The sequence below is a fragment of the Aplidium turbinatum genome, chromosome 8, assembly GCF_918807975.1.
Source record: "Aplidium turbinatum chromosome 8, kaAplTurb1.1, whole genome shotgun sequence".
Taxonomy (NCBI): Eukaryota; Metazoa; Chordata; class Ascidiacea; order Aplousobranchia; family Polyclinidae; genus Aplidium; species Aplidium turbinatum.
Window position 1 is genome coordinate 5,426,343 of NC_137479.1, and position 58,790 is coordinate 5,485,132.

The 58,790-nt window shown below is 36.3% G+C and overlaps 3 protein-coding genes across 3 annotated transcripts in view; 1 reads left to right on the forward strand and 2 right to left on the reverse strand.

Annotated features, from left to right (window-relative positions):
• LOC145775476 (complement C2-like) overlaps positions 1-5,388 on the reverse strand; it is a 9,861-nt gene extending 4,473 nt beyond the window's left edge. Inside the window, exons 1-6 of the mRNA XM_082586770.1 lie at positions 5,236-5,388; positions 3,431-3,611; positions 2,299-2,487; positions 1,904-2,044; positions 1,412-1,588; positions 154-351 (exon numbers count right to left, since the gene is read on the reverse strand). Of these exons, the coding sequence (XP_082442896.1) occupies positions 154-351; positions 1,412-1,588; positions 1,904-2,044; positions 2,299-2,487; positions 3,431-3,611; positions 5,236-5,388 (1,039 nt within the window). The remainder of the gene's footprint in view (positions 1-153; positions 352-1,411; positions 1,589-1,903; positions 2,045-2,298; positions 2,488-3,430; positions 3,612-5,235) is intronic.
• Positions 5,389-22,399: 17,011 nt separating this feature from the next.
• On the reverse strand, positions 22,400-22,951 carry LOC145775478 (protein CFDP2-like). The gene has a single exon (XM_082586771.1). The coding sequence runs from the start codon at positions 22,949-22,951 to the stop codon at positions 22,400-22,402; it is 552 nt and encodes a 183-aa protein (XP_082442897.1).
• Positions 22,952-22,996: 45 nt separating this feature from the next.
• Positions 22,997-54,153, forward strand: LOC145775481 (complement factor B-like). Its single transcript, XM_082586775.1, has 19 exons — positions 22,997-23,006; positions 23,644-23,832; positions 25,752-25,892; positions 27,269-27,445; positions 31,144-31,235; positions 33,539-34,085; positions 35,411-35,599; positions 36,291-36,508; positions 37,147-37,276; positions 39,124-39,252; positions 39,640-39,716; positions 40,647-40,800; positions 42,244-42,398; positions 42,622-42,751; positions 43,413-43,537; positions 47,066-47,261; positions 51,023-51,182; positions 53,232-53,385; positions 53,980-54,153. The coding sequence occupies exons 1-19, from the start codon at positions 22,997-22,999 to the stop codon at positions 54,151-54,153; spliced, it is 3,147 nt and encodes a 1,048-aa protein (XP_082442901.1).
• Positions 54,154-58,790: the final 4,637 nt, after the last annotated feature.

Genomic DNA, 58,790 nt, shown 5'->3' on the forward strand with positions numbered 1-58,790 from the left:
CTCCAACAAAAATGTAGCGGCTTTACAAAAGTATCCCGCTACTGCCCACCCCTGCTTACCACCCAGTTGTGCAACCAATAAATCAGATGTTTAAATCGTAAGCTGTGTCGCGATTTTATATAAGTTTAAAGTTCCGCTAAAAATGTTACCAACCATGAAGGTCACAAACTGTATCCACTCCACTCCATTGACCATTCTCAAGACAAGTCCTCACACTGTCTCCCAACATTCGATGCATCGAAGAGCATTGTAAAGTGACTTGATCTCCCACTAAGTATCTCTTCTTTCTTCCTTCAACTATTTCTCCACCCATAGCTTCCATTGTGCGTTGAAGATCACCACACTTTACGCCTATAGATTTTAAACAAAATTGGAAGCATGTAAAATACATTTGGTGGTTTCTGTTAAAACTTGTTGCACTCTCAGACGGCAACTTAGTGGAGTAGCTAAGAATCACAGAATCATGGGTTTGAGCCTACAACACTTCAAAGTTTGGCCCAGTTTAGAATTTTTCAGCAACGTTTTACTTTTCCTCTTTTAGATTTTAGTGAGAAGCTTCACAATGCTAAAAAGCACAACCTTCTGCTATAATTCATGTCGGTCGTAAGTGGTCTCGGCAGCATACACGATATTCGGTTTAATTTATTTGAAGAGTTGATTTGAGTTAGCGAGGAGAAATTTTTTGATTGCTCGAAGCTTGTCGTCGTCCTGATGACAAGCTCCTGAAGAGAGTCAGATCAAACGTATTGCAGCTTTGAGCAATGAAAAATCTTTTCCTTATCATAATTAATTTTATTGTTTGATATGCAAGAAAATCTACAGCAGTTTATTGTAATTGAACGAATTTTTCTTATTAAACCAAAGAAGGTTCTTCAGAAGCTTTATTTTGACAGTTTCGAATACTTAAAAGGCGTTTGAAGCGCTGTCTATGAGTTGTTCTGTCTACTATTCGTGCTTCTGTTCTGTCTACTAACGAGGGTCGAATCAAAGTCAAACCCTTTGTTTTGTACTGAACAAAACTTATGAGTGCAGAGTAAACTGTGAGAAATGAGCTTCGGTAGTGAGTGTAACAACTTTCTTAAGAAAAAAATATTTAAGATATCAAACATACTTTCTCAATACTATTTTCGAATACTCTTTTCTCATAACAGGATAGTAGCAAATAATTTAACCTTAAAAATGCGTTTAAAATATTTTAATGTTGCGTGAACCTAATGATTCCAATAACATTCATCGCTCACTTAGTTGAATTTAAAATAAAAAATTAGATCTCAACACTGGGTGTCAAATGGGATATGATCTGATTAACTTTTTTTTCGTGTATTGTAGAATGAAGTTTTCAGCAATTTTTTTTTAACTTTTTAGCAATTCATTAAACTTTTCAGCAGCATACTGTATTTACTGTACTTACGTCCACAACGTATAGTTCTCCCATCCCATGTTCCTCCACCTGTGCACTTCCTCACAATTGACCCAAATCTGACATAAAATCCCTTTCTACAAACATAAGTGGCTACTTGGCCAAAACCTGATCCTCTGTAGGTGATATTGGCGTTATCTACAGAAGGAGCTTCCCCGCAGTCAACATCTGTTAAAACGTAGCCATGATGTTTAGAATATTCTTATCAATTCCTTTATTTCCTCGATAAAAATACTTTTTAGGTATTGAAAGAATTTTGAGGATTATGAGTATCACTTAACAAAAGGAAGGATTATATCAAATTGGGCAACATAGTCATAGATTTATATTGTGGTATAAGGAAATGCTATGGAGTAATCATCATACATTTAGGTACTACCAAAACAAAAACTTTTTATATACTTATATCCAAAAAGTTATTTTTAAAGTCAACTCAAACTAAGCTCATAAAATTCTTGTTAATTTGAAAATGATTAGGCAAACCTAAATCGACGCAGCTTCTTCCACAAAATCCATCACAGCGACAGTTCATTGCAGAATCACAATCGCTGTCTGTGACGCAACTATCACCGCACGTCAAGTCGTTCTCCTCTACTTCCGTCAAGCTGAATGGCCCGCAAGACACTATTAGAGTGTAAGAACATCATTTTGATATTAAACGTTGTTTAACGTTGTGTTGATAAACCCAAGTTTAAAAACAATTTTCATTTATCAGCTTTATAATCTAATTTACATTCATTGACGTTAATTGAAGATGACCAAACCACTAAGGTCCAACAATCTCAAAAGATGCGTGTTCGATTACACAACCATATGGGGTATGCTCACAGATGGTGACAATTATTTCGTACATGCGCATGTTGTTGATCCAGTCCAACCTCTTCGACCATGGCAGAGGTGGGGCACTGACGGCTCTTCACGCTTGTACCCGGGTTGACAAAGATATACCGCGACGTCGTCGTGCTTGTATGGGGCAGTGGTGACTGCGAGAGTTCCATTCGCCAACTGACGATGAACGACCACTCCTCGACTGTTGGGAATGTTGGCAGGGGTTGGGCAATAGATTTCTGTATTGGAGTGAGTGAAATTTAATACTGAATATTTTGTGTATATTGATGCAATGACTGTTTTTAAAGTTATAACTTTATTCTGCTTTGATTGAGAAAAAACAAAATTCTTTATTCTTGTAGATGCTCAAATGCTGTACGCTAGAGCATTATGTTTAAAAAAATCGATTAATAAACCCGGGTGATGAGAAAGTTTAGAAATGGAAACAACTAAGTTTAATGGAATATTCTTCACAGATATTTATTAAATGAGGTTTTTGCTCATGTGCCTAAACCCAACCGGATTGCCAAAAATCACTTCGCCAAAATGTAATTGCAGTTTGATGCTCATTTCTTGTCTGGAATAGGCTATATTTGTAAATTTACGTTTTTGGTCACGTCTATAACATGAAAAAATATCCACCTAAACTAAACTTCCTTGTTTAAAATTTACTTCACCAAACCTAAACTGTTTTTATGACAGAAGGATTAGACACTTTGTATGGTTTATCCTTTGACAAAAAGTTTAGCTTCAGTAACTTTTATGCTGATCACAGAATAAGATTCGTTTTCGTTTATCTCATGAAAAGAATAATTTAATTGTTGACTATTGCAGTTGGGAGAAAAAATCTTTTTACTTCCGATTTTCTTAGGTGTTTCAAGGGTATGTAACCAAATGGTTCTCAGATATGCTTTTGATCTCAAGATCCACTTGCCTCCAGCACCACAGATGATGATTATAGCCTACGATATGTTGAGGCTGAGCAAGCAAAACATCCAGTAAAAAAGTTATCCCAATCATAAAAGTTTCGTTTTTCTTTTACGTATTTTTACGTAAACTTAGTGCCACAATTGTAGCTACTGTAGCCTGCATGTGCTGCATACAAGCTTTTATATCTCCAATAGTGAAAAAAAAAAGTTAAATTAAGTTAATATATCCGCTTTACCTGTGGCTTAGTCTCACCATTGTTTATGCAGGAGAGTCCACATTCATGATCACACTTGCATTCCTCTTCACTTGTACATCTGTCGTCTCCTGGGAGTCTGCAATATCTTCTACATCGTCTTCCGACTGCTCCTGCCGCTCTTAAGTTTCGTCTTGGACAAGACTGGTCTAAATAAAAATTATTTGCAAAAAATTTTCCCTATCAAAAAATGGTTAACATCTTATTCCTAACACAACAGCATCAGTAATCTCATGTTTGAAACGTAACTATCCAGCACAAGAAGAGCACCATGTCTTATAGCCTACAACAGCATTATGTCTAAATAAAACAAGATGCAGTCGTTTTGAAGTTGCTACTTGCTAACCAGATTTTTTGACATGAAGCAAAAGAAAAAAAAGATTGCTACATAACGCAACATGGTCTACTTGAGAAAAAATAAGCTTCTTCCGTTGTTACTTACCTGTCAGTCTTAGCAGGCAAGCAACTATCAAACCTAAAACCTCGTATCTTATTTTATTCATTAGGTTTTTAGTATCTTTTAATGTAAAACCTTGAAACTAATAACAACAACAGGCCTAAGATTTTTACATTGCAATCATTCGAATACGAATTTCAATCACATTGTTAATTAGCCCGCGGGAACGAAACAGGCATGGATAAATTGTATTTAAATCACGTATCACGAAAAGCTGAATTTAATTGCAAAACAAATTCAGCCACAACTATTGACCATCACGTTTGTGCATTGGCGTGAAGTAAGTTCCAAACCAAAAAAGTTAGTTATTTTTGTCTCAAGAAGATTTGATTTGTTCACATGGTTCGAATTACATATAAAATATAACAATAGTATTTCAAGACCTGCATTGAATATTTCCAAATCAATATGTGTGAATATGCTTTAAATTCGAAAATTCCCAGCGAGCAAATCTGTCTGTTTTTGCATTAAGCAAACGTCAGCAGACGCCATGTAACAAGGATTGTTTTGCTGGCCTGGTCATTAGAGTGGCTCGTTTTTGAAACTTTTTTTTAATTCTCTTGGAGTAGTGGGAAAATGGTGCCAATGAGTAAGAAAACGCTCATGACAAAATTTGAGATTCGTAACAAATTAGCTTCAGCCTCCTCATGGGGCTCAAAAATCGAAAAATGGCGTCAAAAACGCAATTTTTTCAAAAATATTTTTAGTTTGGGTAGATACAATATTGTTTAGTTATATCTAATTAACCTAAAAAAGAAAATTGAAGTCATTTTAATTATTTCTCCAGCTTCCTCACAGCTTCTGAAAATTTCCATTTTGCTGAAAATTTGGCATTTTTGTTTATGGTTACATAACTACAAACTTCGTCAGTGACCTAAATTTAAATAAAAGACGTCACTTTTTCCTACCAAATTAACCCAATTTCATTAAAAAATGACGCAACAGCTCAGGGCAGGTCTGTAAAGAGAAATGCAATGACGTTTTATAGTTGGCAAAATGTCTAACGCAATTATGTATTATGTAACCACCCACAAAAATGCGAAATTTTCAGCAAAATGCGAAATTTTCAGAAGCTGTGAGGAAGCTGAAGGAATATTTCAAATGACTCCAATTTTTTTTACTAGGGTAATTTTGTAAATTTTGTGAACATAACGCTTTCAACTTTTGTAAACATAACGCTTTTACAATCCCACTACAATACGGAGTTTCGATGTATATCTTCGCTAACGGTCCTTGGATTGAAGTGTTATTAATCGACATCACATGGCCAGTTTTTCCCTGACTTTCTTTAAACAAACCTCTCCTCACCATTATACCCGTAGAACCAGAATCACGTAAAACTTTTACCTTTGTGTTTCCAACTGTCCCAGTTACTACTGGCAGGTTTTCTTCAGGTATTACTTTTTCGCGAGCATCTTTTTTTGTCTTCTTTCCTGTTTTCTTCTCCAACTGATCATTTTCATCCGGTCTCTTCTCCACAAGCGTTGGTTCATGAATCATTTTATTGCACAATCGCATCGATAAACGTCTGTGTTTTTCCCATTCTTTCCAGACTGATTGGTTAGGGAAAACGACTTGTCCTTGTATTCCTTCCCAGCAAACATTGTACTTCGGCCCAACGTAGTGTGACAGTTGGTAAAATAATGCTCCTCCGTTGGCACTACGTTGTGGCCGAAGTTGACCCAACGTATCTTGCACCATTCGTCGCAGTTGGGACAACTTCTTTAAAATATTTGGGCCAACGTTATCCCAACTCTACACCCAACGTAGTTAATCGTTGGTACCCTACGATGGCCCAACGTATTTTGCACCATTCGTCGCAGTTGGGACAACTTCTTTAAAATATTTGGGCCAACGTTATCCCAACTCTACACCCAACGTAGTTAATCGTTGGTACCCTACGATGGCCCAACGTATTTTGCACCATTCGTCGCAGTTGGGACAACTTCTTTAAAATATTTGGGCCAACGTTATTCCAACTCTACACCCAACGTAGTTGATCGTTGGTACCCTACGATGGCCCAACGTATTTTGCACCATTCGTCGCAGTTGAGCCGACTTATTTTAAAATCTTTGGGCCTACGTAATCCCAACTCTACTGCCAACGTAGTTCATCGTTGGTACCTACGCTGGCCAAACGCACTTTGCACCTTTCGTCGCAGTTGGCCATACATATTTTGAACTAATCGTTGTAGTTGAGCAACGTTGGTTAAACTTAGCCTGCAATTTAAAGTTGACACTGTCCTGATGATCCATATGCCAATACGATGATCATCTTCTTATACTGAGCAAATTTAAGTCAATGATGTAAACAAACGTAAAGTTGTTGAAAAATACATTTATTCGAATGGTAAAATGCACCACCCATGCACAATTCACAGCTACGACAAGACATGCACAAAAGTCTAAAAACACAGTGGACTGAGGTACTTCATGCCTCATCAGAAGACTGCGCCTGGATGTAACAACGTGATCTGTGGCGGCCTCAAACGCAAGTACCTATAAAACAATATGCAACATATGTAAAGAAAATATACTGTACAGTGCAAATTAGATCGTATTTACAGCACCGCGAAAGAACAGACTCTAATTGCTACATATCTCATGGATATGTGTATGCAACACCCGGTTATTTTACAATAACAAGCATTTTTTTAATACATCCTAACATTCCTCAGTATGTTTTAATTCTGTAATTCGTAGCCCATACGATGGGGTGGGGAATGGGTATACTGTTATGTTCTATTAACCTCTAACATTAATGCACATTCGTTAATCGTGTTAATGTAGTTTGCCTTCTCTAACCAGTGCAAATTATTATTGTTATCGTTTGATAGATCTTCGAAGTCAAGTCTTAAAATGTGTGTATATTTCTTGAAGTTCTGCTCCAGCAATAAACTAATCGCTGGTTAAGTAAATAAAAATGCTTTTATTGCCCTTATTGAGAGAATAGTAACGATTTGTCAGTGACGGAGAGAACAAATGAACATACCCGCAGTACTTTTTTAGCAAGACGTTTAAGCCGGCCCCCATCGCGGTCTTCCCACGTCAGTTTGTGGTCGAGTTCTTGTAGAGTGCATGATTTCGTATTGCTCTGGACAACATCTATAAGTAAAGCAGTTTTGTAAACAAATAATGTTACATCGATTTTTATTTTGACACAATCATCTACAGCAGTGGCCAGCGGCTCTTAACCTGTGTGTAATTACTCAATCTGGGGAGGTTTGAGGTCTTCCAGAGGGCAATGAGCAGGACAGTGCAAATTATTACCAATTTTTAATCAAACTTAAATCATTGTTGGGTTTGGCTATTCTATTCAATTGATTGCCAAAGACTAATAAAATTGGTACGAATGGAATTAATTTTATGCTGCTGTTTGGAAGTCTTCACGAGAAGATGCAGAACAGTGTGTTCTTGTCGAAGGTTGCTTATTTGTGCGACTTTTTCTCTGACATAAACGCCTTGAACTGCTTGCAGGGCAAATGGACAAGGTTATGGGATTTAATAGACAAATAATAGATTTAAGATGCCCATTGCCCACCATGCTTAAGTGGGGTAACGGGTCAGAAAAGGTTAAGAACGTTGCTCTACAGTCTGTTTCACGTGCGTGGCACGAACATCAGGAGAGCTGTAATGAAAATAAAAGCGAGGACATCACCATAAACATAGCCGCCGAACCCGGGAAGGTCGGCCTTCCGGAGCTTTTCGCAGAGAAGGCCACCCTTCCCTGCGAAATCGGCCAGATCAATTTTCTAATCTCATCTTTTTTATTGCACACGAGTAAACAGCAGGTGTTTTTCAACTGGATCTAGACTGAGGCATTAATCAGGGATAGTAAACAGCAAATTGACAAAAAGGATTACGAAAAAGGTAAACTTCAGATGCTGTAAAACTTATATCCAAGGTTGTTATTTCATTGAAAATTAATCATGAACAGTAAGTATTCTTTCTGGAGACAATATCATACCAACAAAAGGTGAATACAAAACTTAAACAAACTACTTACCTTAACCATGTTCTTTAAGTTTTGCATGGAATCAAAAGAAAACTTTTTCTCTCCACTTAATTTATTTTTCCCCTTCCCTGTCCGCGAGACGTAACTTGCGACTTCGTTTAACAGCACCTGAGGCATCAATCGATTAACCGTGTCGTATAGGCTTCTTCCTCCTATACGACACAGTGTTTGAACTGCAATAGAACAGATGGATGTTGAAATGCATAAGCCGAGATTGTTAAAACAGCCCCATCAAACAGTCGTGGTGCGTACCAGGCTACCAGCGTACAATAGCATGAATTTTTTTGTATATTGGTGTGTACCATGTGATTATGTGTGATGAATTGTGCAATAAGCCTGTTGAGGCAGACATTAAATGGTTTAGAATTTATTCATTCAAGTTTAAACTCATTTTAGGCTAAATAGAAAAACTAACTCCCCACACATACAACTCATGTATTACCAAAAATGTGGGTAACTTTAGATAGGTAATGCGCAGTAAGAACTAAGAACATATCGTGTTCACTAACCACAATCTGATAGGTCTCCTCATTCTCCAGCATGCTGTTTACGGTTTTTAATTCCGCTATGGTTGTAGCAGGAAGAGTGACGTTCATTTGACGTTGCTCTGTCAGAATTGTTTGAAGATAAGTGAACACTTTTCCTTCTGTAAGCAAACGTAAATCCTGGTACAGTGAGCATCTGTATACTTAATATCTACTAGTAGTTGGGCTTAGATTTGTGCTTGTAACCCAATATTGATAACCTTAACCACAATGTCTGGTTGGCTAAAGCTTGCTTTCCAATAAAAAGCACTGTTCTTACTTTTGCAATACAACCGCTGTGAGGACAATCATGGGTTCCACTCCGATACCAAGTTTGGTCAGTTACTCGGGAGATGACAATAGGAGGGGAGACTAGATCCGGGTGAGAATCTTTTTCAAGGTGCCACACATGACGATTAGGATATATATTTAAAATGGACAAAAACACTTTAAAGTTTTCAGAAAAGAGGACAGAAAAACTAGCGACAATCAACAAACAAGGAAGAAATTTTTACAGAAGCAGATAATTCTTTATATCCGATTTATCCGGGTCAGCCGTTTTCTTCAGGACTGCAGACTGTGGGGGGAAAAGCACTTTGTTTTTTAGGAGGGCAATGAAACAATGCAACAACGTAATCTGTACTAAGTGTACTAATCTGATTATGGTCTAACTTGTGTCGTATCGTAAAACCCTATAGGAAGTATTACAACAGTTAATCGCTGTTTCATGTTAACAATTATGTCAAACATTAGATAGACATACCTGTGTTTTCTCTTTTCGTGCAAAACACCTTTGGATGAAGATTGTGATTCATTGTCATCTGTTGATGACAATTCAACATCACTTCGTAATGTGTATTCTTTACACCATCTTTCAGCCCTTCGCAAGTCATCTAATATGTATATATATATCAAAATATATGTTAAAGCTTTCATAGATAAAACTAAGTCTCATTATAAGTACTAAGTTCAGGTGTCGTGAGTGGTCAGTAAAGCCCATCGCCGCATGCTTTGTATCCGGGCCGCACAGCTACTCGAGTAAGATTACTGCATCAGTAGCGAGTCACTGGCAGCACAATGTGTGAAACTTACCCTTACTTCATTCTAACACAACACAGCTAGCAAGAATGAAGTACCAATTTATCATCTTGGTGTGACTCAGGCCGAACTTGAACCCGATACCTACAAACAGAGGGTGCACATTAGAGTGGTTCAAAAAAATACAATTTTCTCGGAATCTTCCTCCACAAGGCTTGAAATGTGCCATTTCCCCATAGAAGTGCCCTTGCAAAAAATTAGACTGATTGGAAGTCGTTTAAAGGTCAATCCGATTTTCACTTTTTTACCACATTCTGCCTATGTCAAACCCTATCGCACACAGGCCGATATTGTGTACAAGAATCACAGAGGGGGAAATGCCCGCTATCACCTTGAAAACCACAGCAGAGAATGAGCTAGACTTCTATATGATGCAGAATTAAACTTCGTGTGTACGTAAACAGATTTATTAACTTAACACCCAACAAAGCAAAAATCTTATTTCCATACTAAACTATCGGCAATTCAGCATCTACCATTATTATTGAAAAACACTCGAAACCGGCAGTAGTCTCATCAGTCATCACTTCAATCATTTTCATGAGACTCAGAAACAGTACCAGTACCTACTGCAGTTAGTCAGCATCCACAGGAAAAGGCTTCCGGTGTCAACCAAAGCAACCCTTAATCTCAACAAAGCCTGAAATGAGACTGTGACGAAAACAGTGGCCGAATGTCATACCTGATTTAACACCACAGTCCTTAATGCTAACATTGTATTTTAATTCATTTATCGTGATATGGATGTCTCTTTGTGATAAAAGGAAAATTGTATTATGTTTAAACTTATTTAACCTATCAAAATAATTGAAGTGATGACTGATGAGACTACTGCCGGTTTCGAGTGTTTTTCAATAAAAATGGTAGATGCCGATAGTTTAGTATGAAAATAAGATTTTTGCTTTGTTGGGTGTTAATAAATCTGTTTACATACACACGAAGTTTAATTCTGCATCATATAGAAGTCTAGCTCATTCTCTGCTGTGGTTTTCAAAACAATGGGGGGCATTTCCCTCTCTGTAAGTCTTGCACGCAATATCGGCCTGTGTGCGATAGGGTTTGACATAGGCAGAATGTTGTAAAAAAGTGAAAATCTGATTGACCTTTAAACGACTTCCAATCAGTCTAATTTTTTGCAAGGGCACTTCTATGGGGAAATGGCACATTTTAAGCCTTGTGGAGAAAGATTCTGAGAAAATTGTATTTTTTTGAACCACTCTAGTGCACATGCTAACCACTAGGCCAGACAATCGGTATAAAAATGCAGATAATTCAACTGAACAGCAGTGGACACTGGAGAATGTGCAAAATAATGGTAAATCAAGCATTTTAACACAATTTGCTATTTTATAGAAAGCATCAGAACATAGAGTTCGAAAATTAAACTTCAGTCATATAACATGTACCGGTAATATATTGAGATGTAGCCCACCTGTTTCATAAAGAATAGTTACACTGTATTCTGCTCAATCACTTTTAAGGGTGGCCATTGATTCCAACAAACCTTTGTAGCGCAATTTCGATGAACAAGGTGGCCATTTTGACAAATGTTTTTTATGGTTTGACCAAAGTGAACATATTACTTCCACAGGCATGTTCCGCTCTTTACAAAATTGCACAACTTGGTACCGGTACATTGCATTAGTAATTATATAACTAACACCTACAGAAAGTTCTGATATAAACTGAAACACAATATGATGTAAAGAAGTGGTTGTCAAAAGCCGGTCCGCAGAAGATCTTACTTTCTGCAAAGCTTATTTTAATATGGAGTCATTAGCATATTGTCAAATTGTGATCGTACTGTGAAACATGCACAGCTGTAAAACTGACATGTCTCTATGTAAAATTGTTTGATAATATAGGTGAACTTTTTGATGACCTAATTCTGTGCTGTTAATGATATTTTTGTGACAAATTGTGCGTAGTTTTCAAAAAATTTTGCAACACAGAAATACATAACCAAATGGGGAATTTTGTCCTTGATTTTGAAAAATTTCAAAGTCGTTGGTGACGAAAATCTAGAATGAGATAAATTTGAAGTTTCAGGATAGTCAAAGCCTGCAATAGAAATTTGCCAGAACCGGAGTTTGAGAAAGCAAAGATCTAAGTCATATATTTTTATTTGAGGAAAAAACTTGATGTTGTCCAGTGTAATAATTGTATGCACTGGCAAGTAAACACAGTGCAAACACACGCCATGTAGCTGACAACTGTTGAACTTCAAATATCACTACTTTTTGTTAAAATATATGCTCTTAAGATCTAAATCAAATATAAGCACTTTTTGTAGTATTAATAGTCTACCCTGAAAAATATATCTGAGTCAACTGAACAAACCTTACCTGAGTTTCATTATGTGCGCTACTTGCGTTTTCCTGCACTAAGCTGCCAGCTATGAAGCTAATGCAATGTGCAAAACCAGGGTTGTCAGATTAGTTGTAGCCTTCCCTTCCAGATTGCATGCCAGTTTGATTCTAAATTATTCTAAATTTATTCTAGACATTTCATTTCAAGTCTAAAACAAAATACCATTAAATACGCAGTGTATATTGTAAATATGATATAACTTACAATAAGTAGTGGTGAGAATCTTCATGTTGAAATGAAAATATCCCTAAGAAAAGATGATGCCAGCACATTTTTTATCAAGTTTTGTAGCCTTTGTTCACCCCAATTTTATGTCTGTGCCTGCGTGCTTGTTGAAAAAGTTTGTCAAATGATTGGCAGTGTAAACGATGTATGCTGACAAATGAACACAGCATGCGAAAGAGCAACTGTTTTTTCTTTATATCATTAGAATTCTTGAAAAATGTACGTAGGGTTGCTTCCTGCTGAGAAGCCTTGCCCAGTTTTTGCCCGTTTGTGTAAAAGCTACCTTTAATAAGTTAATCGCTGTATATCTGCTAAAAAATTTCATACCGTAGTCCGTACGTACATACAAATATTAGCCTACCCTAAAAGTGTTTCCAGAAAGCACTACATATAATCTATTCTTTGAGTGTAATTTTGCAAAATTTTTCCAGGGGGCATGCCCTCGGACCCCCTAGAATACGCGTGCCTTCGGAACGTTCTTACCCCCCACGAGTTTCATTGCTTCCCTTCAATCCCTTGCTCAACCCACCAGGATACGCCACTGCGTAGAGCCATATTCTTCCTACAATAAACTTCACATACGCTTGGATTTTTGAACTTCTTATCTAACTGCTTCGATGCAACAAAATATGAAAATCAATAAATATCGTACCGGTACTTAACAATAACTACGGTACTGCATTCTGTAACAACCTAAAAACATAACAGATTAAAAGTAAACTTAACATACATGGAAATACAACCCAGTGTTAAGTGAGCGGAAAGTCCTGTCAGCTAACTTGGTTGCGTCACACTTCTCACAGACAGGCTTTCGTGCCAGAGAGCGTGCAATTCAGCAACACAGTTTCAATCAAAGAGACGGAACTAGGGCAGAAAGTTACGCGCACGCGTTGCAGCTACTAAATGCAATGAAAAAAAGACAATTACCGAAACAATCTAGACTTGTCTAAACAATCCCAATTTGCTTCTAAAAATTATTCCAGATTCCAGACATTTTTTTCCCCTACTAGACAGTTCGTTTTAATTCCAGATCTGGAATCAATTATTCCAATCTGACAACCCTGTGCAAAACTGCAAATGTCAGCCAATACAAATGTCGTCACGCCGTCAGCTTTGAAGCTAATCTCCATTGGGGTTTTCGCGCGTTTTTTACTATCGCACGTCACAGACAAAGTAGCTTCTGATTGGCTCGAGACACTAACAATGGCGGACATTTTTTTTAATTTTTTCAATCGAGATGGGACAAGCGCAATCTAGTTGTTATAAGATGTCTATGGTTAAAGTGCTTACCTACGAACACATGGTAAAGGGAACTGTGGTACAATTATTCAGCTCAGTGTTGTCATATTTTGTTTCAAAAATAAAATAAAAAAAACGAAAACAAAAATGAACCGAGCACGCAAAAATTGCGAGATGAAACTACAGCCTTGATTTGCGAATTAGTGTTTTTGTTCAGAATTAGTGATCCTCATAGTGATGCATGATTTAGAAAAACTTTTCAATTTTTTTTTTTTCCTTAAAACAATAATGTAAAAAAATTGAGATATTACCGTAGTACATCCGCAAAAAATGACGTTGGCCCAACGTTTTGTACAACTGCACACCAACATTAGCAAGACCGACTTTCTAATTCTAAGTTTTTTTGCATTTTTATTGTCACATTACAATTGTAAAAGGAATACAATAAAGCAAACTTAAATAATTCTTCGTAGGTATTATCAATTAAAATATTTCCAAAGTTGGCAAAGTTGGCAAAACTACACTACCCTCAGCCAACCCGAACAACCGTCAGCCAACGTTGGGCCAAAGAAAAATGTTTACTGGGTTCGCTTCGTGTCCTTGCCTACTGAAACAATTGCACCACTTCCTTGCATCTTGATGATTTCTGTTAGTCTTCCTCCGGCAGTTAACAGCCTTATGACCTAAGCCATTACAATTAAAACAACGTACTTCTCTTGGAACAGCACCTCCTTTAAAATTATTTGTTTGCTCCTCGTCATTATCGAATGACGATCACGAGCAACTAAATATTGTTCCGCCACACTGGCTATATCTTCCAGATTCTTTGGACTTCTCTCCATTAAATAAACAGAAAGATCCTTTGAACATGATTCTGTAAATTGCTCCCTAACTATAAGGTTTGCCAACCCGTCCAATGATTGTTCAGCCCCCGAAAGTTCAAACCATTTTAACAAAAGATTTCTTAGACGTTCAATAAATTGACCTGGGCTTTCGTGTAGCTCAGGCTTTGCCTCACGGAATCTTTGACGGTATCCATGCTCGGTAAAATTGTATCGCTTTAACAGAGCTAACTTCAATCTGTCGTAGTTCATGGCCTCTTCTTGGGAAAGTCTTGAATATACATCAAGAGCTTGTCCGGATAACAATGCTTAGCTGGGTAGCCTGGTCGACTTCTCCAATTTGACTGTTGCAGCATATCTTTCAAATCTTAACAAATAACGACCCAAATCATCTTTTTCTTCAACAAATGATGGAAAATCTGGACGTCTAACTTGCGCCACAATAACATCTCGAACATTATCGTTAGTAGAATTAGATCGCTCACCAATGTCCAGTTTCTGTCTTTCTAAATCAAATCTTAACTTTTCCAATTCATATTCACGTTCTGCTCTCTTCTTTTCAGCTTCTGCTTCGCGCTGTGCCCGTTTCTCTTCAACTTCTGCTTCGCGTTGTGCCGGTTTCTCTTCAGCTTCAAGTTGTGCTCGTTTTTCTTCAGCTTCACGTTCTGCTATCTTCTCTTCAGCTTCTCTCTTCTCTTCTACTTCTGCTTTCCCTTATTTCACGAGTAGCTCTTCTTTCTTCTCTTTCGTCAGCTTCTTGCTGAGCTTTTTGGTCCATTATCTTGTGATACTGTTCCATCACAAACTGAGACTTCTCATTGCCACTCAGCCCCATTCGTTCAGCCATTCTCCGTAAGTTTTCGATCATCTCATTTTTGACGGTATCCGCCATTTTGACAGCTTGTTGTTGATATATTATTCTTTCGGTTTTACATATCCCGGACGAGCCCCCAGAATGTCACGGTTTCTTTCTATCTCTTACCAGGAACGAGACTTGAAAAGGTTCAATGACTTAGTTTAATGGGATATTACCGAAAGGCAGTCAATTAAATGTCGAATAGTTCTACTGATGAAATGATAATGAAAATTCTTGAAGGACTTTAACAAACGGCTTCTCAAATAACTCTAATTTCGAACACAATTTATATCAGCACCAATTCTCATCTACTTGTATTCAATTACTTCAACTTTCAATCAACAATAATCTCTGCAACTATTACCCACTACCACAACAACAATCTACAACTCATAACACAACTCTCATAATAATCAACTCATAATAATGATACACAAATTACACCATTATTTATAGCAGGTTGTTTGGTCTGGTAACTTTGAGAAGGTTACGTAATGTTACAGAACTCATTGCTCTATCAAGCTGCAATACACATAAACACCTTTGTGTGTCATAAACCCTGCACCTGGCAAAACATGAGAAGCAAGCAAAAAAGCTTCCAGTTTCCCACGTAGGGTAGTATGTTCTAGAAATACGTCACGTAATAAAAATTTCGCAATCAGAGATCTACTGGTAAACATCCTTATGACGTCATGACAAACGACATTTGGCAATTGTGAAAAACAAAAGAATATTCCAGATTTGCATATTACAGAATGATCTAGAGGTACGTTACATAATAAAAGATTTCGTAATCAAAAGGTCAGTAACCGATAATAACATATCGCATAAGAATTTTACAATCAAAACAGCACGTTCGGTCAAGATACAAGGCAGCCCGTCGCGAAGCCTTGCACATTGATTGTGACAGGGCTAGTCGCTCAGAGTCTAATGTGAGCGCAAAGAGTCAATGCAGAGTTTATGACAGAGTTTATGCAGTAATAATGCGTTTATAAAAAAAGCAATAGTCGAGTCAAGCATTGATCTCTTCTGAATATTCAAAAGGACAAAATGAAGCGGAGGCTAAATTTAACCAAACTTTACAAAATTTAACTAAAGCATATTGAGTTGCCGTCTGGGGTCTTCTCCAACACTCTAGAAAGCAATAATGCGACGAAACAGACTGCGAGTCACCAGATTGAAGAACCGCAGTTATCGGATTAAACATGGTTATTTTTTTCTATTTGTTGTCGCTGAGTATGCGATGCTAACTTTTATGCAATAGGCCTAGATCATGTTCGATCTTGTCTGCAATGCACTGATTAATTATATCCTACAATCAAAAAGATAGCAATTCCTTTCACATGTGGATAATCAAAGAGGTACATGAACTCTACTTTATTCCCAACTCGCACTTAATTTAGGTCGCTTGTTGCACATCCTTGTTGAGTTGCTGACTGGTAGTTACAGCGGAAACCATTGTAAGGGTTTCTGCTGTTGAGAAGTGTATTGAAAAAGATATTGCTCAAAACACTTTTCAGATATCTTTAATGATTTTGTTAAATTTTTATTGCTTTTCAGCTCTTTAATGTCGCCAGCGTGGTCTAGAGGTTATATAGCTGAGTGGTGAGAGCCATAGATCGACTTTCGGAAGGGCGCCGGTTCGACACCGCTCAAGAGCATGTGGTTGTGTCTTTGGAAAGACACTTAAAGGCACGCCGTCGATTGCGGGGTGGTGCCCTGACTATAGCCATTGATTTCTTTTACGTATGAACAGTACGCTGCTCTAGAGAGAAATGCCGACGGCCCTTCTTAGGGCTATGGCCTGCTGAACTGCCTGTATTAAGCAGATAAGATTATGTGCTTAACGCAAAAAGTAAAATAAATCATATTGATCTTACTATCCTCTTATTTCTCTTTATATCTTTTTATTTAATTTTTGTTTATTAAGATGTAAAATTTTTTTATGTTTCTTATGAAGCACTTTGACTAGAAAACCGCAAGGCTTGTTGGTGTTTCTCACCTATATTTTTTTTCTCATTATTTACTTGACTTGCAATGTTGAAAGGCAAATGAACAATCTTTCCCTTAGGTTGAATTTGTGGCAGAAGATATACTGCGGTGAAGCCTCACATGCACTGAATGCCAAATTCTTAATAATATTCCAGAATTAGGCCTACTCAACGTGGCGTAGGCCTAATACTGTCTGTTGTCGCATTTATTAGTTGTCGCGTGTATTTACAGGCTCGGAGTTGATTTACAAGCAGTGTTTTATGTTCACCTTCGTTATCTGAAGTGGAAAAGTCAGTTATGGGTTTATTTAAAACTTGTTTAATGAAAAAAAATACGATAATTTCATTATATTTACTCTGACAAGCATAACACTTTTCACTTTCAATTTTTTTTTTCACTAAACGAGATGATATGGAATTTGTTAATGATCTTATTTTGCCTCAGGCAAATTCAGAATTATCAAAATTTTAAGATAGGTGATTGAAGCTTAGTTCAGGCAGACGTCCTGTTAACCAGTTTTATATTTTGTGCTGGTTAAACTACACCTGAACATTGCTAAAAAAATGAGATCTATTATCTTTTGCATACTTATTGCTTGCATTTCCCACTTGAACGGTAAGATATCAATACGTTTCTAGTTTTATTTAACTTGACATAGATTAGAGTATCTTGATATTGGTAAATTACGTAATAAAAAGTAAATGTTTTCTAATTATGCATTACCGTTACCTTGTGGGCTACATATAGTACTTTCATGGAAAATGTGTTAGGAAGCTGCATTTATTTGTAATAAATAGTGAAATAGATTGAGGAGTTTTTACATAGCAGTACCGGTATTGCAAGTTTTCCTGTGACCAAATTTCTTCTCCAACCCTTCACTCTTGTTGTAAATTTGAACACGCTTTATTCGGGTTCTGCCGGTTAGGTAGAAAAATCGTGATTTGAGAAAGCAAAGCAAGTGAGAATTATTTTGCAAAACAACAACAACAATGAACATATTTTTATCGGTTTTGGAGGGCCATATGACCAAATGCCCCTTTTCCCATAGAACTGCCATTGGGTAACGTTATTATCCACTTTTAAGGTGTTGTTAGATTTTCGGCAGTCATTCAAACTTTGGGCTTAAAATTTTACGTTTCCAAGTTGTGTGTTTGCAATTTAATTCGATTATTTTGACAAGCCGATTTACCATCTTGCAGCATACAAGACCACAGCACATGACGCTCTTTGACAGAATTAGGAAAAAATTTAAAAGCTAAAATGAATTTAATGTTAAAAGACACAACATTCCGAGAATAACTAGTAGTAAAAAGATTAAAAGCTCCAATAAGAGCATGGAGGACTACGAAGCTGCAAAGAATAGATGGGCTGCTTATGTTGTATTTTTGCTTTATCCCTATTTTGTCTGACAATATTGTTAGTTTATTTTACTAAATTTTTCAATTTTTATTATTATTTTACAATTATTATTTACTGTATTTACCAAAGCTACAGTTATTTTTATCTCTGCTTGATGTTTCGAAAATTCGCCGATGTTTTTTATGATTGCATTTAAATTGTTTTTCAAACTCGTTTTATTTTGTATAGATGGGTAACACCTTGTCTTAAAACTGCCTCACCTCAAAACGAAAAAATGTATAATTTGTCATGTGTGGGTGAAAACTGTGCAAAATCTGCTTAACTTGACGTTTCGTCTAATTCGACAATTTTAAAAAGTCCCTTTGCGTTGACGAAATAGGCCTTTTGAAGTAGCGTGACTGTGGTTGCGAGTAGGCTAAGTGTAATTAACAGTATTTTAAATCTTTTGGAGATCCGATTTCCTTCCTAGCCTACAACAGGGAGTACCATTTAACTATGAATTAAAATTGTCAAACCTGAAAAGCTTGAGACTGTAAACAGTTGACAGTTTGAAATTAACAAGAGTTAATGAACCATCATCGTATTTTTTGTCATTGTCTTATATTAGTTGACTCTTTCTGCCTATTCATCTAAACTTTTGTCCTAGAAGGAACTTAGAAGCAGGAAAAAGTGTCGGAAACAAGTGTTTCATGCATGGAATTACTGATTCTTTTATGCTAGCTAAAAATTTTCGAAAAGGAAAATAATTTGCAATAATTTTTATTCAGCTCAGTCTTGTCCAAGGCGAAACTTAAGAGCGGCTAGAGCAGTCGGAAGACGATGTAGAAGACATTGCAGACTCCCAGGAGCCGATAGATGTACAAGCGAAGAAGAATGCAAGTGCGATCATGAATGTGGACTCTCCTGCATAAACAATGGTATGCACTAAGCTTAACAAGCATTACTAATCGCGTTAACTTGCACAGTTATTATGGTCACAGTAAAAGTTGAAAATCCGATAATCTTGCACTGAGAAAGCAAACTGACAACATTTTGTTGTTTGACGGAAAGGTAAAGGTGAAATGGCTTAGATGTACTGTCTATACATGGGGCATTGCTTTCACTACCAAATATACAATTTTTTGTAGCTTGGCTGCAGTGTATGAACACATATCCAAACTGTGATCACAGTGATGTATGTAGTAGGCTATGAGAGCATAACATTAAACCAGGGGTCACCAAACTTTTTTCTCTGAGAGCCGGATTGCTGCGAGATTAACAGCTGCGGGCCGGATGCAAATTGCGAAAAGATATACAATTATTTAGAATCTCCATTGACTTAATTGAAATTGAATGGTTCAAATCCTTCTGCTTATGATGTCTAGTCTGGCTGGTATGTATGATTTACCTAAACAGAGATATCGCACTGATAAACATTGATGTTTTGAAAAACAAAGTTTGTGATGTCATAAGAAGAAACAATATTGAAAAATCATTAGCAGGTTGCGTGTAGCTCAACAGCAACGTCAGTCCTTTACAAAAAGTTAGTAACTTTTTTCCTTAACAGTTGTAGTGCATCTGTTATTTCCGCAACACGTGGCGGGCCGGATGAAATCAGTTCGCGGGCCGGTTCCGGCACGCGGGCCGTAGTTTGGTGACCCCTGCATTAAACCATATTGAATATACATTTTAAGGAAAAAAAATTGCTAGTTTTCTATTCTTGGACATGAGTAATTTTTTAGAAGATGTTTATTGTCATTTTCAACATTTTTTTTTGTTAAACACTGCATTATTTTCTGTTCAAAGTTGATTGAAAAAAAATTACTGTTATCACATTAATTTACTTGTCCGTAGGGAATGACTTAATTCTATTCATCCAGCGCCAAACAAGAAAACTGCTCCAAACAAGAAAACACTTACATATCAAACTGAATAAAGAAAAATCAAAAACGCTAAGTAGTTTTCTGAAGATTATCTTCTACCACATGTGACAAAGTAGGCTGTAGGTTGTTTTGTGCATCAGTATAATGCACAAAGCGTTAGTTCTATTTGAATAAGGATTTTTACTTTTCCTCTATCAAAACACCAGAGGTACAAAGCAATTATCATCATCATCATCATCATCATCAGCCGGTCATGCCACTGCTGGCAGATGGCCTCCACAATATTTTTCCACACCATTCTGTCTTTTGCTGTTCTCATCCAGGTGATGCCAATCTTTTCTTCTATGTCATCTCGCCATCTTCTTTTTGGTCTCCCTCTAGTTCTTTTTGCATATCTTGGTGTCCATTCTGTGGTTATCTTGGCCCATCTGTTGTCTTTCATTCTTGTTACATGTCCCGCCCATTGCCACTTTAGGTTTGTTGCTGTTTCTATGACACCTTTGATACAAGTTTTGTTTCTGATGACTTCATTTCTGATCTTGTCTTTTTTATTTATGTTCAGTATTATTCTTTCCATGTTCCTTTGTGCTGCTGCCAGTTTTCTTGTTTATTGTTTTGTGAGTGACCATGTTTCTGCTCCGTATGTTAATGTTGGCAATATTACTGTGTCCATGATTTTTCGTTTTAAGCTAATTGGAATATTCTTGCTCTTTAAAAAAAAGTGTTCTATTGACCAAATCTTCTCCAGCCTGATGTTATTCTTTGGGTGATCTCAGTTTCCATGTCGTTTCCTGGTGTTACCATTTTCCCTAGATATTTGTATTGATCAACCTCCTCTATCTTTTCTCCATCTATCAAAATACCCGTCCTTGGTTGTTTCCCTGCTATCTCGTTACACATTATTTTTGTCTTTTTCTTGTTCATCTTCATTCCATCTCGTTTCCCTTCTCGATTCAGTTCCTCAAGCAATTGTTGCAGAGTACATTCTGACTGTGCAAAAAGGATGATGTCATCTGAAAATCTGAGATTGGTCAGCAGTTGTCCATTAATGACAAGTCCAGTCTCAGATTTCAGCCCCTTGAATATCTCTTCAACTGCAGCTGTAAACATAACAGGTGAAAGAGTGTCACCTTGGCGCACCCCTTCCTGAATCTTTATTTTATCACTTAGTTTCTCGGTTCTGATTTGTGCAGTGCCATTTGTGTATGTATTTTTGATAATGTTTACTATTTTATCTGATATACCATGAATTTGAATTGCATTAAAAACAGAGGAGTGCTTGATGGAATCAAATGCCTTCTCATAATCAACAAATGCCATAAATAAGGGTAGTTGGTATTCATTCATGTTCTCTAAGATCTGCCCAACTGCATGCAGGTGATCAATGCAAGAGAATCCTTGTCTGTAAGCTGCTTGTTCAGGGGGTTGGTTTTCATTTAGACTGCTGCGTATTCTGTTCTTGATGATTTTCATAAATAGTTTGTAAATATGAGAAAGTAGGCTAATGGGGCGATAGTTTGCAAGGCCTTTCTTGTTTCCTTTTTTAGAGAGAAGAGTAATTATAGCATTCTTCCATGTTTCTGGCACTTTTTCGGTTCCGATCACGTTGTTAAATAAGTCACAAAACTTTTCGAGTAGAATATCTCCTCCTGCTTTTACTATCTCTATTACTATGTGGTCTTCTCCGGGTGCTTTTCCATTTTTCATCTGTTTGACTGCCTTTTCAACTTCGCTTTTCAGAATTGGAGGAATTTGTTCGACTGGATTTTTAGTGACAATGTTTTGTGTTTGATCATTATATAATGTTTGATAGAAATCAGCACATCTTTCAATTATCTTTTCTCTGTTTGATGTTTCTGAGTCATCTTCATTCTTCAGTGCCGGAATCAATGCTCTGTTTCCATCTTTTTCAGTGTTGCATTTTTTCAATCCCTTGCCTGTCTCAATTGCATTTTTCACCTGTAGAGTGTTGAATTTTCTAAGATCTTGTCTAATACTTTTTCGTATGTTCTTGCATAACTCTCGATATTCACTATTGCCTTTAGATGTTTCTCTCATCATTTCTCTGCGTTCCTTCATCATCTTTTTAGTCTCTGGTTTGAGTTTATCTTCTCTTTGGCTCTTGACTATTAACCAACTTTCTTTGCGCTTTTTTGAATAATATTGTTCAATTGTTTTGTCTTTTCATCTAAATCTTTGACGTCGCTTTCAAGTATTTCAGAACGGTTTTGCAACTCTATTTGGAATTCATCTGCCTTTTGAATCAGTCTCTCGGTGTCAATCTTTGGGTTTGATATTCTCATCATTCTAGTTCTTTCATGTTTTACATTTAATCGTATAGTGCTGCGAACCATCCTGTGATCACTTCCGATGCTAACCCTTTGAATGACTTCAGTGTTGAGGACAATTTCTCGTTTATTTGTTAAAATATAATCAATTTCATTTTTCACCTTTCCATTTGGACTTTTCCAAGTCCATTTTCTTCCATTTGACTTTTGAAAAAGAGTATTTGTAATGATCAGTTTCTCTGATGCTGCAAACTGGATCATCTTATCCCCTCGTGCATTTCTCTTTCCAATGCCATCTGCTCCAGTGGTATTTCCGTCACTCTGTTGGTGTTTTCCTATTTTTGCATTAAAGTCTCCCATGATAACTTTGTAGTGACTTTTATTCTTTTCCATTTTTTCATTTATTTCTTCATACAAATCCTCTATTTCTTCATCATCATGGCTTGTGGTTAGTGCATATATCTGCATTATTTGCATAGAGTATTTATTGTTAATTTTTATTGTGAGGGAAGCCACTCTATCACTAATTCCTTTTATTTCTGTAATTTTGTGTTTTATGCTTTGATGGATTAAAAAACCGACCTCTTTTGTTGAAGTATCTCCTCCTCTGGTGTAGAGCATGTGTCCTCCTCCAAACTGTAGGCTACCAGATGCACTCCTTGTCTTCTTGTTTCTGCTAGACCAATTATTTGCCACTTCATCCTTGTTTCATTTAGCTCGTGTGTTAATTCTAAAAGCCTGTCTTCATCTTTTAAGCTTCTTACATTATACGTAGAGATGTAGATTTTGGGAACCCGGAGATTCTTTGCACCCTCTGCCTTTCGGCTGCCGGGGACTAAGGGCCTTTTTGAATGTGTGTTCATTTTTTTCATTGTGGGTTTGAACCTTTACTCACCACGCTGGTTCAGTGCGGGTTGGTGAGTGCCTGCAACTTGATTAAGCAGCAGGATTTGCAACAGGTGGTACAGGATTACATTTTACCTGTAGCAGATCTACTAATGATCATGACCTGACCTTCAATTTCAAAGCAATTATATCATACCCTAATAAACAATTTGTCTTAAATTTCATTCACTCCAATACAGAAATCTATTGCCCAACCCCTGCCAACATTCCCAACAGTCGAGGAGTTGTCGTTCATCGGCGGTTGGCGAATGGAACTCTCACAGTCACCACTGCCCCATACAAACACGACGACGTCGCGGTATATCTTTGTCAACCCGGGTACAAGCGTGAAGAGCCGTCAGTGCCCCATCTCTGCCATGGTCGAAGAGGTTGGACTGGATCAACAACATGCGCATGTACGAAATAATTGTCACCATGTATAAGCAAACCCCATACAGTTGTGTAACCGAATAGTGATCTTTTGAGACTGTTGGACCTTAGTGGTTTGACAATCTTCGATTAACATCAATAACTGTAAATTAGATTATAAAGCGAATCAATGAAAATTGTTTTCAAACTTGGACTTATCAACACAACATTAAACAACGTTTAATATCAAAATCTAAATAAATCGTTTAATATCAAATTCCCATCTCTGCCATGGTCGAAGAGGTTGGACTGGATCAACAACATGCGCAATGCGCATGTAAGGAAAGTTATTATTTTCTGTTTGATTTTCATTTTCTTACTCTTTATTTTTTTTGTCTGCTACGTTTCTGAGAAATCGTTTTTTTTTAGCATTTTCATAAAACTACAGTTTTGTTAGCACTGACAAGTTTGGATGTTGATCAAGTTTATTAACATGTCTAACAATAATTGAAACGCTTCCTAATGAATGCGAAAGTAAAAGTAGAAGCATAGGAGTTGTTTCATTCTTTCACTGACAATGCACTACCTGGATGGAATAACACACCAATGAAGCAATAAAACAACTCGTAGGGGAAGGGAAGGTAATTTGATACGGAAGGTAATTTGATACACCCCCCCTACAGAAATGTACAAAAAATATTAGTCAAAAATATTGTCATTAGGTGAAAGATCTGTGAAAATAATGCCTACAAAAATTGCACCATGCAGCTAACTCGTGCTTTTATGGCATAAAATTGTAAAAGTGTGTTTTTTGAGTATTTTCGTAAAATTTTTAACTCATGATTATTTTCGTCTGGAAAATTAAAGAAAAGCTCCTGAAAGATGAAACCAAACTCATTTGACAGTTCATTGATAAGGCTTCAAGGGCTTGTCACGTTTTTTCTGCAATGTGCATCCAAGCATACAAAAATCAGAACTTTATAACTTTTTTTGAAAAAGGCAAATTGATACATGTGGAGAAGGTAAATTGATACAGTATATTAAACTCTTTTTTGTGACTGTAATAAATGTTGTCATTGATCTAGTTGATTTAAATAAGTTATTCTTTATTAACAAGACCTGCTACTTTGGGAAACAACAATTATATGGGCTTTCGTAGGCTTACACGCTATCTGCTTTCAAAAAATGAGAAAAGCGCAAAGCACCCCCCTTGAATAAGAACTCCAGCCAATGATCTTTTCCATGTCCATCCCGCTGCAGAAGCTTCGCCGCACACATGGTCCTCAACAGTCATCCTTGCACCCAAGCACGCCAACCACATATTAAATTTTCATTTATTGCTTTGTTGTCAAAAGGGATTTCTGTATTAGTTTTACTGTATCAAATTACCTTCCGGGTGTATCAATTTACCTTCCGTGGAAGGTAAATTGATACATTTGAGTGACGTTTTTAAAATTTCAATTAAAAAAAAAGTAACAAAAATAGAAAAGTGAAAATGTTTTTAAAAAGTGTGTAAGGGATCAGACTTTCATTTCAGCTTAAAATCAATAGTTTGTGTCACTTAATTTTCAGTTAACAGGCAAAAATGTTAAAAGTGTATCAAATTACCTTCCCTTCCCCTATGCTCTTGCTGTGATTAACTCATTTATCAGATGAACATCGCAACCTCTGCTAGAGATCTTAGTAATCTTGTATTCACGTTGATTAAAAGTAAACTTATATAGCATTAAATCCAAGTTAGTAGACTTGACTTTGCACAAAATCAAGGAAGTTTTAATCAACTGACCTTTTATGAGCCTATAACTTTACGATTTTTTCAAGAGTCGATAGGCCTAGTTGACGAAATTATTCAACTTAACAGGATTTTTCTATAAACGTGTCTCTTGTTTAAAATAGAATGGAGACTATTATTATTTAACAAACTTTTGCACTCTAATAGTGTCATGCGGACCATTCAGTTTGACGGAAGTGGATACGAACGACTTGACGTGCGGTGATAGTTGCGTCACAGACAGCGATTGTGATTCTGGAATGAACTGTCGCTGTGATGGGTTTTGTGGAAGAAGCTGCGTCGATTTAGGTTTGCTTGATCATTTTGTGTTTGACAGGAAGTCAAAGTGTTTAGGGTTTGTTAATTTCTTTTTTGTTCGGTTGCAAATAATTTCTTGGTTGTAATTGCTATAGTCTATCACAACAAAACTACGTGTTCACTAAACTTGATTTAGTGAAAAGCCATTGATAAGCTGGGTTTTTGAAAAAAAGAAAAAGAAAAGACAATGCATTAAAGAAAGTCATGACGGTAAGAAAACAAGAAACAATTCAGTTACCAAGGAGTAAGTTTACCTTCAAACCTCTCTTCTCCAGCGTACGTCAATGATAATAAGGAATATTCCGGGCAGTTTTTTGATAAGGTTTTACAACGTTTCAATTCAGTATCTTCATCGAATACTGACGTCATAAATTTCCAGAACTGTATATCCATACCTTTCCTAGGAAAGGAATCACTCGTATGCGCAAAAAACTGTCTAAACTCTTTAAGTGTAAATTTGATATCGACATTGTTCCTCTGTACAAAACTTTTAAAATAAGTAGATATTTTTCTCTGAAATCTCAAGTTCCGCAGTCTCTTCGTTCCAACACTGTCTACAAATTCACTTGTCGTGTGACACGAACATGACATATTGACATACATATGTATGTCCACAAGACACTTGGTTACAAGAGCAACGGAACACCTAAATTTAACAGACATCAACAAACACAGTGCAATTAAAGACCACATCTATGACTGCAGTATTTGTTCCAATATCAAATTTACATTAGATTCATTCAAAATAATTCACAACTGTCAATCAGAGTTTGAAACTAAAATACATGAGGCACTCCAAATAAAGCAGCACAACCCCAGGCTCAACAAACAATTATTCGCTGGAGGGGCATCTTTTCTGTTGAATTTGTATTAGATTACGTTTGTTTTAAGTTGCTTAGTGGTTTTTTCCTTGATTGCCTTTATGTTGTTTCGCTTACTATCTTGCCTCATGACTACACTCCCGCATAGTTTATGACAGATTGTTACCACCTTTTGTGTTTGTTCGTCAGTTGTTGCTTGTACGCAGGTCAGTGCAGTTTTATTTATTTTCAGTCATTTATTATTAACATTTCACGAATATTTGTTTTTGCTTAGAATTTAGATGAATTAAGGTATTTTCCTGACGAGGGCATAAAGTTTTGCCGAAAACGTTTGAAGTTATGTAGCTATTTTATTTTATGTATCATTTTTTGAATTATGAAATTCAATCTTATAAAGCCGTTATCGATTATCTGTCTATGGTTTTCTAACAATAGTTTTGAAACTTTTTTTTTAGAAATGTTACTACATAGCGTTAGTATGGGTCACAAATGAGCCAATTGTAATTTATAGCACAAGTTCCTAACTATGACGCACTGTTTTAACAGGCATTAACTGCGGGGAAGCTCCTTCTGCAGCTAACGCCAATATCACCTACAGAGGATCAGGCTTTGGCCAAGTAGCCACTTATGTTTGTAGAAAGGGATTTTATATCAGATTTGGGTCAATTGTGAGGAAGTGCACAGGTGGAGGAACATGGGATGGAAGAACTATACGTTGTGGACGTAAGTTGGAATGTCGAAAACAACTTATGGTGTCGTGTTGTTTTTATGTAGGCGGTACACAAAGCAACGTGGTAAATTTAGTTTTTATTTTCTAATAACCTCTACAGCCTGTTTCACTTTTCCTGGATTTATTGGAAGGTCCTGAAAATATGCAAAAATAATAAATCGGTAATACTTGAAAATATATTAAGCATTATAACTTTAATCCTGTCTGCAAAAAAAAAAAAACTTGCACAATTATTTAAAGGGCTACCACCAGCGAATGCCGCAAAAAACCTCAACCAAAACGTCAATAAATAAAATACAGTAGAATTCTCCTAAAGTGACTTTGGCTATAGTGACACTTCGCCTATAGTGACACCTGTTGCAAAGTCCCGTTTGCAAACCATATGTTTTGCATAGAAATGACTTCGCCTATAGTGACTTCGTGTATAAGAACACTTTGCTTACAGTGACACCACATTTCTGTCCCTTGGGCTCAAAAATGTCCGCATAAGGACACTCGTTAGTTTGTGATGCAATAATATATACTTTATCCATGCGCTAAGCAAGATGATAAAAAAGGTTTATGAGCAGGCTTCATAGATGTGATGTAACAAGAGCGTAGGCAAAGTGGCTACTGTGGCTGCTAGGCTAGTTCCAGGCTTTCGTTTTTGTGAGTTGTGATCTCAGTTCTCTCCACATAAGCCAGGTTGATTGTCATTGTGTAGTTTGTCAATCTAGGACAAATTTCTAAGTTTGTACAATGCCACTAAATCGCATATAACGGACGAATTTCGCTGGTCCCGACTGGTCCGTTATATGCGAGTTCTACTGTAGTCATCTGCGCCATTTTACCTTGACTTCGTCTATAGTGACACTTCGCTTATAGTGACACTTTTTCCGCGGTTCCTTCATGTGTCACTATAGGCGAATTCTACTTACTTACCTAAATAACAACATTTATGACGTCATGGAGAAGGAAAATGCAATAAACCACAAGTTTAACCTGTAGAAAAATCAAAGTCAAATTATGTTATTTTAGAGTATCTGAGTTTAAATTTGTTACGATGACAACATTTACCCACCAGTTCAGATCGCTTGTTTAGACATTAGACATGATTAGAGGATGGCTGCAATCAGCCTTTAGAATGGCCAGTTTTTCAGTAAGACAAAGGCCACAATTATTGCGGCCACTCCCACTGTAAGGCCGAGCATAACTGTGGATGGACCATAATATTTTAGGATCAACACCCTTGTCCTTAAGGTCCCAAACCGCCTTAGATAATTCAGTAAACTACATTAAGGTTATAATTATTAATATCCTTTCAAGTACTATCGATTTATTATTCTTGATTATTTTTCAGGACCTTCTGATGATTCTTAATTTGATGATTCATAATTTTGAAATCTTAATTCTTGATATGCAAATTGGTATAAGCTAATATTCGGCAATTGAATTATGGTTTTTATCTAACTACTTATAATGATAAAACAATAAATGCTGTTAATACTGCAAAATTGCTCAATTCCAAGCAAAAAAGCCAAGCAGAACAAATTACATCAAACTCATTTATTATTTTCAAATAACCTCTACGGCCTGTTTAACCCTTACTGAAGATCATCAGAAATTCCTTATTCAAATAGAACGATAATGATGTGAATATCACTTTTCTCAACTTGTCTCCAGCTACATTTCTTGGCAGCCAATTGTAGCAAGAATTGACAGCGATAAACACCGGTGTATTAACGAATACTCAGACTTCTGCTGACAGCCAGAAAGAAAACTCCTTTTTACACAGTGTCTAGCAATGTTTTACACAACGTGATTAATTTGAAATTAAAAGCTAAATATCGCATCACAATTTAGAACGTCACACAAAAAGATGTTAGGTCCAAATAAAGTTAAAATTCCAAAACAATAAAAATACAAAAGTTTGTCAAGTCAAAATAAGATAACATTGGTTATAGGTTACAGTAATTGTTAAACTAAGAAAAATAAATGACTCTTTAGCATAGAAATCTTGCTGAATTTTGATTTTAGTTCCTGATACGCTATACAACTCTAAACTACAGCTAAATACTGAAAAGTTTGAGTGTTCATCAGGACAATTATCATTTCTAGCATCAGTTGCAACGTTCATCTGATGAAAGCGAAATTAAAAGAAATATTGAATTATTGCTTCACTAACGTTTCGCGCACCATGACAATGCGCATCCTCAGAGCAAATAACATACAAAAAATATTATAAACTCCGACTTTTAATGTAGAACCTTAAATGTTGAAAAGACATGTTGGAAAAAAAGCAAAGAAATTACCTTGGTAAGAATGTCATCAAGTGCCCTGCGTCCAGGCGCGGATCTATGGGGGGCCCAAGGGGCCCGGGACCCCCCCCAGAAATTTTGTGAGAAGTTGTTGAATGGTTTGATATGCTTCTAAACAGATGATATTAGTCCCACAGCGGACTCAACTTATCCCGGGGGGGGGGGGATTATTTTTTGTTATTACAGTAGAATTCGCCTATAACGGCACCTCTAGGGGAGTTGCAAAAACTGACGTTATAGCCGAATTGACGTTATAGACGAACTACCGCAAACTATTCCACAACTGTCTTTTGATTAAAGAAAGAGGTGTATAATTCAATCAGGGTTGCTGTGTACTACCAAACTGACAAAAGGCACGCAGAAAATACAGTAAATAAAGAAATTGTTTTTAAAAAAATAACCTACAGCGAAAGGTGGGCTACAGGAAATTTGCGCAATACAGCTCGTTACATACAGTAGTAGAGAAGTTCATTGTTTATTAGCAAAAAAAGGCATTGATCTTGAGCAGTTTCGGATTTGACACAGCTGTAGAGCTGCTTTTTACACGTGATAGTTTTTCACGCGGAAAAAAAAGTTAATTCAGTTAATTAGTTTATACAGTACTGCACGTACAACTGTTGCTTTGAGTTGTTTAAAGGTCAGCTGTAGAGCTGCTTTTTACACGTGGTAGTTTTTCACGCGGGAAAAAATTTAATTCAGTTAAAGTCCCTGCTGAGAACGACATAGCAAAATACAACTTCCCTTTGGCACGCGTGTGACGTCACGATATTGAGAATGATGCTTTCAGTCTCTATGTCTCTAAAACAAAGTTTGCCTAATTTTAAAAGAAATTGCATTAAAAGAGCAAGTTTTGCCAATACCAAACATTCAAACATGTCAGCCAAGAGTTAGCAACAAGAAAACATAGAGACTTAGCTTTATTACCGAAAAACTGCCAAAGAAAACATGATCTTATCCTTTTGCTATGCCACCGGACAGCACCATTTTACAAGAATATTTATACCCATATTTTTGTTGAAAATGTTCTCAGAATGCACCAAAATCAAAATAATTTTTCAAAATTTTCTGGGGGAGGCCCCCCACACCCCCCGCCGCTGGCACGCCGTCGGGCTTTGCCCGTCAGTCATCAAAACCCCCCAAATTACTGGCTACGCCACTGATTGTTCATATCTGTTTTTTTTTTCTTTCTTTTCAATTCATTTTCAAATTTTCTGGCCCCCTAAAAAAAAACTCCTGGATCCGCGCCTGCTTGCGTCGACATAAATTGAGGTACGTTTCATAGTAGAAGAACCAGTTTCGTTGTGAGTGTCGGACAGATCAAAGTAGTCGTCAAGAAAGACAAAATATTACTTAAACTACGTTCGGTTCTTTGAATATTGCTTGATATTGCACAGGTATAAAGTGTGGTGATCTTCAACACACAATGGAAGCTATGGGTGGAGAGATAGTTGAAGGAAGAAAAAACAGATACTTAGTGGGAGATCAAGTCACTTTACGGTGTTCTTCTACGCATTGATTGTTGGGAGACAATGTGAGAACTTGTCTTGAAAATGGTCAATGGAGCGGAGTGGATACAGTTTGTGATCTTCATGGTTGGTATATTTGTTTTTCAAACTATGACCTTGTTTTAAATAGACAAAATACAACAAAATTTATAGAGAGACTACTTTGGGGTGGTGGGATGGCGCAGCGGGTAAAAGGCTCGATTTCTAATCACACAATGCTTGTTCGACTCCCGGCTTATGCTGGTTGGTGACAAACACCGCTTACCTCTACCCAGAGTGTAATGAATTGGATAGGCGCAGTTGCTGAAGGAAAGGCGGCCTAGAGAAAGAAACTGCCCACACTACTTTCATTAGTGCCGATGGCTTAGTACAATGAGAACCTTATCTTCTCATCCCCCAATGCTTGGATTCAAATGTGGGACCCACCTTTACCTTTACTACATTTGAGGATCCGTATTATAATGTGAACTCATTTTGCATCATTGCCCAGTGGTTTTTATTTTTGTAACCTTAATCAAAACGCCCTTCAAGTTCTAATTGAAAGAAGTTGCGCAATTTGTTTGACTCCCAATAATAAAGTACAAATGTCAGTAAATATCATTGACCCTTTACCATTGTACGAATTCAAAACAAAATCTCTGTCACTTTTGAAACTTTGAGCTTCTACTAAAAACTTCTTCAGTGTCATCCAATAAAGCCACCATAGTCCAGGCGCAAAACAATGAATCAATTAGATCCGAAAGTGCGGTGGAATAGGCTGGTGGAATGGTGTCTTTAGGTGGTAACTTTATGGAAGCATTGTTATTTATGCTTAGCACAACTTTTCTCAAAAAAGGTCATATCTTCTAATTGGCAGTAAAATTACGTTTCGCTGGAGTCTGAATCAAAAATTAAATCAATTCTCATTGGCTCACTAATTACATCACTCTCAGAAACCATCTTCTCAAGACAACTTTTCACTTTCATTTTACTACGCTGAAGAGATCGGAAGATCGAAACACTGCTGGCCACTGTCCGTAATTATCTTTTAATAATGTCTTTTTAGACACTATTTTTATACAAATAAAAAAAGAGTCAAAAGTCAGGTAAATTTCACTCTGTGTGGAGCTACATGTACTTAAAGGTTAACTGTTATTTCTTTATTCACTTGTTGATTGATGCATATCAGTTTGTATTCTCTGTGGATCCTTCTCTTGTATCATTGGCCAATCCTATAGATGTTTGCTGGTACACACCTTTCATTTTTTGAATTGTTATTTACCTCTTGAATTGATATTGTGTCCAGCAAAAAATCGCTATGCCACAAGGTTTGCGGATTTAGTCTACTGTAACCGCTGATAGGTGGTCTGAAAATTGATAGAAAATGGAACAGCTGCTAGAACTGTTAGAAAGGAGTTTTTTTCAGTCGAAAAAGCACAAAACTAAATCACTCATAAAAAAATTAAAATAATCACGTTGTCTAAACTCTTCTAAATTTTACTCTATTTCTTTTTGACTGCAAACTTTTTGTCAGTTTTCTGTTTACTCTGAAAAGCAGTTTCTTAAGATTTAAGATTGTATCACTTCAAATCCATTTTTTTAAGCAACAGAATAAACAAAATATATTGTAGAATAAACACAAACCAAACAATTTCTCTTTAACACTTTGACTGCCAAGCCATTTTTGTAAAAATTTCACTGGAGGCCACGTGAAAAACTGCAATTTTTTGTGGCCTCACACGTAACTTTCAGGCTTTTTTTTACACCAGAGTCCATGGCATTCATATTTGAAAGCCATCATTTTCTTTGCGTTTTTATTCATACTACCCGTTATTAAGGTATTTTCTATACTAAGATTGTATCTGTAGCCACAAACAGCTGTTTGACTACCTCTACATATAGTATTGAAGGTAATACAAAGATTTGTTTGAAATATTTTGACGTATTTGCTGCAATTTACAACCAAAAAATAATAAAATATTACCCCTTTTCTGCAACGTTACCATAATGAGGTTACCACAACCACAGAAATGCAGGTTATGTGATCAATATCACGTGATTAGCGAAGCCTCGTGCTGTACAGTTCTTGAATAGTTGCCTGGAGCAGTATTGTATCAGCTTTAATCAAAGGAATAGAATTGAAGATTTTGCTAATAGAGTTGTTTTGCTTGATTTCAGGTTATTTGTATTAAAATATAATGGCTAAGCGAAGGTTAACTGATGAAGATATAAATACTTTGATGTTTGAAAGCGATTCAGATTTTGATTCTGACGATTCTGTAGCTGATCGTGACTGGTTGCCTAGAGGTTCAGCAGACAAAGAAAGTCAGAAGATGAGGATGTCAATATTTCTGACGCTCTTCAAGCGCTTGCAGTTGAAGAAGAAAATGAATCTGAACTAGAGGATCGAACTGACGAAGTAGTAGATGATAGTCGTTGGCATGAGTATGAAGGCAAGCACAAAACGTTTCAATTTACTGGCCTAACAGGCGTACAGAGAGCAGTAGCGTCAAATTGTTATCCATTGGATATCTTTCTTTTATTGGTTAACGATGAAGTTATTAATCACATCGTTAGTGAGACAAATAGATTTGCAGCACAAACTATAATCTCCAAACCACCAACAAGACATGAAAGATTGAAACAGTGGTCGGATACTGATGCTAAAGAAATTAAAAAGTTTTTAGGATTGCTGCTGTGGATGGGACTTGTGCGACTGGGCAGTCTTGCTAATTACTGGGCAAAACTTGGTGTTTACAAGCAATGTGTTCCCGGACAGATCATGTCTAGGAACAGATTTCAGTTACTGCTAAGCATGATACATTTCAATGACAATGAAAGCATGCAACAAGGTGACCGCCTTGCAAAAATTCAACCAATCATAGACCTGGTGGAGAAAATTTTTAAAGATTTATATTACCCTGAAGAAGATATAGTCATTGATGAGACTCTGATTCCATGGAGAGGGCGCTTAATTTTCAGACAGTGTATTCCGAACAAAGCACACCGCTATGGTGTAAAATTATTCAAGTTTTGTTTGGTAGATGGCCACACCTGGGGTTTAAAAGTTTAATCTGGAAAATCAGCAACAGGTGAACGAGAAATAGGATTGGCCAAAAACGTTTGTGTAGAGTTGTCGCAGGGGCTTCTTGATCAAGGTAGAACCCTGTATGTGGACAATTTTTATGCAAGTTACGAATTGGCACGAACCTTTTAGAAAGACAGACTCATGTGGTTGGAACCCTTAAAATTAATTGATTGTTCAGACAAGGACTCAGGCAGATTACGCAAGAAAGACAGAAGCTTTATGCCATAATCTCTTGTGCTTCTGTCTTTCTTGCGTAATCTGCCTGAGTCCTTGTCTGAACAATCAATTAATTTTACCTCTGAAATACTTGACCCGTTGTGCTGTGTAATTTTCAGTTATCATTTTGTGTGAGCGAGGCAGTTTCTCAAATGTTTAGATTTGACCATATTTTTGCTGTGATACTATATGATTCTTTAGCATTTCTTTTAAAAATGTATTTTCTTATAGGCTTGAAAAGGGCTATATGACTAGCCGAAAACGTTCGCTTTTTGTTTTTTGTTTTTATAATGTTAAATGTAGTGTTGTTGCTGAGTTATGTCTGTTTATGGTTTAAAAGAGTTACCTCTCTACCCAAATTGTAAACAACCATGAATACTGTAAATTAGGCCAACGCTAAGTCTTCTTCAATAGCTCGAATAGTTAAGTGCCCAACATTGCAAATGAAAAAAACGACGACAAAACAACGTTAGTTTCCTTTTCGAAATATTTATAGCAACGCATTTCAGGACTGCTCTCCAATTAGCGGCGCCAAGTGGATGGAATAATTCTCGGCAACAATACTTCAACAAGAATCTGAAACTTCGTTCTGTCAACCTCGGTAACCGGGCCTTGCGTCAGTGGTTCAAAACCTCTCTATTTAAAACTGCGGGATTACTCTCCCTAAGAAACTTTCTCAGTCCGATAATAAGCATTAGAATAAAAAAAACTAATAGCAACATATATTTTAGATTTTGCATTAATAAACAAGGAATAACATTTCATACAGCAGCGAATAGTTATGCTTTGTTTTGAGCAAATAGAAACACCACTTCAAATTGCTTAAATCATAACAATGACTCAATAATACTCTTTGTCGTACCTTTGGCACAGATATTGACACTTCTCGGTGTTTGCATCCCGGTATTCCCGCCAATGGAAGAATATTTAGTCCTCGTGGGTTTGCTGTTGGAAACACTGTTCGATTCATCTGCAAACGAGGATATTCACTTGTGGGAGAAAGTGCACAGGAATGTCTTTATTTTCGGCAATGGAGTGGTAGTGGTGTTCCACGTTGTCTAAGTAAGAATCATAATAGACACGCGTATGTTAAAGTCATACTTAGGCTTACACTACCAGTAAGGTTTGTTTAAACAAAATCCGATGAGTCAAAAATAGCTGCAGTAGATGCAGTAACCTTTACTTTCCAAATGAGTGTACACATTTCAAAAGTATATTCTTATATTTTGTGGACAATTTGTCTTTAAAAACAGGATACTCTCAACTTCAAAAATATCTGCTAGGTTGCTCTATTGAAAAATACGTTGTTTAGCTGGCTTTGTGTGTGTTGAAGTGCAGCCAAAAGTTGTTTATATCCATACCGAAGGTTATTGCACAACAAAGACTCCTTTCACAATGACATTGCAACTAATCTGCAGTTGTAATTTGATTATATAATACCTCTTATGAGTGTAGCCGCACGATTATTTTGAGTAGTCAAAGTAGCAAGATTTATGTCTATTCAACCACGATATTCATCCCATCAAATGTGCACTTCCTGAGCTGTTAAGAGGATGAATTTGGCCAAGTACCAATGAGATTCTCCTGCTCCAAATTAAGACACTTCTAAAAAAAATGCACTATATCCAAAGAATAGTGTTCTTTTCATGTTCCCGCTCCCCTCGGAAAAGTTAGTTACGGCCCTTAAATCAATTCGGACCAGAGTCTAAAAAGTACACTTGCCCCCCCTTATCAGTGTTACTGTGTACTTCAGATCCTCGCTACCCGGATTCACCGACCGAGGTTTTACGTAATTTGCGTCAAACGGCCGATGACATCAAGATTGATAGACGTAGCGGCAACTTTGGAAGAAGTTCTGGATCTTCGAATAGAGCTATATATGAAATATACTTTCTGTTTGATATGTCAAGAAAAGTTACAGAGAATGTTTTAAGCCAATCTCTCACAATTGCTGACATTTGGATAAGCGAGGTAATGATGATAATTTGCATTATCCTAGTAAATATTTCCAAGAAAAAGTGACATTGCACATAATGCTATGACTTGAAGTATTACCAGTTTTTTGTTTCAATTTAACGTGCCAGGTGATATACGGAGCAATGTTGGGGTGAGTTTTCTAGTTGGGCTATTCAATGCAACCAGCACCCGAAGACGGTTGTCAACCACAATTAAGCGCTTTGTATACTGTACATGTTGACAGTCGTTTAATTATAATTTATTCTATTTAAACTAACTCAAGTGGTCAAGGCCAATAACTTGGGTTTGATGATCAGAAATTTTCTTTGCAAATTATTTCATGTCGACCATAAGACAGTCATTTTGTAAGTCAGTTTCCAATATAAGAGGGTAACTTAGGTATAGCGCTTTTGTTTAATTTAATTATACTGCATAACTCGTTTTGTAAGCTAATATTTATCGCATTAGTATCAACTTGATAGTCAAATCAGTTGTAACTTTGTTTTCATTTCTGGAACAAAAATGCGGAAACTTTAGTAACAAACATTAAAATTTGCATCGAGAGAAAATGTGGGGAAATCGCAACATATGCTGAATTATAACTTCATGGTAAACAGTGAGAACACCAACTTGGAAATTCGTTTTATCTGCAGGTCAGCATGGAAGGCCTGACGAAATGCACAATCATATTATTTGCTTCAAAGGTTGTTGTCCACTATGAATCTCTTGTGATAAATACTTCTGATGTTTTGAATACTCTCCAGAATGTTCTCATTGATCGACGTAAGCTTGTTTACAATACAAAAATACAGACCATGTTCAGGAACAACTTAACCTAATGGCCTAATGCAAATCGATACATTAGTACAGGGGTCACCAACTGGCGGCCCGCCACGCTGGTATGGCGCCATAATGCGGCCCACCACGCCAGCGGAAGGTTTCAGCGTACAAGTATAACCAATAATACTTTTCTTGAGGATTTAAAGAGCATGAAGGCAAAAAATACTTTCCGGGAAGCATATTTTCGCTTTGCATACGATTCCACCGACCGACCAATCAGATTGTAGTTCTAGGTGGGGGTCGCTTAAAGTCATTCCAATGCGATGTCCAACCACACTGTCCCAGTGGTTGATTAAAACGTCTGTTTTTGAATTTCAAAATTGTCTGTAAGCATAATGGGGGTTTATTTTAAATTTGTAAATTTCATGTAAACACTAGTGTGCGTGTAACCGTTATTGTGTTTCATGAGCAGTGTTCCTTTGATGCAAATTTTTGTTGGCAAAATAGGTCGGTGTGCCAACTCAATTTATAATAAATTGGCATAATATTATATATAAATTTAAAGACTTTTTCTAGTTGTATTATGAAAATATTTAGCTTAGTACTGCAAAATGTTGTTAACCAACAATTCTTGCCATGCTGATAAGCACCACAAGTGAACGTTGTTAAATATATTCAAAGAAACGCGGTTTTAAAGACTCTCACAAAAAGGATGAAAAACCAATTCATTGCTTTTTTAGAAAGAACACTGTTCATAAGGTACGATAGAAACGTTTTTTCAGTGATTTCCACAAGCGTTTGTTTCATGGTGCCTGGTTTCTTTCTCCTTGTTATTGGAGCCTTTTTTTCGCTGATATGTTTGCAGGTCACTATTGTTGCCTGTATTGCGATGTGTTAAACGTTTTCTTGTTTACTGAAACTGTTAATTGCAAGATATCTTTTGTGAAGCGAAGTGACGACACCACTCTTGCTTGGCGATGAATATTCTGATGAAACCGCTCGACTCGTTATAAGTGCGCAAAACAAGTGGCCTCATTTATTAGGCATTGTTAAAAAAGTCAAAAGCGTTGTTAAAGGAGCTTGGCCTGGCAGTAGCGTTGTTCGACTAGCCTACTTTTGTTGCTGCGGTATTCTAAGATAAATATTAACAACATGTAACGCTGGATACTGAGTACGAAATGCGTACTGTTCTAGCACAAGAGTCAACCTACCTAAAATGTTATTAGTGCGGCCCGCCACAGCTCTCCTAAGTGCTAAAGTGGCCCGCATGCAAAAAAGGTTGGTGACTCCTGCATTAGTACATTGTTTCACATTTGCAACTTTAAAAATGCACTTACCAGTAGCCTATTTTTCAAATTCTTATTTGGCAATACACAATAAAGTTTACACACAGGAGGTACAATTCTGATGATCATACTATCAGAATATGAATTACCTGTGAAGTCGGTTCTGCAAACATATCTCTGAGGGCGGGTTGTGAAAGGCAGAGAGATTGACAAAGCATTCACATTTTTGAACAACCTGAAAAGCTTGCCAGCGAACAAAATAATTTCAAACTGGAAACGAGACAAAATGATGTTTATTGTACATTCGATACTTCTCAACCAATGTGCGAATCATTGTCGGTAACGAAACAGGCACTACTTTAATTTTTCTGCATTTAATTAATTTTTCTTTAGGGCTACCACACTCTTTTCAAAGTGTGCAACCCAAATTTATTTTACTATTAATGCCAAAGATATAAATAAGGTTCTTGAAGATCGTGCGGTGGATGCAGTTTATTTATTTGATATCAAACACAACGTTCACAATTTCCAAGTTATTTTCTTTATTTTAACATTGTTTCCTAGAAAACATCGTCACAAACATGGGCTCTGGCAGAAATACTGAACTTGCTCTTCTACGTTTGAACTCTACTCTTGAAAAGTCTTTCTCGGAGGAAGTTAACATCAATCGTCATGTATTCTTGTTTGTGCATGGTAAGAGCTGCTCGACCTTGCTCTGATTGTACCAATATTGATTAGTACCAATAAAAAATGTTATTATCTCCGGAAAACTGAACACTCGGAACAAGTTAAAATTCAAACCTACATTGTGTATAATATTAAAACACCAATATTTAATTAAATACTTTGGAATGCCTCAGGGCTGACAACATAGGGAAGGAATTTACTGATAAATTCACAAAACGTTCAAACTATTTCGTTAGTCGTGTTTTAATTGTTGACTGCACAACATTAACATTTACTGATGTCACATTTAATTCGATCCAACATTCGCTGCAATTGACTCATGGTTTTAATAGGTCAATGGGCTATTGTTAATTTATTTGCCTATTTCTATTCATTCGGTCTACACTCCTGCAGGACGTCACACAGATGGAAGTGATCCACTTCAAGCGATGGAAAGCATTAAAACAAGTTATGGAGAACGGTTAAGAAAGGTAAAAATTACATCACACAGTAGGCTATTGGAAAACTTATAAGTCAGTTTGTAAGTCAATAAATAGCCTTCAATCTCCCTTAAATTGATCAATGTTATTGACAACCAGCCCAACTAGTTTTACGGCAGTAAATTTATCTAAAATGCAAGTGTTCAAAAGTTCCACACAAACCCCTTAATTATTCTTCAGTGAAAGCAATCATGCAGGCCTATCATATATTCTATAGGTTGCATTAAGTTTAGCAATTATATGAACTTCATGGATTTTCATGCCTAAAATATCCCATAAACTGTATTTGTTGTATAATATTGGTTTAACGTATGATCTTTTTCCAAGCCATGATTTATTGGTGGATCAGAAGCATTTCATTTTTTGCCATTGTTCTGCAGTTAGCTAATTTTTCTACCTGAAACCGGGTCATGCACACTTTATAGATGAAATGTAGCAGTAGGTGTCCACACAGTACAGTAATTTAAAAGTACGTTGTTTTTTTAGTGAAATGTGAGCAAGGTTGAATAGTCCTCAAATATTACGACCATGATTCTTTGTTATAGCCGAACGTATCAATGTCATTTTACCAAAAGCTTGCTAATAGATGCATAGCCAGATACGTTTGCCATGTTGTCTTTATTTTCATAATGTTGAATGCTGTATTTTTGCTGAGACAAAGTCTATTTTGGTGTAACGAAAAATAATGCAGTAAATTATTTTATAAAGATGATTTCTGCTTAATATTATTGCATAACTTTACCATTGTAGATTACTGAAACACCAATATACTGTAGCATCATTGTTAGCATTTTGGTTGAAAGCAAAAATGACCAGACATTTGCACTGTAGGCTGCAATAAAAAAATTGTGAAATCGATCGATGAAAAACTTTTGCAGGCAAAAGTTTCATTTGTACTTAAGTTCACTTTTGAAATTTCAGGTTTTTGTCATAGCCTTTGGCTATGGGTTAGCAGACAACACTGACTTTAATGAACTTCAAAATCTTGCCTTTCTGTTTGATGAAAGAAACGTGTTGCGCAACATAGAAACTAAAGATATTACAAGACTTCTCAGAATCAAAAGTGCAATTGAAGGTAGATCACTACGATTGAACTTTTTTTTATAAGTTTGTGAATACAAAACCACGCTCTCAGATAATTAACAATCATATTTGATTATATCTTGTTGATGTTTTTCATCTTTGAAATGTAATTTTGTACCTGCTTTAAACCTTTCGAAGCGGAAACAATGATATGATTGCATTGTCATTTTAAACAACAAAAGTGATTGTTAACGCCATTTTTATTTTGACCTAAAAAAAAATTTTTTTGACTTTCTTTTTATCAAATTTTGACTCTATTTTGACCTAACGAAATTGCTTATTTGTAGAGGACACAGTTCTTCCTTGAATTGATACCAGTTACCCAAACAAAATATTTTGTGGATTTCAGACCCAGACGTAATATTTGTCGAAAATTCAAGGTGTTTTATTGATTATAAAAAATGCGTCATATTGTTTGACGATAGGAAAATCTCCACAAATCTGTCCAACTATTGCTGGAGACGATTTAGCTTGCTTAGGAATTTTGGTGTTACAGAATGTTAGTAGGCTATTCCTAAAATTCAAACTGTTGATCTTCGAAAAGACCACGTTTGCAAAGAGGGAATGTTTTATAAGAATTATTTACATAGCCTACGTAACAATGAAGAAACAATGAACAATTTGCGATAAAAGTTACTGCTGATCCAAGTGGGCATTGTGACATATTTCCTGCTTTTATGGGTTGATATGGTTTAATTGTGTCGCAGTTCCTGATTTACAATGCTTCCACGAGGATGTTGACAAAAATTACTCTCAAAAAACACAAAAAGTTTGTCAAAAGCGATAATTTGACAAATTTTGGCTTTATTGAAAATTTTGACTTTATTGTCAATTTTTGCTTTATTTTGACCTATCAACTTCTTAGAAACAGTCCTCTAGGAGCTGAAAACAACTTTATTCTTTGATTCGTGGATAGCCGAGGTCCTTAAAAAAATTTGACTTTATTGACTTTTGCGGGCCCTAGTGATTATAAAATTAATAAATACATCTTTTTGATCCATTCTTTTCCTTCGTGTGTCACACAGCGATAGCCCAGGGCATCACGTAAGCTCTTGCTCTATCGTTGAACTCGGCCAAGTCTTGTGCAAAACACCAGTATACTCGAGCAATGTGTAATACATTATGGTAAACCCGTTAAGGTTACTTTATTTTGTTTGTCTAACCACACTAAATTGTGGAAAACAAATTAATTATTGAGCTTTCGCCACACAAGTGTGGCTTAGTCAAGTCTGTAAGAAGTATTCTTACGAGGTTTACTATAATTAAAATAGAATTAAAATTAGAAGTAGCTTACCTTAGTCTAAAATGTTGTTTCTAAATCCGCTATTGAATATGACAAACTCAGTCTAATATTCTTCTATTGATTTTCAAGCAGTTTCTTCCTTGATAGTCGCAGCCAAAACGTAACACGTGCTTATCTTGATATATGGTGCAGGCAACAATACATTATGTGGCCAAGCAGGAGAAGTGGGATCTGTAAAGCAACAAGCAAGAGTGAATGTAGGAAGGATTTTAGAAGGAACATCTGCAGTTGGGGGGTCGTGGCCATGGCAAGTCATCGTAACCCGCAAGGCCGATGTGATTGTTGAAGTAAGTTATTGTACTTGCTTCATTTTTTTTTTCAAATTGTTAGTTATTTCATAGCAGCATCTTGGTGTAACAACTCAAACCAGTTATGTTGAAAAACACAAAAGTTTTGTGGCACAGTTTGGCTGGTAACTTTATTGACAAAATTTTATCTAGTACCGGTAACTTCAATTGAAGTTTTGCCTTTGATAGACAGAAAATAAATAAATATTGTTGCTCTTTACAGACATATCAAAGGGAACGTTTTCTAGGAGGTGGAACTGTAATAAACAACAAATGGATATTAACTGCTGCTCACTTGTTCTATGACATCCCCAGAAGAAATAGTTGGGAAAACAGAATCTTAATTACTTACGGTAAAGTAATTCGCTTGTAATAATAATAATAATAATGTTAGTTTTTATATAGCGCTGTATCCATCGCAGAATGCGTTGCTCCTCAGCGCTTTACAAAGCAAACAGTGTCAATGCAGCCGTATAGAGGCGCAACTGAGTACATTATTACCCGAATCCACTCCATTACTCAGTGCCAAGCAGAAATTAGATTCAGTACCATTTTTAAAAAGTCTTTGGTATGACCCGACAGGGTATCGAACCCATGCCTACCGATTCAGAGGCGGGCGCACTAACCACTAAGCCACCGAGCCGGTAGTGTCAAACTCGTCAACAAAATTGTCCTTCTTGGATGATGTTAACTAATTTTCTTGATTTCTTGTTCCATCAGCTTAGTATTTGTAATGTTTCATATTATCAAGTTGGGGTAGAAAAACATATTTTTATTACGAACACTTTAATTCTGTGATGAACTTAGTAGGCTACACAGTTTGCAACATATTATTTACATAGTAAGTGTGAAACAAACAGCGATTCCTAATTCCCCATAATCATTGAATTGCGATGAACTAAAAATAATGTAAACCGCTCAGCGCTCACTCGAAAATATACCAGTGATGTCATAACAGTGATTTACATTGACCACAACAATTAATTGTTTTTAAGCTTTATCTTTTCATTTCAGGTATTGCACAATTGCCAGCAAGTCGGAGCGAAGGCCTCTCTGAATTTGTGCAAGTCTTTGAAGCTGAGCGGATTATAGACCACTCTAACTTCACCTCAACCACATATGATTATGACATCGCACTGGTAACCCACATATGATTATGTCATCGCACTGGTAACCATATATGGTTATGACTTCGCACTGGTAACCACATATGATAATGACATCGCACTGGTAGGTAACTAACAGTTAGGTACACAGCAACCAGGGGTGTATTCCAAGATGGAGGGCTTAGGGGAGCTCAACTCTCTAAAGTAAAAAAAATATGTTGATAAAGAGAGAAGGGAACACTAGGGGCTCATTTGAGCTTTAGTCTATAGCTCTTTTGGCTAAACAACAGCTTCTCGATTGACCAGTGAACAGTTTTCTCCCAACAGAACTATAAAAAATTACGAAGATAAATTGGTAACAAGCGCTGCTTTCTATAGTTAGCTCAATTATACCTGGCAATCTATATGATTTCATAACAGATGGGACAGTAAATTAAGTCATGTCATATGGCTACCTAAAGATACGGCCTGATTTGTCACATTTTGCAGAAATTTCCAGGTTTTTCTGACTTTGGGCGAACGTTTAAATAAATTTTTCTAATAATTAGATTTTTTCGCTTTCTTTATTCTTTTCCACAGATGACACAATAGGTTTTAACAATCTCACATGTTGAAAAACAAAGAAAATTTGATTTCGAAGATTTTAGTCAGACTGTTAATTTTCAATAACAGTCTGATTTTGCGTTTTTCAACTTACTTTTTCGCATTTTCTACTGCTTCCCCAAGGCAACAAAAAAGTTTTATGTCATTAGGAAACCGCAAAATGTAGAAACATCTCAAAAAATGTCAGTCAAGCACTTGCAGTAGCTGACTAGCTTCTAGCTGTAATCAAAATCTGCAAAATGTGACAAATCAGGCCGCATCTCCAGGTGGCCATGGTCATGTGCATATAAAATAAAAAGGAATGACATAACTGCTGTGATTCTTTTGTCACTGTAGATGTCCGAATTGATGTGACTCTTCAATTGATTGACTTTGCCCACTCATATGCCCGATAATTGATAACATTCTACATTAGTTATGCTTTTGCGTACTGTAAAAACTAGCAGACCACAGAATAATTAATTTGAACTTGTAAGTAACTTGGATCTGGAAGAACTTAATGGCCAAGATTCAGTTTCTGTTAATGAAGCACTTGTGAAAGTAGGCCTACTGAGAAAGAATCATTTTACTGAAGCTGATTTGAAACAACGTTTGATTTCTTTCGCGTCCGATAGTGCATCTGTAATGCTGGGCACCAAGAGCTGAGTAGGGACAAAAAGGAAATGCTCGAACATAATTTTATAGCTTTGTTAGTACCACCGGTTAGAATTAACCGTACTTACTGCAATAAACTGCATAGACAAATTTTATCACTTTCAGACATTTTGTCATATAAAATATACAGTAATTAACCCTTAGAAGGTTGGGTTCCTTCAGTCTTGCTCAGTTTGGGGGGGTGTCGATTCTCCTTATGCTTTAGGAGGGATATCTCTATTATTTTTTACCCACGGTTTCAAAATTTGGGATTCACTTTGTAAAATTATTCACGCTGAGCATATCCAAAAATTAAAACGATGTGAATTTTAGAACTGCTCATATACGTTGAAATGTTGAGGTGACTTATGACTGTAATTGTAACGTGAGTTTACACATTATTTTTTTGTAGAGTAATGGAGAACATGAATTGCAATGTTGTGATTAAAATTTCTTTACATAATTTTACATAGAGCCAATTCCCTTCACGCTGTGAAACAGTTAAGATTAACGAGACATGGGCCAAATTAATTACTTTCATCCAGCTAATGGGAAAATGTTGAACAATAGAATATGAAATATTTCAGAGGATGTGCTGAGAAATGCCTTATATCTCTCAATTTATATCTCTCAAAATTTCAGCTCAATAGAAGTGAATAAAAGTTAGGAAAAGTCAAGGAATCTCGTAGTCGCAGCCTCAGTGGTTTTAGAGATACAAATGTTGATACAAAAAAGTTGAATTGACAGCTCCCCCAACCTTCCAAGGGTTAAGTGAGGTCTGCTTAGTTGCATTCAGGAGTGGGAAGCATGGTAACAGAATGCGATGTCGCATTTAGGAAAGCGGATTATATTTTGAGGGTGCGTAAAGTTGCGTCCTCACATCGTGCTGTAAATGCTCTGTATCATAGTTTTCCAGCATTGCATAAACATATTACAACCCTCGTAGAAAGGAATATAATCAAGGAAACAGATCGCGCCATGTTCAGAGGTCTTTGCATCAAAATGACCATTAACAAATTCTAAGAAGATCCGGCGCTTTTAAAAGATTGTGATTAAGAAGGAAAGTAGGCTGTTTTTTATTAACTTGAGTCTTGGAAGTAAAGAAAACTACCCCTTAAAAGCATGCTTTTGGACCTGTTCCAAACTCGACATACGCTTCTTGATCTTGACCATAATCGGTTTATTCAAGCTCTGATTGATAACATTGGAAACGGAATGGTGAACACTGACAGTGAAGATACTGTCAAAAACTTGGGAATTATTGTACCAGAGTTAGGGCTTGCTGCAATCGAAGTTCCAGTACAAGAAAAGGAGTAGAGATTACGAGAAGTAAAGATGAAATTTCATATCATGGCTGCTATTTCGGTTGGTTGTCGGCTCGCTAATTGTACTCTCCGCTAGCCAACACTGATAACTTGTCTATACTTTTGCCAATAATAACGCAACTAGGTGTTAAAATAAAAATACATAATCTTGAAATAATAGGATAAACATTAATGACAATACAACGAGAGTCCCCATTTCCCAATGCCAAAAATAAAGCCAAACAAAGCGAGTAAAATATCGTAAGTTAATGTTAGGTATGAATGGTGATTCTTTTTATTTTTCATAATTCAAATTACTGTCCTAGTATGAATTCTATGTTCATTTTACTTTATTGTAGGAGGAAATAATTTAAAACTTAACATTATTCTTAACTGGGTTCACCTTGCAGTACAATGTATTTTGATATGTCCAAGTAAAGGATCTACTGAAGAACTTGGTTACGTGCCTCCCCAAAACAAAATGTGCATTTTTTCGTTTTTACAAAATTTTCTCTATTGCTCGCTCAAGCTTTTTGCATCAATAGAGCATATGGCAGGGGTGTCCAAAGTCTGGCCCACGGGACATTTAGTCAAATACAATGTGTGTGTGAGTTACAAACAAAAACAATTATGGCGCCACAAAATACGCAATAAGGGTCTAAAACAAAATAACAATTTGTCAATATTTCTTCAGGGCAAGTATACAGGCCCTTTATCAAATTGCTTGGTTTCTTCAAAATTAAAGTTTTCTTTATTGTCCATTTTCTTGTAGAAGTTTTTGTTTTAATACGTCGCTAAGGCTTTTTTAATCTACGTTATCAATAACTTTTTTTCCAGCAGTCAAAATGAACGACGTTTGTCCAATAAAGAATAAAGTGCATTGCAATTGTTAAAGTTAATTTCTGCTATTGCCTATATAGGTTACAGGCAATCACTTCATATTTAGTTTGAGTAGCCTACCTTCTTGTATTTGAAGATTTTGCAAAAGCAAAATTTACTCATACTTTCATCTGAATTTCAGGTCAAAATTGGAAGGCGATATATTCCGAATGGCTCCCGGTGGATTCTGTCTGGTGATGGAGGCTCAGTGACTTACTCCGCTCGTGTGGGTCCAGTGTGTTTGCCTTGCACAAGGAACAACTGCTTCGGTGATTACTTACAAAAACTTGGACTTGTAAACGACACAATGTCAGATGAAGACCGCTGTCAAGTAGAAGGTAACGGCTTAACTGCTTCTAACTGCTTCTAACTGCTTTTATATGTTTTCGTTAAAATTGTTTTTCAAAGAAAGGTCTAATAATATCTTCCAATCAGACTTGTCTAATCTGGTAGATTAGAGCAAAATGTCGTTAATTCTAATTCTAATCCAATTTGGAAAAAACTTGTTTGCTCTAATTGTAGCTCTACTCTAATCTTCAGTTTTGCTAAAAATTCCAGTATGTTCAACAGTAATTTTCAACAAATGAAAGGAAACTGCACTTTTATCAACCTCAATCTAAGAAACTGCAATAAAACGTCAAGATCAAAGTGACATGCTGTCATTCCACCGCTGAAGAAACTACGTCATTAAAAATTCGATTAATTCAATAATTTACCTGAGTCACAATGCCTATCATGATGTGTGCGGTAACGCAGATTTTAGTGCCGTGGTGGTGAAATGACACTTTGGTCCATAGTTGGCATATTGGCGTTTTTTTCCAAATAGAAAAATATATGTGACAACTTGTTGTCGTATCCAGGCTTACACCTGGTGGTTGAAGATTTAGATTAAGTGGACGGGAAGGCAAGGAAGCCAATCTTCATGTTCACCTTCAGGCATGCCTTTAAGTGTCCTGCCAAAGACACAGCTGCATGCTCATGAGCGGTGTCGAGCCGGCGCCCTTTCGATTGCCGTTCCAGCGCTCTCACCACTCGGCTATGCAGCCGGTATGTGACAACTGAGTCTAACTAATTCTAATCTAGTTTAAGTTCTAGTCTAATTTGCGTTAATTTGGGTAACTCTAATTCTAGTCTACTGTAATTTGTGAAAACTTGAATAGCACCAATTACAATTCTAATGTAATTTAAAAAAGCTGAAAAAATGCTAATTGTTTAAGACTCTAATTCCAATAGGCTACATCTACAATATGATCTAAATGTTCACGACATAACTTATAAGATACTACAGCACAGCGACGAGCTTGTTCATAAGGACCGCTGGGGGTGCAGCCCTTCCAATTGTTTATGTAGATGTAGAAGATTACAGTTTAAGGATTGTTCTACCAAAATTAATTAATTGGCTTACTCTAATTATATTTTTATTATTTTATTATCCAAAAACGTGGTGTTTCTCTGAAAGTAAGGCTGCATTGCATTTCAGCCACGACGAATGGTTAATCGGCTTTTTTTCAAATTCAACTTTAGTCCTGATTTTAGAATAAAACAGGACATTCTAAAACCTCTGCAAAAAAAAAATTTCTGCTCAAAAATTCTCCCCTACCCTCAAAATAACTTTTCGCATATAACTACGTAATATTGTGTGGACGCCAAGTTTTATTTATAGCATTTAAAGTTCAAATATTATTTGCTAATGTACTGAAACACATTAAACATTACAAACAAAACAAAGTAACTTTAACGGGTTTAACATAATGTATTGTACACAAACAAATTAACATAACTAAAATAAACTCTAATGTTTTCCAAACGTACTTATGTCCTCATCAGGAATTACAAATCTGCAATATATTCTGCAATAATCTGCAATAATTCGTAATGAGGACACAAGTACGTGTCGAAAAACATGTTAAACCCATTAAAGTTATATTGCTTTGTCTGTCTATGGTTCAACAAAGCAAACTCTCTGCCAAAGCTCTAACATTAAATATGTTGCAAGACTGCCGTAGACATTTCTCTGGTCTTGGTTTCATCGTAAAACACGGAAAGTGGTCATTTCGATTTGTGCGCATGCGCAAAACGTGACATTAATGCAAACAGCTTGTATGAAAGCTGGTTGTAGTTGAGCCGCTATATTGGCCAAAACCTATCTCTGAATACTATTTTTCAAAAAATAATGTTGCATTTATCTTGTTTTGGTATGATAACTGATAAAACGTCTTTGGTTTCTATCTGCGAAAATTTACTTTGCATTTTCGATTCAAACCCTCATTCTGAGATTCTCCGATCAATTTTTCTTTTTCACTTTCATGCCTATTTTATCTTCAAGTTTCGGTTTAAAATCACGTAGATTGACTTGCCTTTGGTGTGCTTCTGCTGCAACAATCAATTGAAAACTTCAAGCTGACAACTGCCGCTCAACATGCTCCTCAACAGCAAGTTGTTGTAATGGATGCTTGTCGAGTCGACGTGAGGTGGTTGCTGAGAAAACTCTATTAATAGGACCTAAACAACGCGCTGATCCTGTGAAGTAAACTTTCGGAAGGTGTTTCCTTAATTCCCGTACAATGCACGGCATTGCATTCCAGACAAGAAAGCTCAACATTATTGAATGAACTGTTTTTTCTTAAAACTTACCGTATTTCCCCGATTTTTTGTTTGTGAGGGCTTTAGCAGAATGGTTTTTAGTTAACCTGAAAACTGGTGGAAGCCCAGCCAGTTTGACCTTGTATCTATAGCTCAGCCAGCCATGGATATTGACTACCTTGACCCTATATCATAGATGCACATTTGACTTGTTTCATAATGACAATTAAAGCTTAAGCAATTGCCATTATTATCTGTTCTGGCAATAGTAGCAACCACCACTAATTTACATACCGGACTGTTCATTAGGCCTACTCCTGGACAAGACCTAAGTTTTAGTGACTAAACCTTTCACAGTGTGTAAAAGTAAATTTATAATACAACAAATAATACGATTAAACGCCTCTAGTTTAAAAAAAAATTCAGGTAAATATTTTCATGAAAAATTCAACGTTGTTGTTGACTTGTAGCTTACGAAAAGTTATTTACGACCCGAAAGTGGGCTATTTTTATCGTGGGAGAAAATATTGCATAGGCTTGGCCTATTATAAATATGTTACCGTCAGGGACTTTAATCTGAATTATTCTCTCATTGGCACCATTTCCCCCCACTACCTCGAGAGAATTTAAAAAAAAGTTCAAAAATGAGCCACCCTAACCTAATGACCACTTCCCGTATTTTACAATGAACCAAGACCAGAAAAGCTGTCTAAAGCTGTCTTGCAAAATTATTAACGTGTTTTGGTACAGTATTACATATTACATATACATATTACTATACTATTACATAATGTTTGAAGTTTAAATGCCATAAACAAATAGTGACGTCAATGTAATACTTGAGTAATGAATTAATTATTGGAGTAAACCGCAAATTATTAACAACACAACATGATTGAGCCTTATATAAGAATATTTACAAAAATTTATCGAAAGAGCGCCGGTTCGACACCGAAAGAGCGCCGGTTCGACACCGCTCAAGAGCATGCGGCTGTGTCTGTGGCAGGACACTTAAAGGTATGCCTGAAGGTGGACACGAAGATTGGCTTCCTTGCCTTCCCGTCCACTTAATCTAAATCTTCAACCATCGGGTGTAAGCCTGGATACGACAAACAAAGCCAATTGAGCATTATAAGAATATTTACAAAAATTCACGCATACTAATTGGAAAAGTCGAACGTTATTGACTGAACCTAAGCCTTTATCAAAAATGAACTTATATTTGAGATTTCAAATTCTTAAGCTGGACCAACTGAGTTAAAGCTGTTGGCGTTTGCCTTGACTATACTACTGCAAGAAGCTACAAAAAGCACAACCCTTTGTTCTATTATGCTCTCAGACATGTAGACTGCTATTATGCTATATTTCATGTACATAAGATTGTGAAGTCGTTGATAATGGTCTACTGAAGTCTGTAGGCTCCTCAGAAACTTAGAGCTTGCTGTGCAATCCTGCACGTTGACGTTATAAAAAAATCTACATGTAAGATTTGAAATTTCGTCACCTATTTGTTCAGTTGGGTTCTTGTTGGAAAGAGAGATAGAAGAAAAATCAGCTTTGTGCGTTGCAACTGGATTTGGGTACATTGGAAAGAGAAAGATTGGTGAAACTGGGAAGATCATTGGACCGTCCATGTATCTACAACAAGCGATTCTTAAAATCAAACATGAACGAACGTGAGTTCAATAAAATTAGAATTAAAATCAACTTAGAGCTTAATTCAATGTTTTTAAAACTTTTCTTGTCATAGACCAGTGCTACTCAAACTTTTCAATACCGCGTACCGGCAAAGATCTTATTGTCATTTGGCGTATCAGTGACACAGTTCTAAGGAGAAAAAAAAATAACAGTAACAAGTCAAGTTTTAGTTTTTTAAGCGTACAATAAGCAAACCTTTCACCACAAACATTTGTTTCACTAACGTTTCACCAACAGTGTATGGTTTTCAACCTTCTTTGCCATAAAGCCAAGTTTTAGGTATGGAGTCTTCAAGTTTTGTAATGTCAAACAAAAGTTGCAAGACTTCTTTTCAACACCAACACTTAGGCACTTCCAGTAGCTCTTTTATCCAAATCCAAATTGAAATCATGTCATGTGCTATGAAGAAAAGCGAAACTCAATCTATTGCTTTCTTTTCTTAGCCTAATGTATGTAGCTATCCATGAGACTATGTTTAGTCATTTGAAAACTTGAGTTGACACTACTTTTGAATATTTAAAGCTTTGGAAGAGAGTTTGCTTTGTTGAACCATAGAGAAATAAAACATACTTAACAAACCACAGGCGAATAACTGCCGGTAGTTATTCGCCGGTGACTCATCGTTCTTTTTGTGTGTGTTCTAATTGTTTGTCCAATGCCTATAGTTTACACCTCATGTGATCTGTTTCCCACCGTATAATTTACTCGTAATCATTCTTGTATCATTTGTTCAGTTTGTGCTTTTCAGTCCAGAGTGTCGTTACAGTTGTAGTGCAAAGTCAAATTTATCTTACGATTTTTCATTTTGTGTATATTGCAGATTTAATTTCTGATGAGGACACACGTACGTGTCGAAAACGTTTGAGTTTATTTTAATTATGTTATATTTTTGTGTGTAAACAAGTATGTTAAACCCGCTAAGGTTACTGTGTTTTATTTCTCTTTTGGATATTTGTAGCCAAGATACAACAATTCTATAAAGTTTTGCGTATTTGTAAATTTCATCAACGCATAGGTCGAATATGTCTGTGGTATAGGTGTCTGTGGCATAGGTCGAAAAAAGCAACTCTCTTATCCAGTCTAAAAATGTACAAAGATGTGCTAATAGGCTATCAAGAAAATAAAACATCTTCTGGCAGGTGTCAAATCTACAACAATGTTTGATATGAACGATTCGGTTGCAATTATTCATCCGATGCCTGGTTCAGGCAAGGCAGCAGAAGACCCAAGAAATTTACATTTCTGCTTTGAACTATTTTAATAATCTACAACGCTATACAATTGGACTAAGCTTTCACAGAATTATTAAACTTTAAACAACGCGTAAGCAAAATTTTTTGAAGCTGTTTCAGTAAATAGAGTCTTACTACGGTGACAATGACAATATTGTATCTCGTGGATAAACCTGGTACGACCCCTAATTTAAAAATAACTGTCGTAATCAATTTGAAAACTTGTTAGCGTTCCAAATGGTTAAATTGCCTCATATCTTTAGCAAGACTCTTAATAGCACGAAATTAGATTTCTTGTCTTCCTACTTAATCTTAATCTTCAACCACTGAGGGTATTCCTGGATACAACAAACGTAGCTCATATAGTTGTGACATATCATGTCTCTCTTTTTCTTTTCTAAGATAGAAAACTTCTGCAAAGACTTTTTGATGACATGCAGCTTGGATGACAGACAGTTCTGTTTTTAAATCTTTTATCTCTTATTAGCACAACGGTGTAACTTCTAACAATTCGGTAAGACGTCGCCAAATTGTCAACTTAGCTTTTTTAGGAATACGCTAGCTTTAAAATGCAGTTGGTATTACAATCGAATAAATGATTGGATGATGATTAAAAGACGATTGAATGACGATTGAATGACGTATGAATGACGTTTGAATGACGGTTAAATTATCGTGTTCACGTTTTGTAACATTTTTTTTGTCGAAACACTTGTTTTATTTTTGGCCTACGCAATACTTTCCCCCATGATCAGAAATCAAACTATAGCTAAACAAATGATTATCCAATGTTAGATGCACGAGAGTAGCAAAGAACGTTATTCCATGGAGTGAGGCGAATGCAATTCCGATACCTTACACTGAGCGAATGCTTTGCGCAGTGAGTGGTGTTCCAGGAAGAATCATAGACACCTGCCAAGGTGACAGCGGAGGGCCACTTGTTCGTGAGGTAATGAAATTATTAAAATCTTATGTTTAAATCTTAATTTAGTAAAGATTGTAAACGTAAACATTTACAAATTTTCTATTATTATTTATCTTAATTGATGGCCATAGTGATCTATATACACAAACCATGCAAGCGTGCCAAAATATAATACAGTAGGCTACTGTAATACTGACTGCCCATGTAATTTTGATTTTGAACTCTAGGTTAAATGTACCTAGGTTTTCATCTCTTTAAAATGATAGTTTTAAAAATGAAAATTGCCAAAATGTGACTACTAAATCTCAAATTACTACAAAAATTCTAGCTTCACCTTAAGAGAATAAGATTTTTTTTATCTGCTATCAGTGTACCAAGTGCTCTTCGAATTTCCAGCACAAGTGCCAAGATGTTGGCGATTTTTGTTGTTGATTTATTGTTGATATTAATGTTTACGGAAAATTAATTGTAGTCTTCATGATATTTTTCAATACTTCTTGTCGTACAGCCCTGTCAGATTTATGTTGTAAAAGCAATTTGTCAGCCCCGTTTTGTCGAGAAAAGGCCTTACATTGCCTTACTACAAAATATTTTCTTTCCTTTTATTACCACATGTAGGTATTCGACGAAGACACTCGTACTAGCTGTTGGATCCAGGTTGGGATTGTAAGTTGGGGTTGGGGCTGCGGACAAACTTATGAAGACGAAACAGGACAATCACTGCAACTACCAGGATTTTATACAAATATCACATCACTGATGGGATGGGTTCGAAATCAAATGGAAGGTTGAAATTTTAAAGTTAACTCTGTTGAACTTTTACGCTGAAACATTATAATTTGTTATTTTTATCACATTACTTTGATTAGAACATACAGTAAAAGGTACAGTCTATAGTTTTGTGTGTGATGAAGTGCGTGGAATTATATTATGGAGGGCAAAAAATAGTATCACTTTTAATTTTTTAAAGTTTCAAAAACTGTAAAAGCCAATATGATACAAGTCGGACCAGAATATTTTACACCTTAACTCAAAAATTTCAATGTTTTAGTTGAAAAAAACAAACAAAACAACAAACAAACGCCATTGTTTCAAAATTAACAGTAAAAAAATCTATTTCCAAACTTCACTAGAATGGCAATTTTATTGGAATGGTGACACAACCCAACAGTTTGTCTGATGCCAGAGAGATTTCATTGGACGGTTTGTCGTTTCATAGATGACTAGATATTCAAACGCTTAATTCAAGAAATCAATTCTGCTTTACAGAGTGTCCCAGAACGTGGGTGAAGGGTAGAACCAACAGGAGATGTAGAAGAGAATGTAGATCAGATGCGGATTGCATGAACCCTGCAAATCGTTGTCATTGTGATGATATTTGTGGCATGTCTTGCTTAAACCCGAGTAAGTCTTTTACTTTACTAAAGCCAAATTTCAAACTTTATCTTCTCTTCACCTACAGGCGTTTTGTTCAAATTAGATCATCTTTTTCTGTCTGGGTCAACTTGGTATTTCTCAAAAAAATTATAGTTTTTATTCTTTTTGACCACAGAGAAAGAGAGAGAAACCTTTTATTTTGTCTGTTGCGAAAAATAGTATACGGTACAAGTACATTCAACAACAGACAGGAAGCAGCGAAAGACTATATTAGTCACCGAGTCAGCTGCTTCCCGTGTTTTACGCGGGAAGATAAACGCAATGAAAAGTTTGACTCTCCAACAGAGATCTTGAATGAAAAGAAAGTTATTCTGTTTCATGTATCCTGTCCTATTAAACCGGTGCCATAGCACAGCAGTGCCGGTCTTTGGGGTGTGCGAACCGTGCGATCGCACAGGGCCCGCAAATTAGGGGGCCCGCAATTCACTCAGAAAATGCAGTAATTTTTGTTAAATTTAATTCGATTCACAAGCAAGTAGGCTACCGGTATTCTTGAAGTCCGTTGTGGCTTTAGGGTAAGGCAAGTACTGAGATTGTCGCGTCGGGCCACCTTTAAAAGCTTACATGCTTTTAGGCCACCCACGACATTTCACCATGTGCCAAATAGTTAACATTGCAGTGTGACAACAGAATTTCATTTTGTGGCAATCGCGTTTAAATAGAATACATGTTACTTTCAATACAAAACCATCGCTATTATGCCATATATGTAGTTTTAAAACTAAACATTTAAAGGGAACGGATTTTTTAAACGCCATGTATCAAATTGCTTAATATTTTATAAATTTAAATGCATGTTACTTCCAGTATTAAATACTATCATTATTATGCCCTATGCAGGTAATTTTTAAAATCTACTGTTGAGGGGCCCAGTTTTTTTCAAAACGCCATCTAGGCTACCAAATGTGTAACATTGCTCAGTGACAACATAAACCAAAAATTTCAATCTTGTAGCAACTGTATTTAGACATAGCCTATGTTACTTCCAGTACTGAAATGTCATTGTTATTCCAATAGCTTCAAAATAACATTGAAGGGGCCCGGATCTTTTCAAATTGTTTCAAGTTGATTACTCTGTAGTACCCAACCTAAACAATTTTTAAATCTTAATACACTTGTTACTGTACTTAGATACAGTTTGTGCAGTAGGCTACAATTTACACTTATTCATTGTTTGGATTTTTTTCACTGAATAGTAATATAATCCTTTGATTTATTGATGATATATCAATGTGCTTTTTGTACCAGCAAAAGTTGTTGAGCACAACAATAGAGTACCATTAGTGATTTATCCATTAGCTATACCTAATCATTGTAAAAGTGGAGCAAAAAAAAAAAGATTTAAGATAAGAGTTGTAGAGCAATTATGCAAAGCATTCTTCAATTTCTAAGTTTTTAAAATATACTAGTTGCAGTAATGACACCAGTGAGTCTACTTCTTTGACAACATCTTAAATGATGTCACTACTGGTGGTAACAGATTTACTCTACTAAATTTTGAGGTCAGCTTTGCCTTATTCAAACTCCAGCTGCTTCCTATATTGTTAAATTAATAGCAGAAATGCTTGATTTCCTCTAAGTGTGATGTGCTGGCTAATTTTTACCCAAATGACCTGAACGCCAAGTCTTTGCTCGAAGAGCTAGTGTGCTTACAAAATGTAACTATTATTTAACTTATTGAGATATACATCTCAATGTGCTTTTTCCCTTCGATCGAGTAGCTGTATTTATTTTTCAAAGTTTGTATAACATGAGGTATTTCACCGCAAAGTATTAAGATGCATGGTTTACGTACTTGATGCATGATGTCTTCAATAATAACACCTTCACTCGTCTTCAAAATTTCCCCTTGTTGCCTTGCCTGTTGTGGCTTAGTTTCATGATATACGAATCCATTTCTAGCCTGTTTGATTATGTTTTAACTTGCATTTGCAGGAATGAGGCAAATAATTTAAATAAATGCTGCTCTGTCACTGTATTATATAGAAAATGACTCTTGCAGAGAATATTGCCCATCTTCAGTTGCAGGGTTACTTTGGGTTTGACAGCCAGCAGTTTTAGTAAAAACTTTTTCTAAAGTGAACCTGGTGGACATTTTGCAAGCATTTCAGACAACTTCAATCTACCTACTTCTGAGTTCAGATAGATTCCGACAATTTAAGCATAATAAGGAGTCCTTGTTGCACAGGTACATTTGGTTGGGTTTGTTTCTTTTGCATTGTTATAGTTCATGCTTAAATATTCCCAAAAGACAATATGCACACATTTCTTGGAAGTTGAGCATTGTGTTTTTGATGTATTTTCATTCATGCATTCTATCCATACTTATGCAACCAAGTAAAAGTAAACCGATTTTCTTAAAACAAATTGGATCAGTAGCGTAGCCAAGTGGGGGTTTGGGGGTTACAATGCCAAAGAAAACATGATCTTATCCTTTTGCTATGCCACTGGACAGCACCAATTTACAGTAATACTCATACCCAAATTTTTGTGGAACATGCTCTCAGAATGCACCAAAATCAAAGTAATTTTTCAAAATTTTCTGGAGGAGGCCCCCCAGACCCCCCACCGTTGGGTGTCGCCTTCGGCGAGCACGCCGTCAGGCTTTGCCTGCCGGCCGTCAAAACCCCTTCTCCCCTTTCAAAATACCTATCTACGCTACTGAATTTGGATCATTGTCATTGGGGCCCGCAAAACATATTCCGCACAGGGCCCGAAATACCCTAAGACCGGCACTGAGCACAGAACATACCGATGAGCACCATCTTGTCTTCCGAAATCAACTAATGAGCTCTTATTTTAAGATATTGCAATTCAAATGTTTTACAATGGTGTTTTTCAAACCACAGACCGTTTCAAGAGTGGATCTGTGAAAGCATGGAGTTTGGGCCGCAAAATATTTGAATTTACAGGCAAATAGAAATATCCTTTTCATTCTTTTAGCAAAGCATACAGTAAACTCTCCCAGAATCTTTGGGAAGAAATGATTAACATGCAGACGATCCATTAACTTCATTAAGACTCTTGCTTTGGTGCTCATTTTTCAACTCCTTTATCATCACATTCAGACTTTTGTTGTGTTCACACTAATGTCGAACAAAAAAGTAAACCACGAAAAAAGAAGAGTAACAAAGGTGTTGTATCGTATGAACAATATTTAATATACTAGGGTAGATTCAAAAGTAACTAGTTAGTCCCAACATGGGGGCTACACGGTTTTCCCTGATTGAATATCAGAAGCTCATTACATAGATTAACCCAGGATAAAGAGTAAACTCTGGGCCACCTCTAATACTCTAAAAATAACAAAATAATTTAATAATTTTGTTGATTTGAATTAGTAAGTCATACCAACAACACAACACTCCATTATGCGATGCAAGCTGTTGAAATTTGAGATTTTGTACCTATATTTCTTTCGTTTTACCTTCTGAAAAACAAAAAAATTGCTGTACGGGCCAAAAATAAGTACGCTCCTTGACGGCAGCCCTTTCTACCCATGAAGTTTGGAGGGTGTTAGCACGGCTCTGCCAATAGACCTATGTCAGTCAATACAGCAACTTTTAATTGTAAATAAATGATTTCAGCTGGCTGATTTACATTTCTTTTATTATACTTACGATTCGCGTGCGCACCTCATCCATGCATTTATGAAGATCTTGCCTGCATTATATGCATACAATTGTTTCGGAAACCGAGGGGTCTGGCGTCAAAGCAGTTCTGTGTTAATTAAGTTGTCTTCTTAAGCGCTAATTGGATTCCTTGCTTAAGTTGATTGCCAATTGTTATCCGTCATATACTGGATTACACAATATAATTTTATGTGGTTTGTTAAAAACAGCTCAATGCAGAAGCTACGGAACTTGGATGAATTTTATATTAATATTTTATATTTAAGCTTGTAGTCATTATTCTGAAAGATGATTTTTATCATGCTGTTATCATTTTGCAATCAGCCTAGTGGTATGAATGAATGATGACCATCATAATCA

Excerpts from the sequence above, each read along its gene's own strand:
- LOC145775478 (XM_082586771.1), bottom strand. The coding sequence starts at position 22,951 with ATGGAAAAGAATAAAAGTCACTACAAAGTTATCATGGGAGACTTTAAT.
- LOC145775481 (XM_082586775.1), top strand. Across the intron at positions 36,509-37,146 it reads CTGACATTTGGATAAGCGAG|GTCAGCATGGAAGGCCTGAC; the intron begins GTAATGATGATA and ends TTTTATCTGCAG. Across the intron at positions 42,399-42,621 it reads AGGCCGATGTGATTGTTGAA|ACATATCAAAGGGAACGTTT; the intron begins GTAAGTTATTGT and ends TGCTCTTTACAG.